We start from the raw sequence: 60,948 nt of genomic DNA on the forward strand, positions 1-60,948 counted from the left end.
TCCTGATTCTCTTAGCCCCACATTAAGGTAAGTGCAAAAAAGAGAGCTGATCTCTTCATTGGCCACTGGTTAGGGCACGGTAGGCCTGCTAAAACTGAATGATGCATGCAGAGGGCATGCCCTGCCCATTTCTTGCTGAGGTTGGCATTGGTGGAGGGCCTTTCACTCTAGATCTTGGTGAGCAAAAGTCCAGAGCATGAATCTGTCCAGAAATTGCTCCACTCCTGACGCAGCGAATGAAGTGGAAAACCAAAAGCATTTTTTTAGCACACAGAGGTGTTCTCCTCAGGTTAAGATTGTCACAGGACAGGTTATTGTGCAAAAGTGGATACACATTCCGTTCCTCATCAACGTCTGAATGAAGTACACAAAAAAACTTTATTTGTCCTATACATCTCACTCCTACCACAGTAAAGTCTCTACATCAGGCTCTACCTCATTTAGTTTGTTAAATTTCTTATCAAAAACACTCTCTGAACCCAAAAAGGAACCAAGTGAAATTCCCATTATCTGATAAAGGCAAATTGCTGCAACAAAATCTGAAATCTGTAACAAAAACAGAAAATGCTGGAAAATCTCAGCTGGTCTGACAGCATCTGTGGAGAGAGAATAGAGCTAACGTTTCCAGTCTGGATCAAAGGGTCATCCAGGCTCGAGATGTTGGCTCTATTCTCTCTCCACAAATGCTGTCAGACCGGCTGAGATTTTCCAGCATTTTCTGTTTTTGTTCCCATTATCTGATCCTGGCTAGGTGTCATTCGCATGTCACAAGAACCACCCAACATTCCACATCATCTCCTTCGTCCTCAATCCAGATCCTGCGGATTTTTCTTTCTCTTTCTGTTCCTGAAGTCATTGGATTGCCAGGATGCAGCAAATGCTGGAGGAGTGCACATCCCGATTGTCCGAGTCAGCGACAGACTGAGTAATCAGATACCTGATCGAGACCAGCCTGCAACGCTCCACAACACATTCCCCAGCCAGTTGGTTCACCAGTTCAACAAAGCAAGGAGAAAATCTGCTCCTAGGAGTTAGGGCTCGTTCTGCCTATCTCCAGGTTACACCACACACCAGGGGCTCAATGGGCAGGGAAGCCTTTGTTGTGGAGAAGTTACTAATGCTATTCCGTATTTTAATTTGGTTAGATGATAGCAGTAACCATGTATTATTCTGAGGCTCCCCTGGTCTTTGTTTTTTTCCTACCTGCACCCATGTTTTCTGAACCTAGGTGGGAGCCTTTGTCCTTACATTGGGAAAACTAGCGTACATAGGCAAAAATGGTTTCAGTGTGCATTTTTACCTTTCCTTTTAATCTCTCACTCCATAAGTTTTGTCCCTAGGATAAAGATATTGTGGGAAAATAATTCCTAGTAAATTCCTAGGTGGACAAGTCATATTATTTTAAAACCTATTCAACCAGCACAGACATGATGGGCCAAACACCCCCTTTTCTATTGTAACCATTCTATGATTCAATAACGATGATTTTTACTAAATCTAATTAGATTTCTAATTTTTTGCATCTTTTTTTTCCCCTATGTCACTACCGCACCTCCTAAACCCCACCTTTCTCTAGTGAGTAACATTCTCTCAAGTCTGGCTCAGAGCCGCAAGGAGTTAAAACAGAACAGACAGATGGGCGGCACAGTGGCACAGTGATTAGCACTGCTGCCTCACAGCGCCAGGGACCCGTGTTCACTGCTGCCTCACAGCGCCAGGGACCCGTGTTCACTGCTGCCTCACAGCGCCAGGGACCCGTGTTCACTGCTGCCTCACAGCGCCAGGGACCCGTGTTCGATTCCTGGCTTGGGTGTGGAACTTGCACGTTCTCCCCATGTCTGCGTGAATTTCCTCCAGGTGCTCCGGTTTCCTCCCACAGTCCGAAAGAAGTGCTGGTTAGGTATATTGGCCATGCTAAATTCTCTCTCTCCGTGTACCCGAACAGGCGTCGGAGTGTGGCGACTGGGGAATTTTCACAGTAACTTCATTGCAGTGTTAATGTAAGCCTACTTGTGACTAATAAATAAAATTTTCAAGACGTTCCATCACACCCTTTCCAGTAACAGATATATTTTCTACTGCAGCAACAGGCAATTATAAAAAGGTAAAAGTAACTATCCTGAATTTGCCAGGGTGATTGTTGCTGTATGCAATAATCTAAAACTCTTTCTGTTTTTTTATATCCATGTTATAACGATATTGAACATTTGAGATATTATGAGGCAATCCTTTGTTAAACAACAGCTATAGTTAGAATATAAAGAGTCAACAGGAGCATTATTAGATAGATGCCAGGTTTTACGAGTGCAGCAAGGCACAGCCTGAAAATATGGTACCAGCCAATAGTTGAGTCAACAGCTCATTATGTTCCATTTCTGATCGTGGTTCATATTTTTAGGATTTTTCTTGCAGGCTTTTTAAGGGAAAAGTCCTTTAAAGAGAGAATCTGTTGGAGTGAGTCATAATGTTGCTATTAAAATCAAGAATCCTTGTAAAATTGCCCTGTATTCATTTCAGTGGCTCATCAATCTCCATTCCCCTTGGAAATATCCCAACAACATTGTTGCTGCATAATTCTCCATCGTTCAATCCATCGGCAACAGGCAATTACAATGTCCTCTTAGCCAAAGTCCTGAATTAAAGGTCACCGCGAAATAAAAATACTCCACAACAACTTGACCCATCGACACAGCCAATAATATGTACAGAAGCTACATTCCTTTAGTGCCAGTCTTGCCGATACCATTGTCTGGCCTAGTGTCTCTATGTAGTGCCACTCCAATGGCTGCAGCATGGGGCAGATTGCACAAAGCATTGCAGAACAATCTCATACAGCTCTGGAACGCGAGGGCCTGATTTTGAACTGCACAACCTCATCACAAGTGACTGCAGTCCGGGCGGCTGAAAGTCAACAACAAGGACACAGGCAGGGTGGCAGGGGTAGAAGCATGAATCATAGAATCCATAGAATCCCTACAGTGCAGAAGGAGGCCATTCAACCCATCGAGTCTGCACCAACCACAATTCCACACGGGTCCTATCCCCACAACCCCATGCATTTACCCTAACTAGTCGTCCTGACACTAAGGGGAAATTTAGCATGGCCAATCCACCTAACCTGCACATCTTTGGACTGTGGGAGGAAACCGGAGCACCCGGAGGAAATACACGCAGACACGAGGAGAATGTGCAAACTCCACACAGACAGTGACCGAAGCCTGGAATCGAACCTGGCGCTGTGAGGCAGCACTGCTAACCACTGTGCCACCATGCTGCCCTTTAAAAAGGTGCCCAATAGCAGCTCATGGCACATATTTGGGATTTTAATCCTTCCTGAGAGAGAAATTCCAAACCTCTGGTGACTGCCTCCTTCTGATGTCATGGTCACCATGACCACCATTACAGAACAGAATTTTTTATATTCATTTGTGGGCCATGGGCGCTGCTGGCTGGCCAGTATTTATTCCCACTCCCACTCACCCGATGAAGGGGCAGTGCTCCGAAAGCTTGTGGCTTGTGCTACCAAATAAACCTGGTGTTGTGAGACTTCTTACAGCATTTATTGCCCATCCCTAGTTGCCCACGGGCAGTTGAGAGTCAACCACATTGTTATGGCGCTGGGGGTCACAAGTAGGCCAGACCAGGAATATTGTGCTCTTGAGGGAGGACATCGGGGGCGTGCACCGCAGGGTCAGTGCCATTTCCCCTTGGAAATCATAGTAAACTGCTGGGGCTCAGAGATGGTTTCTCTATGTGGTAAGCTGCAAACTCCTTTGTGCACTTATATCTACAACCCTGATAGCCTGCATGGTGGCACGGTACAGTACAAACATGACAGTATCATAAATCTTTACTGGATTTGTTTTTTAAAGACTACATTTTATAAAATAAATGAAACTGGGACTCAAGATATCTCCTCAGTGCAATGCAGTGCAATGGGCGGCACAGTAGCACAGTAGTTAGCACTGCTGCTTCACAGCTCCAGGGACCTGGGTTTGATTCCCAGCTTGGGTCACTGTCTGTGTGGAATTTGCACATTCTCCTTGTGTCTACTTGGGTTTCCTCCGGGTGCTCCGTTTCCTCCCACAGTCCAAAGATGTGTGGGTTAGGTTGATTGGCCATGCTAAAATTGCCCCTTAGTGTCCTGAGATGCGTAGGTTAGAGGGATTAGCGGGTAAATGTGTAGGAATATGGGGGTAGGGCCTGGGTGGGATTGTGGTCGGTGCAGACTCGATGGGCCAAATGGCCTCTTTCTGCACTGTAGGGTTTCTATGATTCAGACAGTTTTGTGGATTAAACCGACTTATCTCTCAAGAAGACAAGGAGGGGTCACAAATACTTTTTCTGATATTGAGTTATAGTGGCTTCTTCCAGGAGATAAGTAAAATTCCTTTGACATCTTTATTGCAAAGATGAAAATTTGCTGTGTCAAATCTAATGGTACTGGTCACCTAAAAATTCACAAGTTGGAGAAGACATCAGGCTGGTAATAAGAACACGAAGATGCAACACTGATGTAAGGTCACATGATACAGCAGCCATCTCACATCCTGCTGCACATATAACAGAAATATTCAAACTGCTTTTTAGAGACAAGTTCAGAGATGCTGACAGAATTCTATCTGAGGGCAAAGTGAGAGGGAGAGAGAGAGAGGGAGAGGGTCTGACAGGCAAATACATCGACTGCTGCACCCAGTTAAGCAGCACATTAGCTGCCTACAATATATTGAAAGAGAAACTAAACCTCTCTTCCCCAATCTCCTTTAACCGTTCCACCTTCAAGCCTACCTGTGAAAATAGCCTCTGGGCAGATCAACTGCTGAAAAATCTTTGCATTTTTTCAGACCTTCACTTCATAAGAACATAAGAAATAGGAGCAGGGGTAGGCCATCTAGCCCCTCGAGCCTGCCCCGCCATTCAATAAGATCATGGCTGATCTGAAGTGGATCAGTTCCACTTACCCAATAACCCCTAATTCCCTTACCGATCAGGAATCCATCTATCCGTGATTTAAACATATTCAACGAGGTAGCCTCCACCACTTCAGTGGGCAGAGAATTCCAGAGATTCACCACCCTCTGAGAGAAGAAGTTCCTCCTCAACTCTGTCCTAAACTGACCCCCCTTTATTTTGAGGCTGTGCCCTCCAGTTCTAGTTTCCTTTCTAAGTGGAAAGAATCTCTCCATCTCTACCCTATCCAGCCCCTTCATTATCTTATAGGTCTCTATAAGATCCCCCCTCAGCCTTCTAAATTCCAACGAATGCAAACCCAATCTGCTCAGTCTCTCCTCATAATCAACACCCCTCATCTCTGGTATCAACCTGGTGAACCTTCTCTGCACTCCCTCCAAGGCCAATATATCCTTCCGCAAATAAGGGGACCAATATTGCATACAGTATTCCAGCTGCGGCCTCACCAATGCCCTGTACAGATGCAGCAAGACATCTGTGCTTTTATATTCTATCCCCCTTGCGATATAGGCCAACATCCCATTTGCCTTCTTGATCACCTGTTGCACCTGCAGACTGGGTTTTTGCATCAGCTAAAGTAACAACCCGATTACAAACAATTAAACCTGCACTGAGTTAGAGATTGCGTTAAATGCCATTCTTATTATTGATATTTAACCTTCAACTTTTAAAGTAACTTAATTGCCATGTTAATGTAAGCCTTACTTGTGATTAATAAATAAACTTGTGGTAGCATGAACCCTTTAATGTGGGGGGCGGGGGGGGGGGGGGGGGGCGCGGAGGGGAGGGTTCCATGAAGGCCACATGGACAGGTCAGACCCTGTGGAGTATTGGGGCAGGAAGCTGAACCAATGGAGTGCGAGGCCACATACCCTGTAGCAGCCTGTGAAAGCTTGAGTAAAATAGAATGATTGAAAGGAAACCAATTGCAGACGAGTGTCAGACCAGGGGTGCAGGCACAGCAAAACAACATAGAGACTGACATAGAAATTAGCCTAAAAGCAAGGTATGCTGGGATTACCTCAGTCCAAAACAGTCTGCCTGGAGACAGGCCCTTTGCAAGATTCAAGTTTAGACAATTGAGAACCAGAGATGCACCAGGACATATTAGCACGTGTAAAAGGACAGTTACACATTTACTGAGAAACAAGTCACCACGATATACATGGGACAGACATGCATCAGTCAAACAAAAGATTCGATGCATATTAGAAATTGAAACTAGACACCTAGCACACAAACACAAAGGATCCACCATTGGAACTCACTAACACCCATTAAAACCCATCAACAATGATATGAAACTAATCAGACCTCAGCACGGATAGGCCAAATCCTCGAAAGATTCCAGAAGGTAGCCAGTCAGGTATAAGAAACCTATGTTAGCAGCGTTCGAGAGAACCCACCTCTCCAGCTTCCAGCAGTGACAAGAGCAGCTCACCTCCAGACGAGAGTGTGAGTGTGAGAGTGAGAGTGAGAGAGAGTGAGAGTGAGAGTAAGAAAAAGAGGGAGAGGGACAGACTTGAGAGTTCAACGTACAGATGGAATCATGAGGATCCGGGGTAGTATACGAATTTCTAAATGTTCAATTAGCTAGAGAGAGAGAGAGAATTGTTAAAGTTGTAAAAATTAAGTCTTTTACTGTTTGGAATAAAGTTGCGATTTGGTTATTTACTATTGGCTCGTGTGTGCAGTTCTTTTGCCTGATATATGTAGAGGTGTTTGAGTAAAATCCATTATACACAGTGCTGGTTGAGTGAGTCTGCAGGATATTAGAAATACCTTGGACAACAATCCCGGGTCAGGGGAGGATTTGCAGTTGGAACTAGGGAGGAGTAATGTACAGTTGCATAGTTATTCTGTTGGACCTTATATGTATATATAGTTAATTGTTGCTTTATCAATAAAGCCTCATCGAGTCACCCTCAATTTATTACACTGGCAATGAGGAAAGCTTTCCAAGTCCTTGGGGATTGCAGTGCACAGCAAGAGGGGAGATAGAGACTGGAGCGTTGAAAATAAGAAAAAAAAGTACAGGGACATGTTAAAGTGCCTTTGATCAGGAAATTAGAATATTTCGACCCCAATGTAGAAAACTGGAGGCAGTACATGGGCAGCACAGTGGTTAGCACTGCTGCTTCACAGCGCCAGGGACCCGGATTCGATTCCCGACTTGGGTCACTGTCTGTATGGAGTTTGCACGTTCTCCCCATGTCTGCGTGGATTTCCTCCAGGTGCTCCGGTTTCCTCCCACAGTCCAAAGATGCGCGGGTTAGGTGGATTGACCATGCTAAATTGCCCCTTAGTGTCAGGGGGACTAGCTAGGGTAAATGCATGGGGTTATGGGGATAGGGCCTATGTGGGATTGTGGTCGGTGCAGACCCGATGGGCCGAAAGGCCTTCTTCTGCACTGTAGGATTCTATGATTTCTATATTAAAAGGCTACATTACTTCTTTGTAGCAAATGAGATAACAACTAAAGCCTAGCGGAAGATTATTCTGCTCACAGTTTGTGGCCCACAGACTTACATCTTAATCAGAAGTTTAAAATCGCCTGATGCTCCAGATATCAGGGAGATGATCTTATGAAAATAATTCTAAGTCCAGAATGAGCATGAAAATGGGAGAGTTTCTGATCCATTTATTGGGCGAATCCAAATCTGTGATCCTTCGCACTTGGAGCAAGAAAACCCCTGAAAATCCGTTTCTCGCCTGTAGGGGATGGGGTGGGTCTTAAATCACCCAAACACAGGCTGAGAGCAGCTGAGGACATCATTGCACATGTGCAGGTCTCTCTGCTCTGCGAGCAGACAGACCTGTTGCTCAGCTTCTGCCTCTTTCATGCAGCCTCCATGGCCTAAAGCAGGCTTTGCTCCAGCTACCGCGGGGGGCAGTCTATCATGACCTCCCCCTAAATGCAGACCAATCTACTCCCGAGACCCCACCTGTCCGGACTGATCCATGTGGTGCTGAGTGAAGCTTTCAGGACAGTATGTGCAAAGAAAACCTACAAGAGTTAATTTAACCCCTGTGAAGAACCTGGATGAGGAGACTGACAAGAAACCCAAATCTCTCAGACTGAGGTATGATGATATCCTGGGCCTTTGCCCTTCCCACAGGATCGTACCTGGTGGTCTCGTATCCCTCCTCCTCCACCTTTCTGGTGTGCGTGCACCAGCCTCTTTTCCCAGATCTTCTTCATGTGCTCTGATCCCTGACCGCTCATGGTGATTGCCTTTTATTGCCTGTGTGTGTGTGAGGGGGCCTTGCATATCTTTGTTCTGTTCCTTCACACAAAGCACTGCAGGACATTCTCCAGCGCAAAGTTCTTCCTGGCCCCTGGGTGCACAAGTCAGTCGGAGCAAAAATAATTAAGAGTGGACACAGTCGCCGCTATCAGGGATGGTTTTTCGCCAGTTCCACTATTCTGTCGTGGTGACAAGCTGGGCCAAGGGGTTTGTCAATGCATTTATGTCGGATTAAGTGATGCATAGTAGCACCACACAAACAGGATTTCTACTAGCCTGCCGAAAGTTCGAGAGGCTGATCAGTAAAACCCTCCTGGTGCAGTCACCTGCGTCCGACTGGTGCAACTCATTAGCAGCACGGTGGCACAGCGGTGAACACTGCTGCCGCACAGCGCCAGGGACCCGGGTTCGATTCCCGGCTTGGGTCACTGTCTGTGTGGGTTTTGCACATTTTCACCGTGTCTGCTTGGGTTTCCTCCGTGTGCTCCGGTTTCCTCCCACACTCCAAAGATGTGCGGGTTAGGTGCACTGGCCATGCTAAATTGCCCCTTAATGTTCCAGGATGCGTAGATTAGAGGGGTTAGCAGGCTAAATGTGTGGGGTTAGGGGGATGGGGCCTGGGTGGGATTGTTGTTGGTGCAGTCTCGATGGGCCAAATGGCCTCTTTCTGCACTGTAGGGATTCTATGATTCTACTAGTGTTTGTTTTCCAGATAGTCAGGTGTAAAAATTAAACACATGGAGCGGGATTCTCTGGCCTCCTGGGATTCTCCGGCCTCCCAGCTGGGTGTTTCCTGCTGGCGAGAGCAGGAAACACGCAAGGAATCCTGCCGTGAGGGAACTGCATGCCACCCCTCGCTGGCGGGAAACACACGGCTGGACGGCCGGAGAATCCTGCCCCACGTGTTTAATTTTTACCCCTGGAAAACAAACACTAATAGAATCATAGAATCCATACAATGCAGAAAGAGGCCATTCGGCCCGTCGAGTCTGCACCGACAACAACTCCACCCAGGCCCTATCCCCGAAACACAGGGTGTGAAATACAACTGTAACCTTCAAATGGAGTTGGTTAAGGTTTCAGGGACACAACACAGCCAGCCCCCATTTCAAAATCAGTCATTCAGGCTTATTTTTGTGTTTTCATTATGAATTCCATACTCATATCTCTGAAGGAGAATTCCTTTGTAGATGTGTGGTGCTATGTGTTTGCACTCTGCTGCTGGGGCTGCTGCAGAGAGAGTTTCCACAAGTTCCCGCACTGAAATCTACCATGAAAAGAAATAACAAAGCATACGCTCAGACGTGAAATTCCATCTTCAAAGCACCAATAAAAATTCCAGAATGCATTTAACGCAATGGAATTTGATCATAGAATCCCTACAGTGCAGAAGGAGGCCATTCAACCCATCGGATCTGTACCGACCACAATCCCACCCAGGCCCTATCCCCCATAACTCCATGCATTTACCCTGTTAATCCCCCTGACAATAAGGGTCAATTTAACATGGCCAATCAACCTAACCCGCAGATCTTTGGAGTGTGGGAGGAAACCGGAGCACCCGGAGGAAACTCACACAGACACGGGGAGAATGTACAAATTCCACACAGACAGTGACCCAAGCCGGGAATCGAACCCGGGTCCCTAGCGCTGTGAGGCAGCAGTGCTAGCCACTGTGCCGCCCCTGTATTCTGTAATGTATTCTTTCGCTGTCATTCACGATACCTGATGTTCTATATTTCCATGGGGGGTATTAGGATATTGAATTTGATGATCAGCCATGATCATAATGAAAGGTGGAACAGGCTCGAAGGGCCGAATGGCCTCCTCCTGCTTCCAGTTTCTATGTTATCCCTTACATGGTCGAAACGCCCTCAATGCTAAAACATTGTCAACCCTCACTGACTCTCTGTGATCTGCTATAGAGTGAACAGGAGGTCAAAGCTTGCATTGTGTTTACCTGCTTATATCACTATCAGTCATTCCCAAACCAATAAAACAAATGTGCACATTTTTCAGCACTTTGCTCTGATTAATGATGAGAAATATTTTAAGTTTATTTATTAGTGTCACAAGTAGGCTGGCATTAACACTGCAATGAAGTTACTGTGAGAATCCCCTAGTCGCCACACTCAGGCGCCTGTTCAGGTACACTGAGGAAGAATTTAGCAGGGCCAACGCACCTAACCAGCACGTCTTTCGGACTGTGGGAGGAAACCGGAACACCCGGAGGAAACCCATGCAGTCAGGGGGAGAATGTGCAGACTCCGCACAGACAGTGACCCGAGCCGGGAATCGAACCCCGGGGGGTCCCTGGCATTGTGAGGCAGCAGTTCTAACCACTGTGCCTTACTGTTTTGTTACTTTTCTTTAAGTATCTTTCATGTTATAAGAGTCTCAGATTTGAAGAAGGCAATGCTGTGGTCATCGGAAAATTAAATAAAGGCCAGTTGTACAATCTCTCACTCCCATCTAGCATCAATTTCTGACCTGGGAACATAAAACCTGTGCTGCCAAATAAACCTGTTGGAGTTTAACCTTGTGTTGTGAAACTTCTTACTGTGCCCATCCCAGTCCAACGCCGGCATCTCCACAACATAAAACCTTCTCAGAGTGCCGCCTGGTGGCAGAGTTATGTAATGGCGAGCTATTCGTTACATTTCTGCCTGAGGCTGATCTCGAGTCTGCTCCATCTATTCAATAAAATCCAAATCAATTCCGCTTTCCCACCCTATCCCCATATCCCTTGATGTCCTTAGTGTCCAGAAATCTATCGATCTCAGTCTTAAGTATGCTGATCGACCGAACAGCCACAACTCTCTGGGACAGAGCACTCAGAAGTTTCATAAATCTTGGAAGGAAGAAATTCCTTCTCACCTTAGTCCAAAATGTCCGTCTCCTCATCCTGGGACTATGATCTGCCAGTTCTAGACTCTGCAGGAGAAAAAACCTCTCAGCACCGGCCCTGTAAAGCCCTCTAATATTATGTATGAGATCACCGCCCGTTCTTCTAAACTCCCGGGAAGATAGGCCCAATCCACTCTATTTATTCTCATAGGAAACTCTTTTCAACCCTGGGCTCAATACATAGGACGACCCCCTCAACTCAGGAGTCAATCTACTGAGCCTTTGTTGCCACCCTCCTACTCTCCTCAACTTGCCCTCCAACCCTGCCACCCCGCCACTGCCCCAGCAAGTATAATATTTCTTTTGGAGATCAAAAATGTACACAGTTTTCAAGCTGTGTTCTCACCAAAGTTCTGTATAACTACAGTAAGACTTCTTTACCCTTATATGTTAACTTCTTGCAATAAAGTCTAACATGCCATTTGCCTTTTTAGTCGCTTGACGTACCTTATTAACTTTGCGATTTGTGTGCACGAACGGTCAAACATTTACTGGTCACTTACCTTTTAAAAATATTCTGCTGTTCTATTCTTCTGACTAAAGCAGGTAAATACACTTCTCTCCATTTTATGCCTTTTAACCCAATTACATAAGTGATCTATGCCCCTGTCACTTTGCATCTTCCTCATTGGTTACTCTCCCCTCTTGCTTTGTATTGTCAGCAAACTTGGTTATATTGCACCTGGTCCCTTTATTCAATTCATTGATATAGATTGTGAATAGCTAAGACCCAAGAACTGATCCTTGTGGTCCCCCATTATTTGCAACCTGCCAATCTGAAAACGTCCTCTTTATTCCTACCCTGATTTCTGTCCACGAACCAATTCTCAATCCAAGCTAATATATTACTGCTAATCTCATGAGCCGTAATCTGATGCAGCAATCTCATTACTAATGAAAGCCTTCAGAAAATCCATATGTGCTACATCCACTGATTTTCACTAATCCACCTGTCGTAACTGACAAAAGACCTTTCACACTTAGTTTCTCTAAAGTCATCAGCTGAACTCAGGGAAGACTGGATTAGAAAATATATTGTCCAACACATATTGAACAGCCTATATTCTCAAAAGGCCAGAAATGATTATTGGAGATATCAGTTGACAAGTACTTAATATCTGTCTGATATTTCTCCGGTCATGAGATTTTAAGTTTAAAGTTTATTTGTTAGTGTCACAAGTAGACTTACATTAACACTGCAATTAAGTTACTGTGAAAATCCCCTAGTCACCACACTCCGGTGCCTGTTTGGGTACACTGAGGGAGAATTTAGCACGGCCAATGCACCTAACCAGCATATCTTTCAGACCGTGGGAGGAAACCAGAGCACCCGGAGGAAACCCACGCTGTCACAGGGAGAACATGCAGGCTTCACACAGACAGTGACTCAAGCTGGGAATTGAGCCCGGTCCCTGGCGCTGTGAGGCAGCAGTGCTAACCACTGTGCCATCATGCCACCCACTAACAATACCATTCACCACTTTGTGAAGGAAGGAGCAAAACAGTGTGGGGGAGAAAATTGTCTCAGTGGTGGCAAAAATCAGGCAATATCAGATTGGTGCTGACTGCAGTGTGTTAAGGACCAGATCAGAAATTCCAAGGTATTTTATGAAGCTAGCCCAGACCTTAACTTTTACATTTGATTTTGGTCTTACAGTGTGCATTAGGTGTCTCACTCCAGGTATGATTCAAGTGACCCACTAGGAAGTTTTATCAAAACAAACTTTATTTCAGATCATGATTAGAATGCAACAGAAAGAATTAGTCTAACATTTACCAATTAAATTACTTAAATATGACAAATTATAATTCTTAACAACCAACCACCTCTATTGTTCCAATTTAGCAATATCCTCCACAGACATGAATTCCTTCTTTAGAACCAGTTAGCACAGAAACCAAAGATGCTTACGTGGGTAATAGATTTCTGGCCTTTCAACACCTCGGGAGTGCGCTCTGGACGAACACTTGCCTTTTAATTTTCATGGTAATGAACATGGTAGAATTTAGAATTCCATTTGAGAGTGAGAAATTAGATTGGAAACAACTGTGCTATTCTTAAATAAGGGTAATTGCAAAGGAATGAGAGTAGAGTTGGTTTGAGTGGACTGGGAAAGGAGTGTGGCAGAAAAGACAGTTGATCCACAATGTCAGACTTTTATGAAAATAGTTGATAACCCGCAATAAAGGTATATCCCTGTGTGGAAGAAGGATTCTAGGAGGGAGCTAAATCAATGGTTAACCAAGGAAGTTACAGATAGTACATTTGTGGCAAAGATTAGTGGTAAGCCAGAGGATTGAGAAAGTTTTAAAAAGCAACAAGAGATGACCAAAAATAATCAAGAGGCAGAAGATAAACTGTGAAGGTAGACGAGCAAGTAATATAAAAATGGACAGGAAGAGCTTTCCTAAACACGTAAAAACAAAGAGAGAAACCAAAATGGACAGAGGCCCTTTAGAGATTGAGACTGGGGAAATAATAATGGATAACCAGGAAATGGCAGAGGAGTTAAATAAATACTTTGCATCAGTCCTCATGGGAGAGGCACTGATCAAAGGGAAGTGGGGCGTGAGTAAATAAATACAATAACTATCCTTCGGGAAAAGTACTAAGGAAACTGAATGGGCTAAAGGCCGAAGTCCCCTGGACCTGATGGGTTGCATCCTAGGATTTTAAAGGAGGTAGCTACAGAGATAATGGATGTGCCGGATCTTCCAATGATCCTTGAATTCTGGAAAATCCCCAGAGGATTGAAAAGCTGCTCATATAAATCCTTAATCAAAAAGGGGAGACAAAAAATAGATAACTGTAGGCCAGATAGCTTAACACCTGTCATTGGGAAAATATTACAGTCCATTCTAAGAACTGTGCCACCATGCCTTTAGAGTGGCACAATGGCACAGTGGTTAGCCAGGGACCTGGGTTTGATTCCCGGCTTGGGTCTGTGTGGAGTTTGCATGTTCTCCCCGTGTCTGTGTGGGTTTCCTCTGGGTGCTCCAGTTTCCTCCCACACTCCAAAGATGTGCGGGTTAGGTGGATTGGCTATGCTAAATTGCCCCTAGTGTCAGGGGGATTAGGAGGGTAAATATGTGGGGTTACAGGGATGGAACCTGGGTGGGATTGTTGTCGATGCAGACTCGATGGGCCAAATGACCTTCTTTTGCATTGTAGATTCTATAAAGGATGTAATATCAGAGCTTTTAGAAATGGATAATATAGTCAAGCAGAGTCAGCATGGCTTCATGCAAGGGAAATCATGCCTGACAAATCCATTAGAAATCTTTGAGGTAGTAATGAGCAAGATAGATAAAGGGGAACCAGTAAATATAATATATTTGGATTTCCGAAAACTACTGCACAAAAGGCTGTTGAATAGGATAAGAACCCATGGTATTGGGGGTAGTATATTAGCATGGACAGAGGATTGGCTAACCAATAGAAGGCAGAGAGTTGGGATAAGAAGGATATTTTCACTATTGCAACTTGTAACTAGTGGAATGTTACAGGGATCAGTGCTGGGGCCACAATTATTTACAATATATATTAATGACTTGGACGAGGGAAGTGAAAGTACTATTGCCAAGTTTGTGGATGACACAAAAATAGGTGGGTAGGCAAGTACTAATGATGACACAAAGACAGCAATTTTGTGCCTGTGTTCGCCTTGAGCGAATCTCACAAGACTCCAAAAACATGAACCTTGCTGGCAAGTTCTCATGTTCAGAATCTCCCTGCTCCTTGTCAGTGACATCATGAGGTTCCATCCAGTAGGTTCAGGAACCTCTTCAATAAATTATAATAGAATTAAAGGGCTTCCCTGCTATGTGCCCCCTCGCCAAACCCCCCCATCCATTGGAACACCCCCTTCACTGGCGTGACATCACACCGGCAAGCATTCCAATTGCTTTTGCAAAAGGCAAACCAGGTGAAGGGAACCTGCTGGGGGCCATACGAGGAAGTATAGCCACCGAGGAGGGGGAGGGGGGACAGAAATGCCCAGGCAGTGCCCAGACACTACCCCCGGCACAGTGTCATGGGACCCCCTCTGGGGAAGCTCTGATGGGGGGGGGGGGGAGTTACCCTTCTGCATGTTGTGGACATTCCCATTATATGTGGGAGGGGGGTTTCCCTTGTGTGGGGGGGGTAGGGGTAGTTCTTATCCATGGGATGGGTGTATTTTTATGGGTGTATTCTTTTAAATCACAGATCTGCATGCCTTTTGGAAAGACCACCCCAATCTCTGTAGAGCATCAACACCAGCTCTACTAGGACCCACCCCACCAGCCTGGTGGTATGGACCATGCCGGGAGATTTCTGCTGCACAAAGTGCTGCAAAATGTGATGAGAAAAGCCGGCTGTGCGGCCTGCGAGTTGCATGCCCGTTTCTCACCTTCTCCAACAAATAACAAAATACAGAAAATTCTGCCCAAAGTGTCGACAGGGGGATATAGACAGGTTAAGTGAATGGCAAAAAATTATTAGGTGTAATTTAATGCAGGAAAATGTGAAGTGATGCACTTTGATAGGAAGAATAAAGGAGCTGAACATTATTTAAATAAAGGAAGTCTGTAAAAAGCACAGAGGGATCACAAGTTCAGCAGGCACATAGAATGTTGGCATTTATTTCAAAGGGAATGGAGTAAAAATAGAGTAAAAATAAAGTCTTGCTAAAACTATACAATGCATTAGTTAGGCCACACCTGGGATACTGTGAACAGTTTTGGTCTCCTTATCTAAGGAAAGATACACTGGCATTGGAGGCAGTCCAGAGAAAGTTGACTAGGTTGATCCCGGGTACGGAGGGATTTTCTTATGAGGAGAAGTTGAGTAAGCTGGGCCTGTACTCATTGGAGGTTAAAGGAATGAGAGGTGAACTGGTGACCTTATGAAGACAGATAGGTTTCGCAGGGGGCTTGACAGGGTAGATGCTGAGAGGTTGTTTCCCCTTGTGGGAGAGTCTAGGACCCCTAAGTAAGGCAGAGAGGGCAGTGAACCTGTGGATTTTTTTTTACCAGAGGGCTGTAGAGGCTGGATCGTTAATTATGTTCAAGGCTGAGATTGACAGATTTTTAATCAGTAAGGGAATCAAGGGCAATGGGGGTAAGGTGGGAAAGTGGAGTTGAGGATTATCATATTAAACCAGTCACAATCTCATTGAATGGCGGAGCAGACTCGATGGACCAAATGGCCTACTTCTGCTCTTACACCTTATGGTCTTGAAGACCTCTGGCTCTGATGACCCCCCCCCCATTTTGGCACAGAGAGGCCATCTCCATTGAACTGGCTGCTCTGCGCATGGCAGGAGGCTGCTCTGCAAAACTGCCCCATCTCAGATGGTTTAAGTGGTTATCTTGTAAATGTACTGGCCGTACTCTCAACTCCACTGCCCGGTTCAGTAATAAAAACAGTGAACAGTCATGGACCTGGGCCCAATATTTGGAGGATTCCACGAGTAACATGACTCCAGGGTGAATCACGTCCATTAAACGCAACCTTTTGACTGTGGGATTGCTGTTAATTCCTAATTCTTAAATAGAAGTGATTGAAGGTTCTGCCAATGAAGACACAGCTGAGGAAATGAATAATGCAAAAGAGGTCACAGCCAAACTGTAAAGGGAACAACTTGGCAAGTTGGGCTGGAAGAGCTCACATCGTAAGGAATTGGCAAAGCTGTAGAGGCATTTATACACAAGCTCGAGGAATATGTGTCAGAAATTAGAGTACCGAAAGAAACCATTTTGTCCATCACACCCAACTTAATTTTCAGAACTAAATTAATAAGATACTGCACGTGAGACTGATCAAGAAGGTAAAATCATTCAGTAGGGGAGGCGATGGCCTAGTGGTATTATTGCCAGACTATTAATCCAAAAACTCAGCTAATGTTCTGGGGACCTTGGTTTGAATCCCGCCACGGCCAATGGTGGAATTTGAATTCAATAAAAAGCATCTGGAATTAAGGATCTACTGAATTTGATTGTCAGAAAAATCCATCTGGTTCCTTCCTTTAAGGAAGGAAATCTGTTGTCCTCACCTGGTCTGACCTACATGTGACTCCAGAGCCACTGCAACGTGGTTGACTCTCAACTGCCCTCTGAACAAAGGCAACCAAGGATGGGCAATAAATGCTGTGATGTGGAGGTGCTGGCATTGGACTGTGGTAGGCAGAGCAAAAAGTCTCACAACACCAGGTTAAAGTCCAACAGGTTTATTTGGTAACACAAGCTATTGGAATGTCACTCCTTCTTCAGGTGCTCCTTCTACCCAATAAATGCTAGCCAGCCAGCGATGCCCATGTCCCACGAATGAATAAAGAAAAAAAAAGTACCCTCTCAAACAAAATCGATTTCTGGTTGAAGCTATGAAATTGGCAACCACCTTTATTAGTCTACTACACCATGGGCAGAATTCTTGTGGCAGGCGGGATGGGAGAATTCCCCCCCCCCACCCCCCCCGCCCCCCCGCCATGGGGCAGCATGGTGGCACAGTGGTTAGCACTGCTGTCTCACAGCTCCAGGGTCCTGGGTTCGATTCCCGGCTTGGGTCATTGGCTGTGCGGAGTTTGCACATTCTCCCCGTGTTTCCGTGGGTTTCCCCCGGGTGCTCCGGTTTCCACAGTCCAAGGATGTGCGTTTAGATTGATTGGCCATGTTAAATTGCCCCTTAGTGTCCCGGGATGTGTAGGTTAGAGGGATTAGCAGGGTAAATATGTGGGGTGCTGGGGATAGGGTGGGATTGTTGTTGGTGCAGACCTGATGGGCCGAATGGCCTCCTTCTGCACTGTACTGTAGTGTTTCTATGACTTCCAAATTAAAAAGCTTTCTTTTATAATGGTAACATTAATTCCATTAGAATCAGTCACTGTATGGAAATTAAACATACCTTTATTACAGAAATTACCAAAACATACAAAACCTTACACTCTTAGAACATTTATCCTGAATTGAAGCTTTATGTACATTTACTTAATTATATACTTTATTGCTAAATACTATTGACAGACCTAAATCTGTTTATGAGGTATACAACGCAGTAATGATTCATTCAAAGTGAATTCTGCTGCATTAAGAAAATCAATAAAAGATGGTACAGAAGATATTCTAACATGTTCAATTAAGCATTTAGATTACAGCATCTAGAAATCGAAAATGAATAAATATTGTACAGATTGTTCCATTTTGAAAAAAAAAGCTTTTTTTAGTTATTCGTGGGACATGGGCATCACTGTCTGGCCAACATTTACTGCCCATGCCTGGTTGCCCAAGGGCAGTTGGGAATCAACCACATTGCTGTGGCTCTGGAGTCACATGTAGGCCAGACCAGGGGTAAAGATGGCAGATTTCCTTCCCTAAAGGACATTAGTGAACCAGATGGGTTTTTCCTATAATCGACAATGCTTCATGGTCATCAGTACATTCTTAATTCCAGATTTTTAAAAAAAATTGAATTCAAATTCCACCATCTGCTGTCTCCAGAATATTAGCTGAGTTTCTGGATTAATGGTCTAGCGATAATACCACTAGGCCACCGCCTCCCCTACGCACAAGGACATGACTGGCTGCATGTTGGTATCACTGAGCTAGATCACACCAGACAATCGCAGGGGGAGAGTAGCGTAGTGGTAAGGTGACTGATCCAGAGGCTCAGACTAATTCCCTGGAGACGCCAGTTCAAGTTGAGTGCAGCCGGTGGAATTTAATATTCAATCAATAAATAAATCTGGAACAAAAAGCAACTCTCAGCAATGGCAATTATGAAACTACCGGGTTGTCCTGAGCACCCATCTGGTTCACTTAATATCCTTTCGGGAACACAATCTGCCCTCCTTAACTGGTCTGGTCTGCATGTGGTCCCACACCCACGGCAATGTGGTTGACTCTTAACTGTCCTCTGAAATGGCCTAGCGAGCCACTCAGTTAGAAAACAGCTCATCACCACCCTCTCAACAATAATTCCGGATGGACAATAAATGCTGGCCTTGCCAGTGAAGCTCACATCCCATGAAAGAATTTTAAAAAATCACCACATAGCACTTTCCTAATGAGGGACATCCCATTACAAGAAAAAAAATAGAAACCAAGCCACATTCCGGTGGTCTACTAAAACTCTGGAAAAAGGATTATGTTTTATGAACATGCTTAATGGAGGAAAGGGGGTTAAAGAGGTTTAGGAGGGAATTTCAGAACGTTGGAACAAGTCAGTTGATAGTATTGGCATCAATGTTGGAGCAATTGACATGGGACTGCAGCGATTCAAGAAGGCAGCTCACCACCACCTTCTCAAGAGCAACCATGGATGGGCAATAAATGATGGCCAGCCAGCGAAACCCATGTCCCACGAATGAATAAAAAAATGACATTGCAGAGCCTCAAAGGGGTTTAATTCCTCATAGGGAAGGAAGTAGAGAGGAGAATTACAAACCATTTTCTTAAATCACTGCCGGTCATGTTTGTATATTCTGTCAAGGGATTATTGGGCAATAATAATAGTGAATGGAAGTAAGTTATATGGGTACTTTCTTGGACAAGTGCAGTAATACTCAAAGCACCATATTGTAATTTCTCCAGTCTAGAACTCCCAATACCCGGAAACATCGTTTGTCTGGATTTTCTTTCCCTAGCAAGCCCCACAACTCAGGCTTGTCAACCGTGGTACTACAACAGCCCTGGGTCCACTGAGTCAATGCCGCTAAACAACAGGGGTAGGACGATGTATCCAAAGTGCTCTTTTAAGCTTAGAAAATATCTTTAGCTGCAAGTTCAGAGTGGACACAGGATGTTTGTGCATAGGTAAATGAAGGCAAGTGTAACTCATGATCCTTTGTAACTGACTGACAGATGTGTCCGGAGTGCAGGAAAACCAGCAGGACATGTGGCTAAGCCGGGATGTTAAGTGGTAGCTTCAGACTTCGTTGTGTTTCTGCTCTTGTCTGTCTGCTGTTTCGGCTCCATATCCTGGACTGGCAACTCTGCTTTTCAGCCACTGGCAACTGGACCAAAACTGAGGGAGATCCTGAGATAACTTGGCCTCGGGTCACTGTCTGTGTCGAGTTTGCACGCTCTCCCCGTGTCTACGTGGATTTCCTCTGGGTGCTCCGGTTTCCTCCCACAGTCCAAAGATGTGAGGGTTAGGTGATTGGCCATGTTAAATTGCCCCTTACTGTCCCAGAATGCGTAGGTTAGAAGGAATAGCGGGGTAAATATGTGGGGTTACGGGGATAGGACCTGGGTGGGATTGTTGTCGGTGCAGACTCAATGGGCCGAATGGCCTCCTTCTGCACTTTAGGGATTCTATGAACTACAAGTGCCTTCAAGCACATACTGAGCGCATTGGGATATACAAACCTTAAAGAACAGGCATGCATTGCTCTGCTGTTGCAATGATCAATTTTATTCTGGACACATCTGTTAGTGCATCAGATCATATTTTCAAATGAATGGATTTGGTAATGTGCACTTTTGTGGCTTAACACTTGTTTTGGCATGCCTTATATCTCAGATACACATTTATATCTGATTAACACACTTGTGGTTGGGCATTCTAATGTTATCTTAGAATCCAGAAAATTCCAAAATTCAGAAATGCTATAGAATCCCGACAGTGCAGAAGGAGGACATTTGGCCCATTGAGTCTGCACTGACTCTCCGATGGAGCCCTCACAGTGGCTCAGTTGCATGGTGGCAGTGGTTAGCACTGCTGCCTCACAGCATCGTAGACCTATGTTTCATTCCCGGCTTGGGTCACTGTCTGTGCGGAGTCTGCATGTTCTCCCTGTATCTGCATGGATTCCCTCCAGGTGCTCTGGTTTCTCCCACTGTCCGAAAGACCTGCTGGTTAGGTGCATTGGCCATGCTAAATTCTCCCTCAGTGTACCCGAACAAGTGCTGGAGTGTGGCGACTAGGGGATTTTTACAGTAATTTCATTGCAGTGTTAATTTAAGCCTACTTGTGACACTAATAAATAAACTTAAAAAAAGTGTTTTAGAAACAGCTTCTGTGTAAATTAGAATTGTTAATCCAATTAATAACATAACAAAATTTACCCTCATTGGTTGGAAATCACACTGGGATTTTTTGATGAACAGAAAAGAAATAGCATAAATTAAAATTAAATATAAAGGCAGCCACTGCTGTAAATTCAAAATAAAAGCAGAAAATACAGGAAATACTTAACAGGTCAGGCAGCATCTGTTGAGAGAGGGAGAGAGAGATAGTTAACATTTTAATTAGATGACTTTTCAATATTAAATAATTGAATGCTATTTGATAGACTATCTAAGGTGCTAAAATACTTTGAAAGATCAACACTTTTCTTGCAAACATTTGCTTCAGGACTCTAAGATTATTGGACTATTTCCAAGCAAACAATATCTGACACTGTTTATATTCTAAGATATTCATGATTTGCAATTTGAGTAGTTTGAATATATTAACATCAATATTTTTAAGAAGTTGTAAAACCACCTTAAACAAAACAGATTAAAACCATTTGAAAAATAAGGAAGACCTTATGTTACTGGCTGAACCACCAAGTCAGAAAGGACACTGCTCCCAGTCTTGCATCGATTTTTGATTTTAGTGTGCATGAAAATTAAAACTTGTAGCTTTAGTGATGTTATTTAGGTGAACAGTAACTTGCTTTTATATAGCACCTGTAACACAGTACAATTCCCCAAGGCACTTCATAGCAGGGTGGCACGGTGGCACTGTGGTTAGCACTGCTGCCTCATAGCTCCAGGGACCTGGGTTCAATTCTGCCCTTGGGTGACTGTGCAGATTCTGCACGTTCTCCCCATGTCTCCATGGGTTGCCCCCAGGTGCTCTGGTTTCCTCCCACAGTCCAAAGATGTGCAGGTTAGGTGGGTTGGCCATGCTAAATTGCCCCTTAATGTTCCATTAGCCATGGGAAATGTGTGGGGTTACGGGGACAGGGCAGGGGATTGTGTACAATCCCAGACAATTGCCAGGGAGAGGGCTGAAATTGTTAGCTAGGGAGCTAAGTTTGTAGCAGGGACCAAAGTTAATGGATTCCATCTTCCGAACATATAATTGGAATAAATTTCCGTTCATCCAGTACTGGGTGTCAAACAAAGTGTGACAATTTACACGGCTGTGGAAAGTTGGGGGATTGCATTGAGAGAGGTGGTGGTGAAATAGAGTTGGATATTGTCAGCATTCTTGTGAAAATCAAAACTGTACTTTTAGATGATGTCACTGAGTGGCAGCATGGTGATGAGAAATAGGAAGGGGCCAAGGAAAGACCATTGGGAGACACCAGGGGTAATGGGGAGGGAGACAGCAAGAGTAATGGGGAGGGAGACACCAGGGGTAATGGGGAGGGAGACACCAAGAGTAATGAGGAGGGAGACACCAGGGGTAATGGGGAGGGAGGCCCCAGGGGTAATGGGGAGGGAGGCACCAGGGGTAATGGGGCGGGAGGCACCAAAGGTAATCGGTGTGGGAGACACCAAGGGTAATGGGGAGGGAGGCACCAGAGGTAATGATCTGGGAGCAGCAAAAAAAGTCTTTGCAAATGATCCTTTGGACACCTGGATAGACAAGAATGGAAGCAGGTGAATGCAGTCCCATGTAGCTGGATAACAACGGAAAGGTGTTGGGGGAGGATGGTGTGACTAACCGTGTGAAAGGCTGCAGGCAGGTTAAAGAGGGTGAAAAGGGATTGTTTATCACTATCACAGTCACATTGGATGTCATTTATGACTTTGCTAAGAGCCATTTTGGTATTGCGGCAGTGAAGAATCCTGATTGTAAGATTTCAAGAGTTCTGGGAAAGTTGGCCATGGATTTTAAAGGGGATTTTGAAGGAGAAATAAAGGATGCTGATGGGATGGTAGTTTGTAAGTGTGGAGGTACCAAAGGGTTTTGGGGGGGGGAAGAGAGGAAACATTGGCAGTGTTGAAGGAGAATGGAACTGTATCTTGGCCGAGAGAATCATTTCTAATATTCGTTAACCTGGGAGTCAGGAAGTGAGGCTGGTCAAACAACAGTTTAGTAGAAATAGTGTCAAGCAATCAGGAGGTCAGTCTCATGGGCAAGAGAGAGAACAAGGTGAGTTAAACTGAAAGTTGAACTCATTGAGGATGAGAAGTCACTTGGTTCAGAGGCTGAGACCAACAGTAACGATAGTGTGGAGAAATGTTATTATGGTTCGTGGTGGGTGGGAGAGAACAAGGATTTTAAGTCAGAGGTGAGAGGGATGAAAGAAAGCAAAATGTTCAATAGAAGGAAAAATGTCAGACCAAGGAGACACACACCCAAAAATGCATGAACACATTTTCAATATATACACTTACCTGGAAACAACTGCTTGCACATTCACTTACTGACACCCACATTCATATACATACATTCACTCATATAGATTTTAGATTGGCAAAACATGAATAAAAGCAAACACATGATATAAAACTGTACTGGGGCTGATATTGACTCCTTTGCAGATGCCAAATTGGCGGGGTGTGCCCTCTGATTCCCTTATCCCAGTCAATTTCCAATATTTAAATCCAGTTTAATAGCTGTCATCCTGGAATTCTCACCTCTGTCAGGAGGCTCATCTCAGCAGAGGAAGGAAAATGACAGCTGAACATCTGGGGAGTAGAGTGCACTGCTGCCTCTAATGCAGCCAAATAAAGTGTATTTGTAATGTATCTTAAACAATAAGTTGGGCCTTGTAATTGGTTGGAGCTTTTAAAATGGTTGGTCTTTACCTTACATCAATGCTGTATGTTTGTTGACTAAACTCCCATTGTAACAATAACAATTTAGTAAACTTTACTCAAAGAAAAAAGTGTACTCCTTCACCCCACAAATATTCCTTTAAGGAGAAACTTTCTTTATGTTTGCCCAAGTGCTACTTAGTAGCAATGATTAGATAAAGAGAATGTTACTTTCAAGAGTTTTATAAATATGAACCATGTGAATTTTGCCTGCAAGAACTTGTTTAAAAGCAAAATATTGTGGATGCTGGAATCTGAAGCAAAAACAGAAAATGCTGGAAAATCTCAGCAGGTCTGACAGCATCTGTGGGGAGAGAATAGAGCCAACGTTTTGAGTCAGTGCGCTGATGAAGGGTCATCTAGATTTGAAACATTGGCTTTAAGAAACTTGTTAAGTTGTCATATAAAATGGCAATGGTACCATAAAAGTCTAACCATAAGTCTATGAGCCTTGGATATTGGGCTCGGCATTAGGATATTTAAAGCCAATTTTCCATTCCCACTCAGTATTTTTACAAAGTGAGGAATTTTAAAGGAACTTTTCATTTCCAGTCTTAACACAGTGTTTCATGTTGGTAGAAAAACAGATATCACCTTCATAATGGTTGAGGGGCACCAGTGATTGTACTAATGCCTTAAACGATGGGCGATTTTGTGCTATGCTGTTCCAGCACCGAAGCATTATTTCATACAATTTTCCAGGACATTTGTCAGGACAAGGCATCCGGTAATCTTTAGAAACCATGCTGACTACTTCTCTGTTCTCCATACCTGTGGCAAAGTGATCTATGTTAAAAGGATTGATCTGAAAGGATTTTTTTTCCCCCAGTGTTTTTCAGTATGCAGATACTGTACAACAAAATGGAAAGACTACCTGGATAAGGTGTTTTTCCATGAGTGACGATTTCATAAAGAAGAATGCCAAAAGACCACACGTCAGATTTCACAGAGAAACATCCAAATTCAATTGCTTCTGGGGCCGTCCATTTATATGGAAATACAGCTGATTGTGACACATAGAAATCCTCCTGCAAACAACACAACATTACAAATGAACAAGAGTGGACATTTTATCCCAATAACTGACACTAACGTCATAATTGGAATATAGTCTAGGAATTACAGAGGGCCAGAGGGACCTTGGGGTAAGATCCCTGAAAGCAGCAGGACAAGTAGATAAAGTGGTTAAGGCGGCATATGGGATACTTGCCTTTATTAGCCAAGGCATAGAATATAAGAGAACGGATGTTATGATGGAGCTGTATAAAACACTCGTTAGGCCACAGTTAGGGTACTGTGTGCAGTTCTGGTCGCCACACTATAGGAAGGACGTGATTACACTAGAAAGGGTGCAGAGGAGATTCACCAGGATGTTGCCTGAGCTGGAGTACTATGAAGAGAGACTGGTTTCGCTGGGGTTGTTTTCCATAGAGCAGAGGAGGCTGAATGGGGGTGGGGGGACCTAATTGATCCTCCGGGTGCTCCTGTTTCCTCCCACAGTCCAAAGATGTGCGGGTTAGGTTGATTGGCCATGCTAAAAATTGCCCTTAGTGTCCTGGGATGCGTAAGTTAGAGGGATTAGTGGGTAAATATGTAGGGATACGGGGGGTAGGGCCTGGGTGGGATTGTGGTCGGTGCAGACTCGATGGGCCAAATGGCCTCTTTCTGTACTGTAGGGTTTCTATGATTTCAATGATTGAGATGTACATAATTATGAGGAATATAGATTGCATAGATAGGAAGAAACTTTTCACTTTAGTAGAGGGGTCAATATCCAGGGGTCATATATTTTAGGTAAGGGGCAAAAGATTTAGAGGAGATTTGAGGAAGAACCTTTCCACCCAGAAGGTGATGGGAATCTAGAACTCTGCCTGAAAGGATGATCGAGGTGGGAAAGCTCACAACCTTTAAAAGGCATTTAGATCAGCACTTGAAATGCCACAGCATACAAGACCAAGTGTTAGAAAATATGTCTAGTTTATTGTTGATATCCACCTTGATCTTTAGATGCTAATATGCCACTGGAACACAGACACCTTGTACCTTCTAATTAAGCTTCATGATCCCCGTAGTACTGCACTAGGGGCTGCATTTCCAACTGGTCAGCTCATTGTTCACACTTGTGAATAGATTCCCAAAGGTGAGTCCGTCAATTAAATAAAATAATCAGTAAAAATAATAGCATTGTGATACTATCAAAAATGCTCAAAACAGATACTCCAAGATGATCAATTATAATCCTGTTTAAAACAGCAACGTTGAAGACATTGACCAGGAGGTATGACAGTGTACAGCAGCTTGTTTCGTTCTTTTTTGAAGAGTGGTGGGTTCATTGGATCTCTTCTGTATCGCACAATCTTTTGTGCACAGTCCAGATGAAAACCAGGATTCAGCTATCTGTTCCATGGCTTCTAGATTATTCAAGAACAAAGAAAGAAGAAGAAAGAACAGCACAGCACAGCAGAGGAACAGGCCCTTCGGCCCACTAAGACTGTGTCGACATATGATGTCTTTCTAAACTAAAGACCTTTTGCCTCTATGCAGTGCTCTCCCTCTATTCCTGCATCTGTCAAATTCATTGTAGAAAGACAAGAGTAGTGTTGCGATAACAAATACCAGGCACTATCAAATGCTACAGAATGAAATAAATTCACAAAGTAAAAGGCAGCAAGGACACAGAGGGGGATAACTTTGACAAAAATGAAGGTTGCAGGTCACAGAAAGAGAGATTATAGGGGATTCTTTGCTCAGGAAAGTAGTTAACCACATGCATCACAAAGACAAGGCCTAAGTGTCTACCAGTCACTGGAGCGGTTCACATTGTGAAAGGCTACAAGGGATACTGACAGTGACATGGCTGTGATGATGGTTTATACAAGAGTAAATAACATAGGGAGAAGGTACATTAAGAGATATATGTATGAAATTGTGCCAAAGCCCAAAATAATGCACTCTCGTATACTATAGTGCCTAGGAATGGAATTCACTGATAATATTGAGGGTGGAAATGAATGGATGTCAACCTACAGTCAAATTTGCAGTATGAAAAGAACAAGTATGTTTAAACTGAATAAGAACAAAGATTTACAGGAAAAATTGAGTAGCAGACTAAAATCATTTAAACAAGGTGGTTTGGAGGGAGGGCAGAGTGGCAAATTAATCCCAACTAGGACAGTTAATATGATAGAAAGATGATCAATAAGTAGGAATCCCTACTTATTTTGGAGCACTGCTCCTTCATTAGATGATGAAGGAGCAGCGCTCCGAAAGCTCGTGATTCCAAATAAACCTGTTGGACTTTAACCTGATGTTGTGAGACGGCTTACTGTGCCTACCCCAGTCCAAAGCCGGCATCTCCACATCATAACTTACTATGTGCATGGAATATTAGAAACATGGTTAAACCTAAAGGATAGAAATGGGAGGGGTACTGAAATTCAAAGAAACAGAACAAAATTGAGAGAACAGGTTAAACAAAATGTTTGAGTGGTCAGAACAATGTCAGATGAAAACTGATGTGGAGATGCCGGCGTTGGACTGGGGACTTACCCCAGATGAAAACTGATACAGGCAAATGTGAAGGACTGCATAAAAATAATTGTTGGTGACACTATACTCCATTAATTGAAGGACAGAAATAACAAATTTCTAAGATGAACGAGGCAAAAAGGAGTCTTAATAGAATTGATGATCAGGGGATATTTGAGGTCAAATTGTACAGTTCAGTGGTCAGACCACAAATCAGATGCTGTGTCCAGTTCTGATTGCAATGGGGCAATGAATGGGACAAAAATGCCCAATTTAAGTCCAGCGAATGAAGAACGGGAAAGATGGCCTTATGGAAATATATAAGAGAGTTAAGAGAATGTAACATTACTTTAAATTAAACTCCAAGAGTAATACAAAGGGACAAAGGTTCATACATCTCAAAAGTTAATTTTTACACAGGGGTTAGGTAAAAATTCCTGATGCAGCAAATGAAAAACAGCGGACTGTAGGACATTGCTGGATGGATGAATGACCTTTCTCATCCGCACACATTCTCATTCAAGCACAGAATTCTAAAAGGTACAAAGGATCCAAGTGGAATCTATACTTGAAACAGATCGCAAAGATCAACTTTAATGAGTATTCTTGAACGTAACCTAATTCGATTTCTAGCCATTTCTGGTGTGTTGGTCTACACATGTTCATTACAGTTTAATCCTGAGGAGATTAACAAGACTAGCGCCCTCATTCTAGCATGAGAAAATTTAGTATTATGCACTTGTGAAATGAAAAGGAAGCAACATTACCTTTACCACTCTGGCTAGTCCAAAGTCAGCGATTTTGCAAATGCAATTATCTCCAACAAGCACATTTCTTGCAGCCAAATCCCGATGGATGTAGTTCTGGGATTCCAGATATGACATCCCCTCAGCTACTTGGACTGCCATGTCAAGCAGTTGGTCCAAACTCAAATAATATCCTTCTTTGCCTGATAATAGTTTAAAATGAACAGAAGTAAGGACGCAGAGAACATAAAAATTGATTATGCAAAAAAAATTAACTTTCATTGAAGTACCTTGATTTACATTTTGGAAAATTAGTTTACCATGAGGGAAGTTCACATTGGAATGTGCTATTTATTCACACAACAATCTTACAGTGGTTAGCACTGCTGCCTCACAGCGCCAGGAACCAGGGTTCGATTCCCAGCTTGGGTCACTGTGTGGAGTTTGCACATTCTCCCCGTGTCTGCGTGGGTTTCCTCCGGGTGCTCCGGTGTCCTCCCCCAGTCTGAAAGGCGTGCTGGTTAGGTGCACTGACCTGAACAGGTGCCGGAGTGTGGCAACTAGCGGAATTTCACAGTAACTTCATTGCAGTGTTAATGTAAGCCTTACTTGTGACTAATAAATGAACTTTACTAATAAATAAACTTTATTTCTCAGATGTGCCTAACAGCAAAGAACTTGCACCATGTGTGTGTGCGTGCATTAAGCACCTTTACACAACCTTGCACATGGAAATTTCTACTACCAAATCCTTGCTGTAGAAAACAGACTTCAGTTCAAGAAACACCACATACCGAGAAACCAAAATGAAATAGATACACTTACAATTTACCAATTGAAAGTAAGTCAGAGCTAAACAAGTCTCTTGAGAATTTTCAGCCACATGACCTTTGTCAACTGTGTCAAATCATTGCTGCAGACGCCCTTTAATTTTACATAGAACATAAAACAGTACAGCACAGAACAGGCCCTTCGGCCCATGATGTTGTGCCGAGCTTTATCTGAAACCAAGATCAAGCTATCCCACTCCCTATCATCCTGGTGTAGTGTAATTTGGACTTATGAGTTAAAAAAGCACAAAAGGATGTCATTCAGCCCATTATGCTTTTGTTCTTTGGAAATGCTATTGAATTAGTCCTATTATGGGTACAATAAATACAAATTGTTTTAGTGATAATGGATTTCTGTCAGCAAGTTTCAGAGTTGAGGAAAGAGTGCAATACTGTCTTCATAACCCCTCAAAGGAGACCTAATTAGAGCAAACTCTCAATAGTTCCAACAACTGAAGTCAACAGTACATTATTATTAAGCAAGATAATAGGAAGGTTAACAGCGGCAATTGTTCTAATTTATCTAATCGGGTCCCTCAAGGCATTCTTGCTGTTCAACATGTGTACTAATGACCCAAAAGGAATGGTAAGTGAGAGTATTACATTTACAGGAGGCACTGAGGTTGCAATAGGAGTTTTGCCAGAGGCAGGTCGAGAAATCCCTCAAATTTTAGAGGTTTAAGTCTTCAGTTTAAATGTATTTATTAGTGTCACAAGTAGGCTTACATGACTCTGCAATGAAGTTGCTGTGGCGCCTGTTCGGGTACACTGAGGGAGAATTTAGCACGGCCATTGCGCCTAACCAGCCTGTTCTTTGGACTGTGGGAGGAAATCGGAGCACCCGGAGGAAATCTGCGCAGACACAGGGAGAATGTGCAAGCTCCACGCAGACAGTGACCCAAGCCGGCAATCAAAGCCGGGTCCCTGGCACTGTGAGGCAGCAGTGCTAATCACTGTGCCACCATGCCGCCCAGGCCTGGAGTTGGATTCTTTGATTTTGCTTGCAAATTCCCAGGTGGATTGGGCAGTATTATGATTGTTTTGCTACATGACTGGGTCCATGCATTGGATTGAATTTCTGAAAAAGAAACAGAAAATACTAGAAACGCTTAGCAGAGCAGGCAGCGTCTGCTTGAAGGTAACAAAACAGATCAAATCACCTCAGGTCAATCCACCTTTCGTCAGACCCAAAGGTTATTCCTGTTTCTCTATCCACAGCTGCTATCTAATCTACTGAGGGCTTCCAGCAATTTCTGTTTTTATTTCAGATTTACAGTGGCTGGTCCATTTTGCTTTGTTTCAGATGTCATATTTCTGGTTTGAGATAGGCAGCCTAAACTGCCTCAGGGCTCACAGAACCATAGAAATCACATTTCCACTTTGGTTCCTTGAGTGATAATCTTCAGTCTGTGTCCTTTATCACCAACTAGCCAACAACATAAACGCCCTGTTATTTATCCTCTTCTAACCTGTCAGGATTCTTAGAAAAAACCCTGCTAGATCCTTATTCTTCTCTGTTGTAGTGAAAAAGCTCCAATTTTCCACACCACAGCTGTAATCTAAAAGATCATAGGCTATTATTTGCAAACACAATAATTCCGGAGGACTTGTCCTATTAGTGTAAGTGCCTTCCACTTCTACAAGGGTGGCGATTTTGGCAAAAGTAATAACTATTATCTTGAAAGTTTTATGTTTCCGTCGCTTAAATAATTTAGGTAGTTCTTCTTGATGTCCAGTTTGCTTCAGTCTCTTTGGAGATATCAATGTCAAATCAAAAGGATTTCAACAAAAGAAGGCCCAATTACTATAGAACACTTCACTATCCCAACATATAAATTCAGCAGCTGCACCTGAGTTAATAGGCTGCAGCCTGGAGCCAGAGATAGATTTACAGTTTGTGGGGCCCTGTGCTCACCTTTATTCCCATGCTCCCCGCCCCCCCCCAAGCTCACATCCCTCCTGACCCACCCACCCTCGCCCCACAGAACGCCAAGGCTGAAGCCACAAAAATGCCCAAATTGATCACTGCTTTTTAACTTTTAAATTTCCCATATTACCTATGTTTTCTGGTTTATTTAGTATGAAATATTCTATCACATTCAGATTTTGGCCATGGGGCAATGTCTTCAGAGTAGGTTTCTTCTGTCACTTCAACAGAAGGAATCAGCAATATCTTGTAGTGCCATTGTCATTTCAGCGTCCACTTCTTGTTCAGTATTTTCAGGCGATGAGGTATCTATGGAAATCGGCAAGTCTGCTGGCAGGATTTTTTGGCCGCACTCACCCCAAGACCGGAAAATCCCGTCCGAGGTCAACGGACCTTTTGCATGGTCCTGTCCCACCTGCTACGATTCCCGAGGAAGGCGGGATGGGAAAATTCCACCTTAAGTCTTCGAATAATTCACCCATACTTTTGGGTGAAGTTTGTGCACTGTTCAATACTTCAAACATTTTAAAGTAAAGTGATAAATTGTCATTTTGACTAGCTTAACCCTCTTGCCTCGCCTTCAATTTTCTGTATTTTTGACTGCCAGTTGCTTCATATTGCTAAAGAAACCAATCTTGGTTTTAGGCAGCTAATAAAGTGTCTGAAAGAGCAGGCATTTGCACAGTCAATCCCATGATTTCAATAAGTTCAAGATCTGCAAAATTTGGATTTATCTTTTAACTCTGAAGATATGATTCTGATCATAAATTTTAAACAACACCTATTCTCTGGAGCAAAAAGACAAGTGGTAGTTGTAGGGGATTCTATAATTAGGGGGATTGATAGCGTCCTTTGTAAGTAGGATTAAGAGTCCCTCATGGTATGTTGCTTGCCCAGTGCCAGGGTGAGGGACATCTCTGACTGGCTTGAAAGGATATTGGAGTGTGAAGGGGAGGATCCAGTTGTTGTGGTCCACATTGGGACAAACAACACAGGCAAGACTAGGAAAGAGAACCTGTTTGGGGATTATCAGGTACTAGAAACTAAATTAAAGAACAGGTCCTCAAGGGTTATAATCTCTGGATTACTACCCGAGCCACGTGCAAATCGGCATAGTGATGAGAAAATTAGGGAAGTAAACACATGGCTAAAGGGGTGGTGTGGAAAAGAGGGGTTCCATTTCATGGGGCATTGGCATCAGTAATGGAACAGGAGGGATCTGTTGGGATGGTCTTCACCTGGACTGATCTGGGACCAGTGAAGCTACGGGAAGCATAATGGTTAATGGGAAGCAAAGCAGCAGGTTAGCATGTGGGGAGGAGGGTTCAACTACATGGAAAATTATGAAAAAAGTTAAAAGGAAGGAGAACTTAGGAGATGTTATTAATGGAGGTATTAGGATTCAAAAAGGTATAAAAGCTAGCATTAAAGATACTTTACCTAAATGCTCGTAGCATTCAAAACAGGGTAAATGAGTCGACGGTGCAAATGAGTATGATTTAGTGGCCATTACAGAGACATGGTTGCAAGGTGGTTATGACTGGGAGTTATATATCCAGGGGCATCAGACTGTTCGGAAGGACAGACAGGAAGATAATCGAGGTGGTGTAGCTCTGATATTTAAGGATGATATCAGGGCAGTAGTGAGAGATGATATAGGTTCTATGGAGAAAAAGGTTAAATCCATTTGGGTAGAAATTAGAAATAGTACGGAGCAAAAGTCACTGATAGGCATAGTCTATAGGCCATCAAATAATAACATCACGGTGGGGCAAGCAATAAACAAAGAAATAACTGATGCATGTAACACTGGTACAGCTGTTATCATGAGGAATTTTAATCCACATTCTGATTGGTCAAACCAGGTTGGTCAAGGCAGCCTTGAGGAGGAATTCATAGAATGTATCCACAATAGTTTCCTCGAACAGTATGTAATGGAACCTATGAGGGAGCAAGCTATCCTAGATCTGGTCCCGTGCAATGAATCAGGAATAATTAATGATCTCACAGTTAGGGATCCTCTTGGGAGGAGCGATCACAGCATGGTTGAATTAAAAATACAGATGGAGCGTGAGAAGGTAAAATCTAATACCAGTGCCTTGTGCTTAAATAAAGGAGACTACAATGGGATGAGGGAGGAGTTGGCTAAGGTAGACTGGGAGCAAAGACTTTATGTTGGGACAATTGAGGAACAGTGGAGGACTTGCAAAGCAATTTTTCACAGTGCTCAGCAAAAGTATATACCAGTGAAAAGGAAGGATTGTAGGAAAAGAGATAATCAGCCATGGATGTCTAAGGAAATGAAGTAGGTTATCAAATGGAAAGAAAATGCATACAAGGTGGCAAATATTAGTGGGAAACTAGAGGATTGGGAAATCTTTAAAGGTCAACAGAAAGCCACGAAAAAAGCTGTAAAGAAAAGTAAGATAGATTATAAGAGTAAACCAGCTCAGAATATAAAAACAGATGGCAAAAATTTCCACAAATACATAAAATGAAAAAGAGTGGCTCAGGTAAACATCGGCCCTTTCGAGGATGAGAAGGGGGATTTAATCATGGGAAATGAGGAAATGGCTGAGGCATTGAACAGGTATTTTGTGTCGGTCTTCACAGTGGAAGACACAAATAACATGCCAAAAATTGATGACAAGAAGGCGGTGAGGACCTAGAAACGATCATTATCACTAAAGAGGTAGCGTTGGGTAAGCTAATGTGGCTAAAGGTAGACAAATCTCCTGACCCTGATGGAATGCATCCCAGGGTACTAAAAGAGATGGCAGGGGAAATTTATCAAAATTTGCTGGACTCTGGGATCGTTCCGGCAGATTGGAAAACAGCAAATGTGACACCACTGTTTAAAAAAGAAGGTAGACGAAAGGTGGGTGACTATAGGCCGATTAGGTTAACTTCTGTAGAGGGGAAAATGTTTGAATCTATCATCACGGAAGAAATAGCGAGACATCTGGATAGAAATTGTCCCATTGGGAAGACGCAGCATGGTTCATGAAAGGCAGGTAATGTTTAACTAATTTACTGGAATTCTTTGAGGACATTACGAGTGCAGTGGACAACGGGGAACCAGAAGATGTGGTTTATCTGGGTTTCCAGAAGGCATTCTACAAGGTGCTGCACAAAAGGCTGCTGTATAAGATAAAGTGCACAGCATTATGGGTAATGAATTAGCATGGATAGAGGATTGGTTAACTAACAGAAAGCAAAGAGTGGTAATAAGTAGGTGTTTTTCTGGTTTGCGATCAGTGACTAGTGTTGTGCCTCAGGGATCAGTGCTGGGACTGTAATTGTTTACAATTTACATAAATGATTTGTAGTTGGGGACAAAGTGTAGTGTGTCAAAGTTTGACGATGACACTAAGATGAGTGTTAGGGCAAAGTGTGTACAGGACACAAAGTCTGCAAAGGGATATAGATAGTTTCAGTGAGTGGGCAAGGGTCTGGCAGATGGAGTACAATGTTGGTAAATGTGAGGTCATCCATTTTGATAGGAATAACAGCAAAATGGACTATTATTTAAATGGTAAAAAATTGCAACATGCTGCAGTGCAGAGGGACCTGGGTGTCCTTGTGTATGAATCACAAAAAGTTGGTTTGTGGGTGCAGCAGCTAATTAAGAAGGCAAATGGAATTTTGTTTTTCACTGCTAGAGGGATGGAGTTTAAAAACAAAGAGGTTATGTTGCAGCTGTATAAGGTGCTGGTGAGGCCTCCTGGAATACTGTGCACAGTTTTGGTCTCCTTACTTGAGAAAGGATGTACTGGCACTGGAGGGGGTGCAGAGGAGATTCACTAGGTTGATTCCGGAGACGAGAGGGTTGACATATGAGGAGCAACTGAGTAGACTGGGGCTATACTCATTGGAATTTAGAAAAATGAGGGGCGATCTTATAGAAACATCTAAAACTATGAAGGGAATAGATAAGATAGAAGCAGGGAGGTTGTTTCCACTGGCGGGTGAAACTAGAATTAGGGGCATAGCCTCAAAATAAGGGGGAACAGATTTAGGACTGAGCTGAGAAGGAACTTCTTCACCCAAAGGGTTGTGAATCTGTGGAATTCCCTGCCCAGTGAAGCAGTTGAGGCGACCTCATTGAATGTTTTTAAGGCAAAATTGGATAAATTTTTGAACAGTAAAGGAATTAAGGGTTATGGTGAGCGGGCGGGTAAGTGGAGCTAGGCCCACAAAAAGATTAGCCATGATCTTATTGAATGGTGGAGTAGGCTCGAGGGCCAAATGGCCTACTCCTGCTCCTGGTTCTTATGTTCTACTCTCCTCCTGCCCATTCCCCTCTCAAACCCTCCTGTCCTGTGGGCCTCCAACCCCATCACAAACTCTCCCTCCCCTCATAATGCCACCCAGCCCTCACACACTCTCCCTCGCTGCAAGTCTGCAACTTAAACCCTTCACACACTCTCCTCTCCCCACATCTTCACACTCTTTCCCCTCCATTCCCCATCCCCTCACAGTCTCTTCCCGCCCCTCACACTCTCCCATTATCACCATCTTGCTTACCCCACTCGCCTGGGGTCTTCAAGACAGCCTGCCTTACTCGCTGTGGTTTCTGACCCTCTCCCTCGCCTTGTGGCGTCGTCATGCGGCGGTTTGTGGCCTGGGTCCACTCCTCTGCTCATCAGCTCCTCATGGCTTGGTTCAGGCTGTCACACCTTGTGCACATGTTGCCATTGCTGGTTGGGTCTGCTCACCTCGCCTGCTCGGTGGCTCCTTATGGCTTGATTCAGCGGGCGCGCCTCGCTATTGCTGGCCTGGGTCCGTGAGTGCCAGCGCCCGGCACAAACCTACTCACCTGCTTGCCTCCTTGTGGCTTGATTCGCAAACCTCAGCAGCCTTTCTGTAATAACTCCATGGAGGCGAAAGTCCCGTCATCAAGTTACTTTATTTACACCATACATCTGTACACAGCCAGCTCTCCAATTACTCCCTGCTGAATGCAGGCTGGGAGTCTGACAGACCTGCTTTAAATAGGGAGCATGAGGCTCCCTGATTTAATCATCAATTAGGACTCATCAGGCAGTTCATACTCTAGCAAGCCAACCTCATTAGCCTGGCTGAAGTCATCACACTGTCCCTCGCACCTCATCATAGCCTTGTGAGCGCGTGCCTCAAGTTAACCATTCGTTACCAGTTTTGCCACTCTCACCAACCAGAGTCTGAGTTTGCTCTGCATTTGCTGCTGATAGTCTCAAATGAATCAATCAGCAAATGCAGAGTAATTAGCCTCTGATTGGATGCCCAATGCACCGGCCCGGTGTGGGGTTTCCCACCCCCTTCCCCAACCAAATTGGTCAGGGCCTTTGCCTAGGCACGGTGTGTTTCATTGTAAATCCACCTCTGCCTGGAGCACAGTTCCACATGCGCAGCTATGGATAAGACCCCTTAAGTCATTAGCGAAAGGCATACCTACATTACATTGAAAAACAATGCCGAAACACTGGATAGGTAAAAATGAAAAGGATGTCTACTCAACTTCTTAAATAATTTAGCAGGCTGCCTTTTTTCATGAGTTCCGTTACAATGTAGAAAGGATCAGCTGTTGTGCAGATTGCGTACAGAGACATGATATAAGGATGATGCAGTTTCTTCATAATCTGTGTCTCTGCCTGAAAGTCTTTCCGGTTCCGCACTCCTGGAGAAAAATGTACATAAAATTGTAAGAGTGAGTTTGAAGAAACATTGACATTTTTTGCTTGCTATACACCTTTGGGACATTGTCACAAAAACTGTCTCCTAGTTTTAAGGCGTAAATACTTAGTCATTAAAAAACTTAAATGCAGCAATTTCTTTTGAATTGTTCAGATAGCTTTCATATTAGCCTGCACTAGTTTTAACAACTTTCTTTCTGATATGTATCTCCCAGAAAAAGAAAACAAAGTTCTACCAATCCAAAAGTAAAATTTGAACATTATAGAATTATATCACTTTTTTTTATTCATTCATGGGACACGGGTGTCGCTGACTGGCCATCATTTATTGCCCATCCCCAGTTCGCCTTGAACTGAGTGGCTTGCTAGGCCATTTCAGAGGAGCAGTTGAGAGTCAACCACATTGCTGTGGATCTGGAGTCACATGTAGGCCAGACCAGGCAGATTTTCTTTCCTAAAAGGACATTAGTGAACCAGATGGGTTTTTTTCTGACAATCGACAATGGTTTCATGATCATCAGTGGATTCCTAATTCCAGATTTTTAAAAATTGAAGTCAAATTCCACCATCTGCTGTGCCGATATTGGAACCCAGGTCCCCAGAACATTAGCTGAGATTCTGGATTAATAGTCCAGCGATAATACCACTAGGCCATCGCCTCCCCATTGCATCTAGGGTAAATATTCTGTGTGTCCAATTTTGCCTGAATCTTTGTAAATACATTCATGATTTTGTGGAGAGAACCTTTGCAATAAAATACTAATCTTATCATTTCATAGTTCATCAGAAATAATCTCAGTAAGAACATGGATATGGGATATTGGTAATTATGGTTGAACACCTAACACTGATAGATGGGTATCTCACATGCTATAGTTTCTATTCTATGTACCGCTATCTGGATTTAGACAGTAATGATAAATACAGCCACATCAGCGATATTTCAAAAGCCTGTGCATCTTTTACACTTCTCCCAATAATAGTTTACTATTGGTCTCTGTTTATATTTCCTCTTCCCCATTTTCAGTTGGTTATTTTGTGCTATTTAATGATTATACGATAAGTTGTGGGTAATTGCTTGGCCTGTCTGTTTCCCTCTCCCTCTCCCTTATTATTCAGTACAGCACATCCTGACTGAGGGTGATAGTTTATCTGATTAGCTCAGTGGCACAAATTTACGCCACTATCTGGTGGTGAGATTGGACACAAGAATGTTTCAACACTGGGCTGGCTGCCTTTCGGGCTAATTTACCTCTTTCGGGAATCTGGCATTGTACTTCACCCTTTTCTACTTCTTCTGGTTTTCCCATCCCCTCCCAACTCTCTTGTTATTTCAGCTTTCTAACCAACTACCAGGGCAAGTATGAAACCAGTCATGGCAATTTGCCCCTCTGTTATTTCTCCATCCCTCTAAGAACTAATGAACTTTGCAATGGAGCTGCACAATCTAATTTCTGCAGTGGGGTGCAAGGGCAACGTCCATTGTGCTAATTGGTCAACAAGCAAGGCATATGTTACTGCAGGACTTTAATAGGTGTGATAACTTCACTATTCAGGGTTGTTAACTTGTTAGTGTGGCCAAACGGGCCATCTAAAATGGCGATTTGTAAAGCACTCTCGGACAATTGGGCAAGAACTAAAACGATGGGCTGCAGCCTAAAAGCCAGAGATAAACAGGCTGCAGCCCAGACGAGTGAATACACAGGATATGGGGCATCTCCAGGACAAAAGAGACTTTCTGGTCAAACTGGGTTGTTTAACAGACATAGGGGCGCCGTAACCCCTTATTTGGGAGAGAGGTGTGAACCCTACGTGCCCCCAGCACCTGCAGACATGGCCGTTGGGGACACACCCAGAGATTGATGTGGCAGCACCCGATTGGACTTTATCGATCAGGGTGATCAAGTCCTGATCGATTGATTGGCAATGGCCAAAAGGAGCACGAAACCCAACGGGGTATAAAAGGTGCTGCGCAACCAAGAATCTCTCTCTCTTTCTCTGACCCCACGAATGAGCTACAACAACGGTGAGCATCGCCAGTGACGACCAGCACGAGGAGAGCCACCACACCCGAGAAGGAAGGAAGACCAGAGCCAGAGTGCCAGACCAGAACAAAGGACCAGACTTCACAGAGGACGACCGAGACCAGCGCTCAGATAAAGGCCAATATCTGCTTGGGTACTTGCCAGTCATGCAAAGTTAAGTCAAGGTCTTGTATTGGACTTGAACTCTAGTATTTTCTGTAAAGATAACTTATTGTTGGTTGGGTGGGTGATTATTGATTGTATGTCTTAAATAAATATTGCTTGTACTAACAAGACGTCTACTCGCAGTTATTTGTCCATCGTACAAGGATTAAAACAGACTGTGCGGCAGGCACAACATTAGGTTTATTTATTAGTGTCACAGGTAGGATTACATTAACACTGCAGTGAAGTTACTGTGAAAATCCCCGAGTCGTCATGCTCCGGCGCCTGTTCGGGTACACTGAGAGAGAATTTAGCATGGCCAATGCACCAAATCAGCACGTCTTTCAGACTGTGGGAGGAAACCAGAGCACCCGGAGGAAATCCATACAGACACAAGGAGAACGTTCAGACTCTGCACAGACAGTGTCGCAAACTGGGCGCTGTGAGGCAGCAGTGCTAACCACTGCGCCACAGACTAGTCATGGAGTTTAATGTTGATGTCATGCTGTCAACTTCGGATATAAAGCAAAAGGGAATTTCCAACAATGAGAGAAAAGCTGAGGTTGCATTATTATGATGCATTAATTACCTTTGTAGCCTCAGATATTAATTCTGTCAGGTTATTCATATCTATATAAGTTCTTTGCAAACTATTGTCCGGTATTCAAATGCTGTTAACCATATTACTAATAAGGGTATTTCAGGATTTCATGGTTTGACTTTGTGTTCTATGATTGTGTCAGAAAGTTATATACCACACTCTCAGTAGCTTACATGGGTCCATATCGCGGGTTGGCGTAAATGTTAATATAATTTCAACCAGTTCATTTTTGAGAATTCAATCAAGCCAAATGTACACTTCTAATACTTTCCCCAGAAGTGGTTGGTAATGATCCTATTTCATTGTATGCTTTTTTTGATTTGTTTATCCCAATGTTCACACAATAACGCAAGGAAAATTAGTAGGTGTTAAATAATGTGGAAAAAATGCTCCAGTAACACAAGGAAGCACTGGCAAGGATTGACAAGGAAGGTAAAATGAGTGAATAAAAATGCTATGCAAATTATTTTGCACATTCCATAATGGAAAACAGAATTAGTTGCAGGAAACTTTTGTCAGTGTAGGCTTGGAGAGCCTGTTCCTGTGTTGTAATTTTCTTTGAAACAATATCTGTGAATCAAATCATCCTCTCTCCATCTACACTCTACTGATATAGAAAAGAAAATGTGTCACATCACATGATGGCTGACTATATGGCATGAAATAAATCATTACACATGAAGAAGTAATAATCCTTCGTTTTGGCAGGAAGAATAAAAAAGTGGTGAGAGATTGCAGAGCTTTGAGATGCAGAGGGATCTGGGTGTCCTAGTGCATGAATCACAAAAGACCAGTATACAGGTACAGCAAGTAATTAGGAAACTAATAGAATGTTAATGTTTATTGGGATAAGTTATAACAATTGTTAATGTTTAATGTTGATTACAAAATTAGGGAGGTTTTGCTTCAGTTGTACAGGGCATTGGTAAGACCACATCTGGAGTATCGTGTACAGTACTGGTCTCCTTGCCCAAGGAAAGCTTTCAATCCATTAGAAACAGTTCAGAGAAGGTTTATTAGAGTAATGTAGGAATAGGCAGGTTGTCTTCTGAGGAAAGGTTGGAATGGTTAGGTTTGTATCCATTAGAGTTTAGAAGAGTAAGAGGTGACTTGATCTTGAGGAGTATTGACAAGGTGGATGTGGAGTGGATGTTTCTGCTTGTCGGAGAATCTAGAATTAGGAGTCACTGTTTAAAAATAATGGGCCGCTTGTTTAAGATGGAGATGAGGAGAAATTGTTTTTTTTCCAGAGGGTGTTGAGTCTATGGAAGCCTCTTCCTCAAAAGGCAGTGGAAGCAGAATATTTTAAAGCAGAGCTAGGTAGATCCTTAACTAACCAGGGGGTGAAAGGTCATTGGGGGTCAGCAGGAATGTGGGGTTGAGGTTACAATTACATCAGCCACGATCATATTGAATGGTGGAGCAGGCTCAAGGGGCCAAGTGACCTATTCCTGCTCCTAATTCTTATGTATGTCGTAATCAAATTATTCAGGAAGAAGGGCCTGCACTGTGGGGATTGTTGGGGCTTGTCATGATACTTAAATAGATATCTAAGTATGTGTTCATACTGTGCCATCTGCTCTCTTTGAGAAGAACTTAGCGGATGATCTGGAATGCATTCTCTAACCTGAGGACCCAATGTTACCCCTTTGACTTGAAGTAAACACCAGAATAGATACAAAGAGAAGCAGTACGTAAGAGGTAGTAGAGGAGGAAACTTAAGTTGCACAAATAAAGAGAGAAGACAGTGTTCCATGAATGTGAGTATCCTCCTGAATGGTGTACACATCTGAGTAGGCCTGTTTTGCAATGGAGGATTTTTACCACAAAGATGTGCCTTGAACAGTCATTTGCTTCCTGATATGTGCCAAAGTTGAACCAATGGCTGTTTACATCTAAAGGGCAAGCCAAAGTACATTAAATTGTTTCCTGCAAGTCAGAAATATCAGTCTTGAACATGTTGCATGCTATCTCACCACAACTCTTTGATTAGAATTTAGAGTCATTGTAAAGGGGAAGGGAATGCAAATTCCACATCACAAAATGAAAGAACGTTCAACGTGAACCAGTCACAACAGCAGTGAAGTTGCAATGAAAGAAAAGAATGTTTAAAGTAAATGTTTTGCCATTGGCTGAAATGTAAGAGCCTCGAATAGCTCTGTTGAATACTGAATGTCTTTTGGGTCTTGCATATTTGTTAATGGCTAAAAAAAAAAGTGTATGGCAACATCGCATGACGTTGATTACAGATGCACAATGCGACCAGCCCCCAATAGCTCACTTGGACTGCTACAAAGTCCAAGGAGAATGGTCACGGGAAAAAAATAGAAAGGGATTCCAGACGTCATACACGGCCACTGTCCGTATTAATACAGATTAGTAAACTGTAACTCTATGGAGTATCCAGGAAGCAACCGTTTAATGTCATCAAGTAAAAGCAGGCACCATCTTTTAAATCAGTATGTACAGAATGCCTTCAACAAAAGAGATCCCCGTCACTGACAGTGATACATTAGGGTTAGTCCCAGGTCCATGAAGTAACTGCTCAATATTTCTTGCAGAAGCTACTTTGCTAGGGCACCAGTTGCACCCAACTCCTCCATCCAAGGAAACATCTCGTAGTGAAGCATATTAACAAGCAACACAGAAAAGCTAAACACATTAAACAGATTTAAATATCATTGCACAACTGAATTAAATCATTCTTTGATGGTACGGAAACAAAGTGGAGGATGTCTAAAAGGCAAACAAAGTGATTCCCAAGATATCCCATTGACTAGCTGCGGTGGGGGGGAAGTTCTCTATGACACAGTTACTAATAGTGCATTGCAAATTGCTGACTGCCCCTGAAAATCATTGCTGATCAGGTGGCATTTAGCAGTCATAACACTCCTGGTCTACCACAGTATCGTAACTTATTGCTTCCCTGTCATACCCTGGTCGCTGAATTCTCACTGTACCCTGTGCCTGGGGTAGTTATATGGCTTCTATGCCCTCATGTCCCTCGAACATCTTCTCTCCTTTCTTTACTCCAAAATATACCTGTCAGTATCTGTTCCACCCGTTATCCTCATGTAGAAAACTGAATTAGTCACTTCTTTCACTCACTGCTGTGACAGTAATTCCAAAACTTTCTCTTAATTATTAACCTCAGTAACCAGAAATTTACTAGCTCTTTGGCAATGGGTTGGGGGGCAGGAAGGTTGGCAAAATGGCCTGGGAGTTGAGCCTGATGTCTTCCCGGTGCCATGCCATTCTTTCTAGTGATGGGAAAGTTGGATAAATGTGCTGCCCACTGGGAGCCCTATTGAGTCACTTAGAAGGGCCACTTTCTGCATCTGTGGGCATTCTGCTTGGACTGGGGGGGGGGTGGGGGCTACCGCCATGTAGGAAGACTGTCCAGTGAAACATGGTGGCCTCCCACTGAACTCCAGATGGGGTGGGAGGGGCATTTTCTTTGGAAAACTATGGCCCATGGATGATCCCCCCCATCCTCCAGCCCAATGATCATCCCTGCCTGAACAGCGCTGCCATTTGTCTCACGACTTTCTCCCCAGAATGCTGAACTTGCCTGCCTAGCCCCAATATTTCCAACTGTGCCATTGAGGTGCCCCCTTTTTGCAGCTGCAACCTCGCCAATAGCTGCTGCTAGTGGTGGTGTCGCTGAGGTTGCTGAACTGCCGGCTCTCTGATTGGGACTTCCACAACCTAGACATTAACTGGATGAAAGTGAAATGTTCCCGCCTAGATTGAACCATTATACTCTGGGACGCTACATGAATTTCTCATTGATGATTTAAACAGGGCCTTGAGAAACAAAATAAGCTTTTAGAAATAACTCCTTTGATCTTCATTCACCAAATTCTGGAGGGACAAGAATGGTTCAAGCAAGTCTGAAGTAATCTGTTGGCACTCTCTGGTAAAATTAGACTGCGCACTTCTCAGCAAAATCAGCAAAGCGCGAAAACAGGCTCTTGAGTAGTTTCTTCCTTATTAAAATATTCATAGATCATAGAATCCTTACAGTGCAGAAGGAGGCCATTCGGCCCATCGAGATCACAATCCCATGCAGCCCGTTGCCCTATGTATTTACCCTGCTAATTCCCCTGACACAAAGTGGCAATTTAGCACAGCCAATCAACTTAACCCACACATCTTTGGACTGTGGGAGGAAACCGGAGCACCTGGAGGAAACCCACACAGACATGGGGAGAATGTGCAGACTCCACACAGACAGTGACCCAAGCGGGGAATTGAACCCGGGTCCCTGGAGCTGTGAGACAGCAGTGCTAACCACTGTGCTGCCCCATGGACAGGTTTTCCATGACAATATTTTACTGGAAATTAAATTAAGATAATGGAGTGATTTCTTCAAGATAACATAGAGCACAGGATACTAGAAAAGTTTGAAGAGAAATTAAAGGCCACACAGTTTACAAATCTGCTTAGATCTTGGCTAATACTTCAAGACAATAATCTGTTATCTTTAAAATATACTTAACAGAAAATCAATAACATTTTCAAATACGACTTCAGTGCATAAATTTGTTGAATTGGAAGTTTTAAACAAGGGTCTTGTGCCCAAAAGAGCTTTATGAGTCACTATACAGATGCTAACACTTACTAATGAGGCGTCAATGCCAAGGACAGTCCTTTCTAAAGCAACAGGTCTACAAAATTCAAACATAAACACCAACAAATAAACTATGGGTGGAATTTTCCTGCCTTTCCCATCTTCCGGTCCCACCGACACGCATCCCCATGCCAGGCTTCCCAATGGGGTGAGGTCAATTCAAAGGGAAATCCCATTGACAGTGGCACGACTAGAGATCCTGCAGCTGGCCAATGACGGGTCACCTCTCGTTGCTGAGAAACACACTGCGAGGGATGGGGGGGGGGGGGGGGGGTGGGGGGTAGAGAATCCCACCTGTTATAAGGGAATTGACAGGGTAGATACCAGGAGCATGTTTCCACCTCTGGGAGATCAGAACTAGGGGACACAGTTTAAGAATGAGAGGTCTCTCTTTTAAGACAGAAATGAGGAGAAATTCTTTCTCTCAGAGGGTCATTAGTCTGTGGAATATTTTCCCCCAGAGAGCAGTGGAGGCTGTGTCATTGAAATGATTCAAGGTAGAGTTGACTGATTTTTGATAGACAAAGGGATCAAAGGTTATGGGGGGCAGAGAGCAAAGTGGGGTTGAGACCATAACCAGATCAGCTATTCTCGAAGGGCTGAATGGCCAACTCCTGATCCCAAGTCCTATGTCCCTACCTAAGCCAATGTTGTATAAACATGGGGGCGGCATGGTGGCACAGTGGTTAGCACTGCTGCCTCACAGCTCCAGGGACCTGGGTACGATTCCCGGCTTGGGTCACTGTCTGTGTGGAGTTTGCACGTTCTCCCCGTGTCTGTGTGGGTTTCCTCCAGATGCCCTGGTTCCCTCCAAAGATGTGCAGGTTAGGTGCGTTGGCTATGCTAGATTGCCCTTAGTCTCTTGGGATGCGTAGGTTAGAGGGATTAGCGGGGTAAATATGTAGGGTTATGGGGGTAGGGCCTAGATGGGACTGTTGTAGGTGCAGACTTGATGGGCTGAATGGCTTCCTTCTGCATTGTAGGGTTTCTATGATTCTATAAAGGTTGAACTATCAGGCTTCAGAGGTGGCAATATGACCCATGGACTGCAGGTGGACACCCCTTTTATAATTGAACAAACTGCTCTAATGTTAAAGCCTCTGTCCTATTAGATCTCACTTCCAGTACATCCTTACCAACGTGGACTGTTTTGATGGCTACTTGAACGGTTTTATTCCAATATCCAGCATACACTTCTCCAAAGTGTCCAGAACCCAGCTTTTTCGTAAAAGTAAACTCTTTCCTTGGTCGTTCCCAGGCATCCGCAGTCTGATGTGACAAGTCTCTTATATTTGGCTGATATTGCTTCAAATATAAAATACATACAAGACAGGAATGAACATTTCCTTCAAGAGTTCATGATTATCAAAGTACAAAAACGGATATTCAATTGCTCAACAATTGGTTTGTCAGACACTTGAGCTAATTGGGATATATTTCCTGTCAGCTGCTGGTTTTGAATAAACACTCAAGATACAAGTGTTGAAATTAAGCATTGATACAGGGATAGTTTCAGTTGGAACATATGAAGAAAACACTTCATTTTAAGACCTTATTAGTGATTAACACATTGGAATTTTGCAAATTTTGAAAGATGAATGAAATACCATTAGACACTCTCAAGTACTACATGGACTGTCATCTTCAGCTGCTTATTTGCAATTTCATTGGAACCTCAATTTAGCTGGCAGCAGCCTCAATTTCAGGTCTGTAGCTTGTAGGCTGAAGCCTGTTCCAGATTTCGAAATCATAACATAAGCTAATGATTCAGCACTAAAGGAATACATTCTTGAAGGCATTGTCCTTCAGCTGAGATGCTGAAATCAAGTGTCCGTTAAGATGGACATTAAAAATTCTCTGGCACTATACAAAGAAGAGTATTCTACTCACAGAAAGGTCTCACCAAGAGCAATTAAGGGTTGTTTTGAATGTTTGCGCAAATAGTTTTTCACCCAGTATCTGAAATTCCTCCCACAACTGAATCATAGAATCATAGAAACCCTACAGTGCAGAAGGAGGCCATTTGGCCCATCGAGTCTGCACCGACAACAATCCCACCCAGGCTCTATCCCCGTAAACCCATATATTTGCCCCGCTAATCCCTCTAACCTACGCATCCCGGGACACTAAGGGGCACTTTAGCACGACCAATCAACCTAACCCGCACATCTTTAGACTGTGGGAGGAAACCAGGGCACCCGGAGGAAACGCACGCAGACATGGGGAGAACTCCACACAGACAGTGACCCAAGCTGGGAATTGAACCCAGGTCCCTGGAGCTGTGAGGCAGCAGTGCTAACCACTGTGTGACCATGCCGCCCCAACTGAAATAAAGTGACCTAACTTGTATTGCTGCTTGTAAGATCCTGCTGTGTGCAGAATGCTTGCTTATGTACATTGTGCACTGGACTTATCTTAACACATGTGGAGAATGTGGAATTGAAACTAATAAGGTGTGATGGACTGATATACCAGGGTACATTTTATGAATGTCTGACAGCATCTCTGTGGAGGGAGAATAGAGCCAACTTTTTGAGTCTGGATGACTTTTAGTTAGAGCTGAAGACTTTTCTTTGCCTTCAGATCATAGAATCCCTACAGTGCAGAAGGAGGCCATTTGGCCCATCGAGTCTGCACTGACCACAATCCCACCAACGCCCTATCCCCATAACCCCATGTATTTACTCTACTAGTCCCCCTGACACTAAATGGCAACTTGGCATGGCCAATCAACCTAACCCGCACATCTTTGGACTGTGGGAGGAAACCAGAGCACCTGGAGGAAACTCACACAGAAACGGGCAGATTGTGCAAACTCTTTTTTCCCAGGGATGGAAGAGTCAATTACTAGGGGGCATAGGTGTAAGGTGAAAGCGGTTTAAAGGAGATGTACGAGGCAAGATTTTTTTACACAGAGGGTGGTGGGTGCCTGGAACTCGCTGCCGGGGAAGGTAGTGGAAGCAGATACGATAGTGAGTTTTAAGGGGCGTCTGGACAAATACATGAATAGGATGGGAATAGAGGGATATTGTCCCTGGAAGGATAGGGGGTTTTAGTTCAGTTGGGCAGCATGTTCGGTGCAGGCTTGGAGGGCCGAAGGGCCTGTTCCTGTGCTGTAATTTTCTTTGTTGTTTGTTCCACACGGACAGTGACCCAAGCCGGGAATCAAACCTGGGTCCTTAGTGCTGTGAGGCAGCTGTGCTAACCACTGTGCCACCGAGACTACTCTGACTAGGGGTCATCTAGACTTGAAATGTTGGTTCTATTCTCTCTCCACAGATGCTGTCAAACCTGCTGAGATTTTCCAGAATGTTCTGTTTCAGGTTCCAGCATCTGCCGTCTTTTGCTTTTACATTTTAGGTATTCCTGGGATGGAGCCTGGTCTGTCAGAAGCAAAATGGTAGGCTGCATTTGTGCGATTCTCTGATATACGAGGCTCCATGCAGGAAAGTTGATCCATAATATCAGGAAGTACAGATAGTTTATATCAAGAAAAGACCAACCTGCTTGGACTCACAGCACACTGACCTCTGCCACGTTCCAATTTTCAAGCAACGCTGTACATTTTTCTCCAATTTGAAAAAAGCTTGAAGATTATAAAAGATTAAACATGAATAGGTTTAACTTAAAAATCAACTTACTTTCTGACAAGGCCCAGTCAGTCGGAGGCCTGATCGAAGATTATTTAATTTGTAGTATTCCACGAGTTCTTTCAGACTGGAAAATTCAGTGAGTGTATTCAGGAAAAACTGCTGAGTTTTATTTTGCCCGATTCGATAGTGTCTTACCATGTCTCCATCTCGTACTAAAGAAGAAAGGGTAAAATGGAAATTCTATATGACATAGTAAGACAAAGAATCATAGAATCCCTACAGTGCAGAAGGAGGCCATTCGGCCCATCGAGTCTGCACCGACCACAATCCCACCCAGGCCCAACTCCCATAACCCCACATATTTACCCTGCTAATCTCCTGACACTAGAGTCAATTTAGCATGGCCAATCAACCTAACCCGCACACCTTTAGACTGTGGAGGAAACCGGAGCACTTGGCTCTCTCACGAGGAGATTGTAAGATCCTACCCAACTCGTTTCACTGAATTCATTGGAACTCCAAAGAGAAACATAAATGAAAGGCTTCATTTGGTATAAGCCATTGCAGTCTTCCGACTCAAATTCTAAAAGCCTTCTGTTTTACTATCTGCATTCATTGGGTCATTGGACCAACAACTAATAGTGAAAAAAAAGTTTTAAAAAGAAAGTTGAGAAGCTGTCCCCAATTTAAATCAACAATAACTTGCACAATAAGGCAACTTTAATATAGTGAAACATTTCAAAACATTTCACAAAGTTCCAATTGAACCTGGCACGATAGAGTTTTGGAAGATCATCAAATAAGGTTTTTAAAGGTGTGAAAAAACAGATTGATGGATTTGGGCATCTACAGATTTTGCCACACAGTGGACTACAGAAATGGCAAAACAAAAAGGGATGTAGTGTTGCAAGAGATTGCAGAAGCAGGAGGTGGCTGGGTGGGGCTGGTGGGGTTTGAGGATGGGCGGTGGCGGGGGGGGGGGGGAAATGTTGGCACAGTATGTGCCCTTGGATAGTGTACAGTCGATCAAAGTCAGGATAGGCATGAAGGATGAGAGGAAGCTAAAACACGACTGAATGACAGGCTGGGTTTGTATGAGTTAGAGCTCATATGGAGAGCTTTAGAGCAATAGGTCTGGACATGGGGGGATGTGGGGGGTGGGGGTAACCCGTCTTCCCCCAATTCTGCTTTGGTGGCTTTCCCCAGAGTACATTGCACCGTACATTTCTGTGACCGCCAGGATGGGAGGATCCTGGAAGGAATGCTTAGCAGTATATTGTAGGGAGAATCTTTACCCACTATGTCATGCATGCAGCACTGCCACTGCGCAAAAGATTCAGGCCATTATTTCCATCCTCTGTTCCCTTCCCACTCCCACATATAAAAACATAAGATATTGGAGCTGGTGTAAGCTAACTGGCCCTTCTTTAGTGTGGCTGACTGAGGGATAAATATTGGCCAGGGGAAAACTCCCCTGTTCTTCTGTGAAATAGTGTCAAGGGAGCTTTCACATGTACCTGTGGGAGCAGAAGTTTTAATGCTTCATCTGAAAGATGGCAAAAAAGTGCAGCTATTTCCTCAGCCCTGCACTGGAATGTCAGCCTCGGCTTTTGTGTTCAAACCAACCTTTAACACAAAGTGGCCCCTCGATTTTGAGGCTCTGATCTGATTTACATTCGTGGGGGGAGTTGGGGAATCCCAAACAGGCAACTCAGTATAGCTGGCCAGATTCATCAGGGGCGGCGCGGTGGCACAGTGGTTAGCACTGCTGCCTCACAGCACCAAGGACCCAGGTTCAATTCCAGCCTCGGATCACTGTCTGTGTGGAGTTTGCACGTTCTCCCCGTGTCCACGTGGGTTTCCCCCGGGTGCTCCGGTTTCCTCTCACACTCCAATGATGTGCGAGTAAGGTTGATTAGCCATGGTAAATTGCCCCATAGCGTCAGGGGGAATTAGCAGGGTAAATACGTGGGGTTACGGGGATAGGACCTGGGTGGAATTGTAGTTGGTGCACACTCGATGGGCCAAATGGCTTCCTTCTGTAGGGATTCTATGATTCTATGAATACAGGGTGGAACTTCCATCAGGTAGCAATAGACATAGGGGCGAGGGGAGATCATGAAAGTGGAGGGTATGGAATCTGGGGTAGCAGATTATTTGTGGAATGGTTGGGGTCTAAGAATGTGTCTTCATGAGCCACTTTAGCGTGTGCAATGGAACCTCAGGAACCACAACTAAACCCTTGTTTCTACTGTCTCAAATTGCTGACATGAACAGACCTTGGTTTTCTGACTTATGATCTCCTCATCAATGGGGCAAGCAGACTTTTACATAAAGCAGCAAATTAGAAAAATAGGCACCAATAGGATGGAATTCTCTGGGTTTTGACAGCATGAATTGGCCTTGGGAGCAGCATGTGTCCCTAGGCTGTAGATCAGACACCCATCATGCTTTACAAAAATAAAACTTAAAAAAAAAAACTTTTGGTCTGGGTTTATTGAGGGAGGAAACAAAGATGTTGACTGTAGAATGTTCCCATGCAGGAAATCTGGTTCAGGTTTGACCACAAACTGACTGGGTGTGTGGTTTTTACTGTCCTGTTGCAAATGATCAGCAGCGGTTGTGAAACTCAACCCATTACTCCACAATAAAGCTCAAAATAATCCAGCTCCTAAATTTCTCATGGTAGTTAATATTAAAAATAATCGTTGATACCTAATGCATGGGTTGGCAGATAATGATATTTACCTTGTAAAAAAATGCTTACCAGATAATGCGTATCCATTCTCTTGATTCTCACTCTCCCGGATGAGGAAAGACCCGGCCACAGTTTGGGAAGAGAGAAGAATAAATTTTGCTTCAGATCGGCTGAGTTTCCCAACGTACCAGCTACAAAGAAGAGAGATAAATAAAGCCCAGCGGGAAAACAAAACATAGGACTACAGATAACTGACAGCATGTATGCAATTGCTAATAAGCATTCCGTGTGGGCAAATTCCGCCATCAGGAAGGTGTATTCATCGCATTGACACCAGTTAAAACGTAACCGCGTCATTGGGGTCATTTCCCATTCTCTGCTAAGTCAATAATTAACTTGTTTCCAACTGCCTTGCATTTTACTCAGACTACTGGGGAAATATTATTATTTTTTCCTTTTATTCATTTGTGGGACACGGGCGTCGCTGGCTGGCCAGCATTTATTGCCCATCCCTCGTTGCCCTTGTGAAGGTGGTGGTGAGCTGCCTTCTTGAATCGCTGCAGTCCATGTGCTGTGGGTTGACCCATAATTCACTTGTGTTGATTTAATGTCAGATAACTTGGACGTGCTAAACATGATGCCTTATCCTTAACCCATTGACTTATGAAGGTCAATTCCAGCACTACCTGCATTGAGCTCTTTGCAGTGTTGGGATTTTTTAAGTTAGTCATTCCTCAGGTCAAACTTTGAATTTCCAGTTTCAGTGGGGCTCAGGGCCAAGATATTTTTAATCATCCTTACATAATTCAATCTAAAACAACTCCAATTTTTTTTGCTGTTTGTGTGATGTTATATAGACTGGTGTTAAATAGGGTGCATATACTTGGACTGAAACCACATTACAAAATTATGAACATTTATTTGCATCATTGAAAATATTCCTATCAGCACTGACCATTCAATCGGACACTCCCTTAGAATCCCTAAAAACATAAGAAGTAGGAACTGGAGGGGGTCATGATGCCTTTTTGACCCTGCTCTGCCATTCAACTGGATCATGGTTGACTTTCTACCTCAACTTGCTTGTTCTACCAGGTTTAACTTTCCATAATAATGTACATGGACACAGATGTCCTTCAAAGTGCAAACATTCCTCAGTCTTCCACCTTCCAAAAAAAATGTTGTTTCTTTTTCCAATCAAAGTGGAGAACTCCACACCTCGCAACACTGTATTCCAGATGGCATGTTGTTACCCAGTCATCCAATCTGTGCATATTCCTCTAGCCTGTTTGCATCCTCACTGCCTAGTTTCTCATCTAACTTTGTACCATCAGCAATATACACAGAACCCCCCTATTTAAGTCACTAATATAGATTGTAAATAGCTGAAGCCCAGGGACGATTCATGTGGCACTCTGCAAATATAATGTTTATTCCTACTCTCTGTTTCCTGTCCATTAACCAATGCTCAATCTGTGCTATTACCCTCCCAGTCTAATGAGCCCAAATTTTGTGCAATAACCTCTTGTTATAACATTTTAAGAATCTACATACAGTGCATCCACTAGGTGGGCGGCACGGTGGCACAGTGGTTAGCATTGCTGCCTCACAGCGCCAGAGACCCAGGTTCAATTCCAGCCTTGGGTGACTGTCTGTGTGGAGTTTGCACATTCTCCCCATGTCTGCGTGGGTTTCCTCTGGGTGCTCCAGTTTTCTTCCACAGTCCAAAGAAGTTCAGATTTGGTGGATTGGCCATGCTAAATTGCCCGTAGTGCGTAGGTTAGGTGGATAAACTATGGTGGATATGTTGGGTTGTGGGGGTGGGCCTGCATATGATGCATGTTGGAGGGTTAGTGCAGACTCGATAGGCTGAATGGCCTCCTTCTGCACTGTAGGGATTCTATGCGTTTGCTAGCTTCCCTTATTCATCCTACAAGGTCTGTATTACAGCAGTGGCTACCATACAAAATGATTTAATTGGCTAGAAAGTCTTTGTGCTGCCCTGAAATTCAGTCTTTAAGTGGGGTAGGCAGATAAAACCTGATTCAGGGTTCAAAGTACATGGGGGCAATAAGCAAATTTACCCTGGAAATCTCACAAAGAGCCCCCAAAAGCTAACTGATCAGGGCGAAAGTTCAAGAAAGGTCATTTTGATTGGAGGAGCAGCGAGCACAAGCACTTGAGGAGCTGCTCCTCCAATCACAGATTCCATCTCTCCCTGTTGCTGCTCCAACTCCTCCAATCACAGGCTCCCTCCCTCCTGCTCCTTTTTGCCTGATCTTGTTCTTTTACCTTGCTGGGTTGTCCGATATTCTTGGGCAGCAGCATGGCCTGGATGTTGGACAGGGCCCCGTCCTGGGCTATGGGAGTTCTCCCTGCAACTGTCACTGCTAATGGGGAGTTACAGGTGACAAGAGATGATGCAGGTCTTCCTATCCAGGACACCATTGGTGGTCAGCTTTGGGGTCTCAGTGGCAGGGGCTTATGGTTTGACACGCTTGGTATAGTGACTTTTGTGCATTGTGCAGTAGCCAGTAGATGCGATCAGTGGGGAACTGGACACCAGCTCTGAAGGAGTGGGTCTTGGCTTTGGCCTGAGCAAGTACAAGTCACTGGGGATGCTGCCTATGATGGAGGAGCTGCCGTGAGCTCTGCATTCTTTCTGCCCTGCACTTGACCCCAGCTGGCGGAGGCTGGTTAGGCCCTAGCTCCAGGCCCTGGGGATTGGTCCATAACTCTGTCCAGGTTGGGCTTCAACTGGGGCAAGTTGCACTCTGAGAGCAGCTGACACTGGTTTCTTTCCCACCCCAGGGGGTGGAGGGAGGTTACAGGCATTATCTTGTGGCTCTGTTATATTAAATTTTGTTCAGTAATTTGGTACTTTGAACTAATATCATAAAACAGAGTTGAGTTATGTACCCTGCACAGTGAGGAAACACCAATCTAACTTGTCAGTGAAGCTCAGTTGGCTTATGATTGAAACCCTTGCTAAGATTATAACATTGAATCGCATTTAGAGTCATACAGTGCAAAAGAGGCCCTTTAGCCCATTCAGCCTGCACCGACATGTGAGAAACATTTCACCTAATCCCATTTACCAGCATTTGGCCCATAGCCTTGAATGTTATGACAAGCCAAGTGTTAATCCAAGGTACCTTTTAAAGGATGTGAGGCAACCCGCCTCCACCACCGTCCCAGACAGCGCATTGCAGACTGTCACCACCCTCTGGGTAAAAACATTTTTTCTCACATCCTCCCTGAACATCCTGTCCCTCATTTTGAACCTATGTTCCCTCGTGACTGACCCTTCAACTAAAGGGAACAACTGCTCCTTATCCATCCTGTCCATGCCCCTCATAATCTTGTACACCTCGATCAGGTCACCCCTCAGTTTTCTCTGCTCCAACAAAAACAACCCAAGCCTATCCAAACTCTCTTCATAACTTAAATGTTCCATCCCAGGCAGCATCCTGGTGAATCTCCTCTGCACCCCCTCCAGTGCAATCACATCCTTCCTATAATGTGGTGACCAGAAGTGCACACAGTACTCTAGCTGTAGCCTCACCAAAGTTCTACACAACTCCAACATGACTGCCCTGCTTTTGTAATCTGTGCCTCAATTGATAAAGGCAAGTATCCTATATGCCTTTGTCACTGCCCTATAAACATGCCCTTCAGCCTTCAGAGATCTATGGACAAGCAGTCTAAGGTCCCTTTTGTTCCACAGAACTTCCAAGTGACATCCTGTTCACGGATTACTTCCTTGTCAAATTACTACTTCCAAACCTCACACTTTTCAGGGTTAAGTTCCATCTGCCCATTTGACCATTCCCTCTATAATCTTCTTGTAGCCCAAGACTTGCTGTTAACCACCCAGCCAATCTTTGTGGCATCCACAAACTTACTAAACCACTTAGTCATCTACGCTGTTTATATAAATAACGAATAATAGGGGACCCAGCATAGATCCCTGGGGTATGCCACTGGACACTGACTTCCAGTCACCAAAGTAGCCTTCTGCCATCATCCTCTGTCTCTTACAACTGGGCCAATTTTGAATCCACTTTGTATCTTCTGTTAAATATTTTCAGTCGATTTACACTGTGCACTTTCTCCATAGATCTCCTATTTCTGTTTCATTGCATCAAATAGTTGGAATTTGAGTTGAACCTGACCCTAATTTATTATTGTAAAACAGGAATTGTATTTTTTTGATTTGATATAATTTATTGTCACATGTATTAGCATACAGTGAAAAGAATTGCTTCTTGCGCACTATACAGACAAAGCATTCCGCTCATAGAGAAGGAAACAAGAGAGTGCAGAATGTAGTGTTACAGTCATAGCTAGGGTACAGAGAAAGATCAACTTAGTGCGAGGTAGGTCCATTCAAAAGTCTGATGGCAGCAGGGAAGAAGCTGTTCTTGAGTCGATTGGTATGTGACCTCAGACTTTTGCATCGTTTTCCCGATGGAAGAAGTTGGAAGAGAGAATGTTCGGGGTGCGTGGGGTCCTTAATTATGCGGGCTTTTCGAACCCAAATGTGAGAGAAAATACCAGGGAATTGAGGAAGTATGGTATCCTGAACTCCTTATATGAAAATGACCCAACGGAAATCAAAAAGTAGCCCTGAAACATAGAAAGTAGCCCTTCAGAAAATCTCTAGAGCTCTTGCAAAGAAGGTTTGATCTTTGGACTGATTGATATCCTGCTACAAATGAATGGGAGCAAAATTCAACAGTCCCTGAAAATAGGAACATTGCTTCTGATGCAGGCAGCACACTAAATAGAGTCATAGAATCCTACAGTGCAGAAGGAGGCCATTCAGTCCATCGAGTCTGCACTGACCACAATACCACTCAGGCCCTATCCCCGTAACCCCACATATTTACCTTACCCAGGCTAGTCCCCCGACACGAAGAGACAATTTAGCATGGCCAATCCACCTAACCCGCACATCTTTGGACTGTGGGAGGAAACCGGAGCACCCAGAGGAAACCAATATAGACACGGGGACAATGTGCAAGCCCACACAGACAGTGACCCAAGCCGGGAACTGGACCCGGGTCCTGGCACTGTTAGGCAGCAGTGCTAACCACTGTGCCACCATGCTGCCCCTAAATTTGTGCTGCTTGCTAATTTACACAATTGCAGAGTGCAGCCAGCATTAACCATGCTGATAAAGGGCTGCACACCTTAGCAGAAAACCCACAATTGCTAGAGGCTAGCCGCAGTTCAAGCTAATCTGCACCTCTTGAAAGGTAGGGCTACTGTGGCTGCAGCAGGTGCTGGAAGTCATTCCACTGCTGATTCTGACCTGGGAAAGATACACATATGGCACAATGTGGGAAAGAGACTGAGCTCCAAGGTTTTCTGATGCTACACAGGAGACCTTTCTCTATCCACAGGTGGATAGGAGACCTTTCAGACAAACTCTCAGGAGGTAAAGCGAGCCATCAAGGTCATTCACAAGAGCTAAGCTCTCAGGATCTGGATGCAATGCCACAAAAAGTTCAATGACCTTACCAGAGTGGTGAAGGTCAGTGAACATATCTTCAAATTGCCAACTGCACCAGATCCTGCTCAACACAAAGCAAAACTCCATCATCATTCACCCGTCCACAATCTCTATTAATTAGGGCTAACATTCATAGCTTTTCTTCAGCCTCAGATACTTAGAACATAGAACATGGAACAGTACAGCACAGAACAGGCCCTTTGGCCCACGATGTTGTGCCGAGCTTTATCTGAAACCAAGATCAAGCTATCCCACTCCCTATCATCCTGGTGTGCTCCATGTGCCTATCCAATAACCGCTTAAATGTTCCTAAAGTGTCCGACTCCACTATCACTGGAGGCAGTCCATTCCACACCCCAACCACTCTCTGCGTAAAGAACCTACCTCTGATATCCTTCCTGTATCTCCCACCACGAACCCTATAGTTATGCCCCCTTGTAATAGCTCCATCCACCCGAGGAAATAGTCTTTGAACGTTCACTCTATCTATCCCCTTCATCATTTTATAAACCTCTATTAAGTCTCCCCTCAGCCTCCTCCGCTCCAGAGAGAACAGCCCTAGCTCCCGCAACCTTTCCTCATAAGACCCACCCTCCAAACCAGGCAGCATCCTAGTGAATCTCCTCTGCACTCTTTCCAGCGCTTCCACATCCTTTTTATAGTGAGGTGACCAGAACTGCACACAATATTCCAAATGTGGTCTCACCAAGGTCCTGTACAGTTGCAGCATAACCCCACGGCTCTTAAACTCCAACCCCCTGTTAATAAAAGCTAACACACTATAGGCCTTCTTCACAGCTCTATCCACTTGAGTGGCAACCTTTAGAGATCTGTGGATATGAACCCCAAGATCTCTCTGTTCCTCCACCCTACCTTCAGAACCCTACCTTTGACCCTGTAATCCACATTTAAATTAGTCCTACCAAAATGAATCACCTCACATTTATCAGGGTTAAACTCCATTTGCCATTTTTCAGCCCAGCTTTACATCCTATCTATGTCTCTTTGCAGCCTACAACATCCCTCCACCTCATCCACTACTCCACCAATCTTGGTGTCATCAGCAAATTTACTGATCCACCCTTCAGCCCCCTCCTCTAAGTCATTAATAAAAATCACAAAGAGCAGAGGACCAAGCACTGATCCCTGCGGCACTCCGCTAACAACCTGCCTCCAATCCAAAAATTTTCCATCCACCACCACCCTCTGTCTTCGATCAGACAGCCAGTTACCTATCCAATCGGCCAACTTTCCCTCTATCCCACACCTCCTCACTTTCATCATAAGCCGACCATGGGGGACCTTATCAAACGCCTTACTAAAATCCATGTATATGACATCAACTGCCCTACCTTCATCAACACACTTAGTTACCTCCTCAAAAAATTCTATCAAATTTGTGAGGCACGACTTGCCCTTCACGAATCCGTGCTGACTATCCCGGATTAATCCGCATCTTTCTAAATGGTCGTAAATCCCATCTCTAAGGACCTTTTCCATCAATTTACCAACCACCGAAGTAAGACTAACCGGTCTATAATTACCAGGGTCATTTCTATTCCCTTTCTTAAACAGAGGAACAACATTCGCCATTCTCCAGTCTTCTGGTACCATCCCCGTGGACAGCGAGGACCCAAAGATCAAAGCCAAAGGCTCTGCAATCTCATCCCTTGCCTCCCAAAGAATCCTAGGATACATTTCATCAGGCCCAGGGGACTTATCGACCTTCAGTTTATTCAAAACTTCCAGGACATCCTCCCTCCGAACATCTATTTCCTCCAGCCTATTAGCCTGTAACACCTTCTCTTCCTCAAAAACATGGCCCCTCTCCTTGGTGAACACTGAAGAAAAGTATTCATTCATCACCTCGCCTATCTCTACTGACTCCATACACAAGTTCCCACTACTGTCCTTGACCGGCCCTAACCTCACCCTGGACATTCTTTTATTCCTCACATAAGAGTAAAAAGCCTTGGGGTTTTCCTTGATCCGACCCGCCAAGGACTTCTCGTGTCCCCTCCTAGCTCTCCTGAGCCCCTTTTTCAGCTCATTCCTTGCTAACTTGTAACCCTCAATCGAGCCATCTGAACCTTGTTTCCTCATCCCTACATAAGCTTCCCTCTTCCTTTTCACAAGACATTCCACCTCTTTTGTGAACCATGGTTCCCTCACTCGGCCACTTCCTCCCTGCCTGACAGGGACATACCTATCAAGGACACCCAGTATTTGTTCCTTGAAAAAGTTCCACTTTTCATTAGTTCCTTTCTCTGATAGTTTCTGTTCCCAACGTATGCCCCCTAATTCTTGCCTAATCGCATCATAATTACCTCTCCCCCAATTGTAAACCTTGCCCTGCCGTACGGCCCTATCCCTCTCCATGGCAATAACAAAAGACACCGAATTGTGGTCACTATCTCCAAAACTTATCACTAATAGGAACCTCACGTCCATATCTCATAATGGAAACATATCCAGCTATTCCACCATGACATTCAAATCAGTCAAGCAGATTGCATGACACTCCCTGAGACCCTTCTCTCTTTCTCAAGACAGGATGGTACATAATTGGAGGCAGCAGGTTTTAACAATTATTTCATGGAATGTGTGTGTCACTGGCAAAGCCAGAATTTGTTGCCCATCCCTAATTGCTCTTAAATAGGTGGTGGTAAGCTGCATCTCGAACTGCTGCAGTCCATCTGTAGGTACAGCCAGAGTGCTGTGGGGGAAAACTGGATTTGGATTTCCTAACTGCTATGGAGGAGATGGTGTGTTCCACCATTAGGAGTGGTGTCACTACGGAAGCTGCAGCCAGCTGTAGGGTCAAAGCGATGGAAGATGATGGTGTCTTCGTATCTAATCCTGCTTCTCACATCTCACTTCCTCTTCATTCCACAATCTTGCCTGATCAAGCAGCTTTCTTTGTCCTAGATGGTGTCGAACTGAGTATTGCTGGAGCGGCACTCATCCAGGAGAATATTCCATCACACTCTACCTGTCCTTCAGGGATTATTGGTTATGCATTCCAAGATTCCTCTGGCCCTCCACACTTTCAGTATCCTCCCATTTATTATGTATTTTCTTGCCTTGTCTTCCCTTCTCACACTTCCTAGGATTAAATTCCATTTGGCATTTTTGTGGTCCACCTGATCAGTGCATGATACCTTCCATGATGCATGGAAGTGGTTAGCCCCGCTGCCTCACAGCGCCAGGGACCCGGGTTCGATTCCGGCTTGGGTCACTGTCTGGGTGGAGTTTGCACGTTCTTCCTGTGTCAAAATCCTGGGAATCCCTCCCCAACAGCATTGTGGGTGTACCTATATCTCAGGGACTGCAGCCGTTCAAGAAGGTAGTTCACCACCACCTTTTCGATGGCAATTAGGGACGAGTGATAAGTGCTGTACTGGCCCAGTCAGCAACACCCACATCCCATAACTCAATGAAAACAAGCTACATGTCCTCTTGTTCTCTTTCATGGGGATAATGAACTATGATGTGGAGATGCCGGCGTTGGACGGGCATTCGGCCTCTGATATTCGGGTAAGCGTTCTCCAAGGCGGCCTTCGCGACACACGACAGCGCAGAGTCGCTGAGCAGAAACTGATAGCCAAGTTCCGCACACACAAGGACAGCCTCAACCGGGATATTGGGTTTATGTCACACTATTTGTAACTCCCTCAGTTGCGTGGACCTGCAGAGTTTCACTGGCTGTCTTGTCTGGAGACAATACACATCTTTTTAGCCTGTCTTGATGCTCTCTCCACTCCCATTGTTTTGTTTCTTAAAGACTGGATTAGTTGTAAGTATTCGCATTCCAACCATTATTCATGTAAATTGAGTCTGTGTCTTTATAAGTTCTGTTTGTGAACAGAATTCCCACTCACCTGAAGAAGGGGCTCAGAGCCTCGAAAGCTTGTGTGGCTTTTGCTACCAAATAAACCTGTTGGACTTTAACCTGGTGTTGTTAAACTTCTTACTGTGGATAATGAACTAGTCATGATGTGGAGATGCCGGCGTTGGACTGGGGTAAACACAGTAAGAAGTCTCACAACACCAGCTGTTGGACTTTAACCTGGTGTTGTGAGACTTCTTACGATAATGAACTAGACAGAAACAGCCACAAACATCAAAAATGAAAGCAAAATGCTGGAAATCTGAAATAAAACATAAACTGCTGGGAAAAAACTCAGCAGGTCTGGCAGCATCTGTGGAGATAGAAACAGCTAACGCATTAAACGTTTTGAGGAAGGCAACATTTTCTGGTTTTTTTGCTTTTATAGCAGCATTCTCTGTTGTTATTTAAGCTACAAACATCACTTTTGTAATGTTTACAAGTTAAATCCTATGAAAAATATCTGAAATCATACTTACAGTTCTGTGGCTAAACTCTCTTTTTTCGCAACATAATTATATGGAATGTATCCCATGCACTCCCCATTGGCACAGTTGAGTTTCCTCGCGAACCACCAAGTTCCAGAAGAATGAAGATCATCGTTCAGGATTTCGAATTCATCCCCAACTCGGATAGACAGCTCCTCGCTAGCCCGGGCGCAGAAATCGTACAGCGCCGTGTACACTGTGGGCCGGCTCTCCTGGGGTTCAGCCACCGGGGAAGTTCGGGGACGGGGTGAATCTTTCAGTCTCTCCCTCTCAGAGTTCCTCCTCAAACAGGGACAAAGCCTGAAGATGGTTCCGGCCATAAGGACTCAGCCTGGAGGTGATAATCAGAGCCTTCACTTCACTCCACTCCACTCCAATCCTCGCTGACTTGTCACATTCCCAAACGAATTAAACTTCAGCGCTTTTCCATCTTTACTTCCTTCTTACTTTCATTGATGTAAGCAGCCGGTTTTGTTAAAAATAAGACTGTGTCGGTTAAACCACGCCTCGCTGTTGAGCGACCAGCTCATGTCCAGTCTTTGTGGCAATACGGAAACCACCCCGGCACTTTATTGCTAACGGTTGGAGTCCAAATCCAATTAGTGCAAAGGCAAAATAGAATGAAGAAGATGAGATTGTATACTTGTGTATTCACTCATCCGAATGAACTTTGCTGTGAAGTCAGACCAGGTAAGGATGGTAGATTTCCTTCCCCTAAAGTGAACCAGATTTGTTTTAATACCCACCATTAGACTTTTAATTCTAGAAC

The 60,948-nt window shown here is 44.0% G+C and overlaps 1 protein-coding gene across 1 annotated transcript; it reads right to left on the reverse strand.

Moving 5' to 3' along the window:
* Positions 1-17,993: 17,993 nt before the first annotated feature.
* LOC144508553 (protein-tyrosine kinase 6-like) lies at positions 17,994-60,600 on the reverse strand. Its single transcript, XM_078236598.1, has 9 exons — positions 60,171-60,600; positions 50,354-50,475; positions 47,635-47,798; positions 45,130-45,298; positions 36,396-36,554; positions 28,160-28,341; positions 24,739-24,892; positions 24,459-24,635; positions 17,994-21,315 (listed from the first exon to the last, which is right to left on the reverse strand). Exons 1-9 carry the CDS (start codon positions 60,497-60,499, stop codon positions 21,305-21,307), a joined length of 1,467 nt encoding a protein of 488 aa, XP_078092724.1. The 5' UTR covers positions 60,500-60,600; the 3' UTR covers positions 17,994-21,304.
* Between the last annotated feature and the right edge of the window lie 348 nt (positions 60,601-60,948).

Source organism: Mustelus asterias, chromosome 20 (genome assembly GCF_964213995.1).
Source record: "Mustelus asterias chromosome 20, sMusAst1.hap1.1, whole genome shotgun sequence".
Classification (NCBI taxonomy): Eukaryota; Metazoa; Chordata; class Chondrichthyes; order Carcharhiniformes; family Triakidae; genus Mustelus; species Mustelus asterias.

What these genes read in the sequence shown, in the direction of transcription:
- LOC144508553 (XM_078236598.1), bottom strand. Translation starts at nt 60,499, where the DNA reads ATGGCCGGAACCATCTTCAGGCTTTGTCCCTGTTTGAGGAGGAACTCT. An exon ending in TGACTGGGCCTTGTCAGAAA is followed by an intron (nt 45,299 to 47,634) that starts GTAAGTTGATTT and finishes TTATATTTGAAG; the next exon opens with CAATATCAGCCAAATATAAG. An exon ending in CATCAAAACAGTCCACGTTG is followed by an intron (nt 36,555 to 45,129) that starts GTAAGGATGTAC and finishes ATTTTTCTCCAG; the next exon opens with GAGTGCGGAACCGGAAAGAC.